Here is a 72,089-nt window from a genome sequence, read left to right on the forward strand (position 1 = left end):
CCCCTCCCATCCTGCCGGCCCTCATCTTTTTTCTTTTCTTTTTTTCTTAAACGGATCTTAAATGGGTCGGGTCAGATGACCTGTTTATTAAACAGATCGGATTCAGGTTGTAATTCCTGACCTGTTTAATAAACAGGTCGGTTTCAGGTTTATAACTTTTTGACCCGATTTGTATCTGACCCGACCTGTTTATGCCTGACCCGATCCGATTGCCGCCCCTACTTCTAGTCCATCACGTCAGCTTTCGAGCTATTACTTCAGCTTTTCATCTAGTACGACAGTTTTTCGGTACATTCATGATCTAATTTCCAAACTCAAGTTGGCATTTATAGTGCCATCTTGAGTTTGAGGAGGAATGTTAGCATAATTTTAGAGATCACGTAACAATCTACATCATCCATAATATTTTTATTTATTATCGTGATTTTGTATCAATCTATATTATTATTTTTATTAATATGATCTTGTTAGATTGATTTTAGGGATCACATAACAACTTGTATCAGTCAGTAATAATTTTATTGTTAGTATGATCCTATATCATTTTTTATTACTTTTCTTGTATAGAGTCGTACACAAGTATATATAATCTCTGAGATGTACCGAATATGATGGAACAAAAAAATAAAATCACTTTTATCACTTTTTTTTCTTTTTTTTGCAAATATTTTAATATTTTTTTTTAGGGAAGTCTCCATGTTCTTTCTCTCCTACTACCTTCTTTTATTTTTTTCCCCTTCTCCCTCCTAAGGCTGCCACAACCGGCATCAATCCCTAACAATACCACCCTCTCCTACTCTCTCTCTCTTTTTTTTTTTCCTAGGGTCTCCCAAGATATGGAAGGCTGCCGCAACCGGCAGCAACCCCTTGATGATGCTACCAAAAAAAAGTGTCAAAAATGGTAAGGTGAGATCACGAACCGACTATCGCAGCTCCATGCTAAGCCACATCAATTCGATCATGGTGTTCGCTTCGTTTCCAAAGTGAGCATGTTTCCATTAGATCCACAACCAGATCTATTTTTTTCACCATTTAAAAAAAAATCTTACTAGCAGATCCAAAGAGGGGTGGGGGGGATTTCGTAAATTTTTCTTTTTTGTTTTGAATCTCCCACCATATTTGTAAAAGTCGTTATTTTTTGGGAATAAGTTGTTTTTAACTGAAGCCTTTTTTTGTCTTACTAAAAATGGTGCAGATCTCTGCGGATGCATCGGATAAGCTATTTTTTTTTTCAAAAAATCAATTCTTTCTGATAATCTTTTAGAAAATAAATAAATATATTTTTTGAAAAATTTTCTTCCTTCACACCCCGAGACTTTTTTTCCCTGTATGGTAGCCACTTGACAATGTGCCTTGCTTATGGACTTGAGAGAGGAAAGCAACTTTCCATACCAGTTGCCCTCTGTACCTACTTTCGTTTCCACTCTTCTCCCCGTGGAATGTTGAAGGCCGCTACGTCGTAGCTACCCTCCCTGTGCAAAGTAAAAGGTGTGGTATACCTAATCCGAGCCACCAAAGAGGTGCGGTAACAAGCCTCAATTCAGGTTGCACAAATAGGCGGAAGCGACTGCAGCATATAGCGCACTTCCGCACATCACAGTTGTATCGACTGCACCATCCCTACATTAATTTCCTATTGATACGAAGCTACCACCCTGATTTGACCTTTGTCTCCTCTGAACATCTAGTGATTAGGACCGGATGGGGAATAGGGTAGGGCCTATTGAAGAGGCTCTGACCCATCCGTCCCTACCATCCAAATAAAAAATGTCACATGCTCCATAAATGATACGGGCAGATTGTAGGGAGAGGAAGGCATGTTCTGCCTATCCCCTCCCATTCTTCTAATACAACATTTTTTTTTCTATTCTGCGACTTTTCTTCAGCTTGTCGGATAGGATCAGACCAGGGCTCAAATTTAGTTACGCTCTAATTTTAGAAACCTCCTCACTTTGGGACACTATTATATATATATATATATATATATATATATATATATATTGCTTTCGGGGTAACTCTTGGATGCATCAAAATCCAATGGTCATGGAATAAGACCAATGGTCATGAAATAAGAGGGGGCGCTGTGGATGATCTATGCTGCAACCAACATGGAGATGCGAAGAAGCTTGACACGTGCCGCACATCCGATAGAGTAGCCAGAAAATAGGTGGTTGCTACAGATGTTTTGGCGTCTTTAACTATGACGGGCATGCGGCCGTGAAGAAATCAGACACGCATCGCACTCAGGTCTTTCTTTTGATCGTCTTCTAATGTAGAGGATGGATGCGCTTTATTAGCTGCGGTGATGTCTTTATTTTGCAAAGCTGGATTACTCGATGGATCATTGGACCTTGTGAAGCTGCGCAATTTTGCCGAATCTTCTTTCCTCTCGGCTGAGGAGATCACGTAAGAAAAAAGATGTGTTTACGTAGATAGGGTGAAAAAGCTGTCTTCTGTGACAGGTAGTGAGTGCTACTTCGGAATGAGGGTTGATGTAATACATTATTTGGGAATCGAAATAGTGAAGCACCTGGTATGTCCCTACTCTGGCTATCTCCAAAAGGTTTGGAGATAAATGTACTCTCGAATGGCTCCCACTTTGAAGATACCCAGACTTGGCCCCACCTGCCACCTTTGCCTCTTGCGTTCTTATTCACCGTGGAGGCTATGCAGAAGGTAATTTATGCGTCCATAAGTTTATACAGGCCACACTGCTTGTTTTAGCAATTTTATAATCATCTGACCTCCAGTATAGGAAACAAAACCTCATAAGACTCTAAAAAAAAAAAAGTAAGTTCTTTGAGCTGCACGAACCCCTTCTTGCCATTTCCCACATGTGAAGAGTACTTTCGTCACATATTGGGTGCCCTGTAGCACTATGCAGGAGTGGATGAGATGAAGCCACAAGCAGTTTGTAATATAGATTCGGATCTTTTGGGGTTCTGAAAGATCCTATAGATCATACTTGTAAATCTTTCTGGCGAAACTTCCTAGGTGAATAGTAGCACGATAACTGATCTAATTTCCAACGTTAGTTTATTTTCTCTCTTAAAAAAAAAAAATAGTTGCTCTTAGGCAGCTCTTATCTCTTTCATATTTTTTAAAATAAAATCTGGCTTGAGGGCCTAAAATATGCTTCAACATTCGACTTCATCGTTTTGTTTTAAGATTGTTGGTGATCCGTACATTCGTTGGTTTTTTTTTTTTGAGACAACACCCTTTTACAGGAAAGCTAATTATGCTAATAGCATGAGTACTATATTATAGAACTCAGCTACAAATATTTTTTATAATTTTTTTTTAATATTTTATATTCTGATTCTCATGAATTTATTCACGTATGCTATAACAAATCGGATTCAAAAAAAAAAAAAAAATCCTGCTGAGAGACCCAATCAAGCGGCCTGCACTCTGACTTCAGAATTTGCAGCCACAGTTTGTCACGCGCACCGCACGTGCCCAACACTATCAAATTTATACCTCCGGCTGTTCTTTGGGGAAACCAGTTTTGCTTCACCATCTCTCTTTTGTACGGTCAACCCCTGCTCATAACGGTGAGCGACTTGGCCCGCCAGCTATGGTTTCCAACGCCCGGATCCCGCCCCCGATCCCTCCGCCCCAACCAAAGATCCCAAAGGTCTCTCTCTGGACTCGTCTAATCATTGATTGATCTCAAATTAAAATTCAAATCGACCAAAATTTATCTTCATTCTTTTATTCTCTTGTGAGTTGGAAATTATTAATGAATCATGTATCAATTTTTTTGGGGTTTTTAGTTGATTAATGTATGGTAACTTTTGACTTGGGATTTAGTTCAAGATTGCACTCTGCCAGTTGCTGGTCACTCCGGACAAGGAGAGGAACATTGCTCATGCTCGGAAATCGATCGAAGATGCAGCAAGGAAGGGTGCAAAGCTGGTTGTATTGCCTGTAAGATCTATGTCTTCCGATGCAACAGAATGGTGATGCTCGATTGGAAGCTTAATATAACATTCTATGAACACATCTTCAATTTAATATTAGTAATTGCAAATGTGTGTACTTTCTTATTAATTAATTGAGATGTGTTGGTATTTGAATCTCAAAATGAAAACCTTGGAATATTATCTTGTACATTGGCAACTGGTGATTTTTATTAGATGCTTCTTTAGGGGGTTTGGTGCTTGACAACGGATATTTCAAGGACAAGAGTCACTAATAAAAGAAAAGGTAGGGGTACGGTAAGTATGATTTTTTTTTTTTTTTGGTGGAAAGTTAGTTGCAATCAAGAACAGTAATCGGGTATATTTTTCTTAACTAGGAACCCTGATTGGTCTTAAAGTAGTCTCTCTTCTTCTTATTCTTTGTATTCTTCTTTATCCTTTGTATTCTTCTTTATCTTGCTCTACTTTGCCCTATCTCCTCTCTTCCTGTCTTACAGCACTGCTGCCAAACAGCAGAAATCTTGCCGATAGAAAATCAGATCAGAGGCTGTTTATATCATCATTGAAAGAAATAACTTTGAAAATGTCAGGATTCAGACCTAACTTCAGATCTGAATCGAAATTTCTGTTGGCTTAAATCTTGGAGTATACTATCTTCTAAGAGGTTGCATCAATCTTCAAGAGTAGAGAAATGCTTGATGAATAGATGCGAGCACATGATACACATTTATAATAGGGAGGAAAAATTGCATAAACCAATGCATTATCAAACTTATGTGCTGGATTATGAAGTTATGAGAGTGCATGGACAATTAAAGGCTTAGACAAATAAAAAGAATTTTTGAAAATTATGTTTTCTACATACAAGTATGATTAATCGTCGAGCTGATTTTTTAATATCAACAATAGAATTGTATCCACCCTAACCCCCTGCTCCCCCGTCAAAAAAGAAAAAAGCTGTTTGGACTACTTATAGTTATTGTGCTTACCAATCTCTCCATATATTCTCTTTGAAACTTGGTTTGCATTCATCATGGATTTATGTACTCTTAATTAAAATGCAGCTCCATTAGCCAATGGTATTTGTAATGATGATGAGTGGTCTAGTTTGATATGAGATGGGTGGTCCAATTTGGAAATTGCAGATTTTAGGTTTCTTCTGCAAGGCCAGTTGGATGCTTCATGATACATATGTTCAGAACACATCTAAAAGATAATGAACAAGTTCACAGGCCTATTTTGGTTTGGGATTTACATTAAAAAAAAGAATCTCTCTCTTGCTAGCATCTTTTATACAAGAGATAGAGAGACACAACAATGTCAAAACTAGGATTGAAGTTGGGTGGATTAAACAGAAATACACCTTTAGATGTCATGTAATCATTGAATTTCATTTAGACTGGACGGGAAGTTTTGTGCGACTGCTATTAAGAGATTTGACAGGGTGGACAAGTGTTACAAGGAGCATGGTGCTAAGAGAATATTGAGGTGGGTATTTGGTAAAATCAAAAAAATCATAGACGACATCAAGTTGAATAGGGAATTTTAGTAGTAGAATCATTGAAGATTACAAGTGAAAACTATATGAGATTGTTTGGCCACTCATGTTGAAAGGTTAGAAGAAAATGTAGACAAGAGAATATTGGAATGGGATTTCTAAGGGGTTTGAAGATAGTTTCTACTTTAGAGGACTTGACTTGGGATTGGAGCTAGCAAATCCAGTTATGGCCAAATCCAAACGGAATAAGACTTATCTCTGTCTTTTCACTTTATTTCCTTTTATGGATTCATAATGACTAGGTATTAGTTTCTTATAGTTGTTGCGAGTGCATCAAAATAACATAAGGTATGGTCATGAAAGATTATAAGTTGGCATTGCACCTTGATTTATAGGTTGATCTACTGGAGCCATCTCAACCTGTAGCTTGTATCGAAGAATATACTATGAACCGGAAGAGTTTGTTGTTGTGACTGCAAAATCTGTTTCTTGACCATTCCTTTTCTAAACTTAATTTGTTATTTTGATGCCTATGGAATGATGGTTTAACTTCTATTATGGCTAAATTTGATTTAGTACTTCTGATGTAGTCATCGACATTTGCATAGAAGATTTGTAGCTTTAATTGTAATTTATAATAATTTTGTCCTAACAATTGGCGTCTGCCTCTTAAATTTGACAGTGAAAACATGGTGGTAAAATGATATGAGTATGACTGTCGAAATTTTGCTTGTTGTCAGTCACTTTTATTCACAAGTCCTAATCTTTGCTTATGCTTAACTGAAAAATCATGTGGGAGTTATTTTTTTTAAAACATTTATAATAGGAAATATGGAATTGTCCTTTATCACTTCAGAACTTGTCAAAATATGCGGAGGATATAGATGCTGAAGCTGCATGCCCATCAATCTCAATGCTATCAGAAGTTGCTCTTTGTAATGCAATCACGATAGTAGGTGGATCAATACCTGAACTGGCTGCAGGTCAGTTATTTAACACATGTTGTGTTTTTGGACCAGACGGGAAGTTAAAGGCCAAGCATAGAAAAGTAAGGACTGTACTGCTTTTCATGTGATTCATATAATTATGAAAAAAAAGTACACTTCCAAGTACACTAAGTTCTTCAGTCATAATTGATGGATCAAGAAAAGTCTAGTGTTTTAGTGACGTTGATATGATTTACAGCTGCATCTGTTTGATTTTGACATCCCGGGAGAGGTTACCTTCAGGGAATCTGATTTTCTTACAGCTGGAGAGGAACCAACTATTGTAGACACAGGTACTTCTCAAGGCTGAGTGCTGTTACATTATTCAATTATCTTGCACCAATTTCACTTTGCACCAAGTACCCCAAATAAAATGCTGGATGAACATTTTATGCTTGATTACTAATCTCGACAAACTTAAGATTAGCTATTTGCGTTCTATGTCTTTTTTGAGAAAAGGTAGCGATGAATTGGACAATAACATATGGCCCTTACCTCCAACTATCTAATGCTTTATCAATAATCAATGAACTCCTGAATAATTTGAGACCACATTCCAAATCAGATGAAGTTATACTTTTGAATATGTTAGCATATAACATCTCGAAAAAAAAAATCAGCATATAGATGATTCTTGATGTGGATTTCTTTCAGTGAAACAAAATTGATTTTCTGAAATTAAGAACATTATTGAGATATCTTAGTGAAATAACATTTGGAGTAATAAAGCCACTATCCAACCTTATTTGGTTTAGGTCAAGGAATTGGCAGATAATTAAGATTAAAGCTTGACGCTTGAGGTGGCTAATTTTCTGAATCATCTAAAGCTACAATGCCAGTATTAGAATTATCTAAAATTAAATCATTATATATCTCATGTTCCATTAGAGTTTCTCTTATAACTATAGATTTGAGGATGTGATAACTGTTTATTTGGCTTCTTTTTTAAGAATCCCATATATTTCAAATAACTGATGTGGAAGATTGGTGCAGATGTAGGGCGTATTGGGATAGGTGTATGTCATGATATCCGTTTTCCAGAACTTGCAATGTTGTATGGATCTAGAGGTATCCTTTTTTCCCTTTATTAATCATGTTGACATACTATCTTTACCTTGGCTCCATGCAATTCATGTTTATTACTTAATATTTGTTTGTTTTGGTGTAGTTGCATGAAATTGGTCGGGCTAAACTTGTAGCATATAGTGATGTATATAGATACATTGAGCTTAGGAGAAGATGAGGGTATATACTGATTAGCAAATACATGGGAGCAGAAAATGGTATAAGTTAGAAGGTCCGTTAAGAGCTAGATGTTATGACCAAAAAAATGAAGGAATAGAGGAATGAAAAGATATTTCCACACAATGCTTTAAAAGGCAGTTGAAGCATGCAACTAGTTAAGGGACTGCAAAGTGCATAAGTAGTTAGTATTTTAAACTATTTAAAATAAATAAATATACTAAATACAATAAAAACAACAATAACTATAGTAATATTTTTTTGATAAACAGCAGCAATTTTAAGAACAACAACAACAACGACAACTAACAATTAGTTCTTATTACATAATACTTTATAACTAATAGCAATGGTTATAACATAAGTAACATATTAATATTATTAATTCGTGTACTTGCCCCACTTCAAATCTATGTATGACCTTCTATCAGCTTGAACCCCCTCCATCTGCTTACATCCACATAATAGAGGTTTGTATAGATGGCCCCACAATGCTAAGCATGTTGTATATGCAGCTGGACAATTCTACACAGGCTGCATATGTAGTCGTGGAATGCTAAGTTGACCACCTTTTCTATCCATATGCAATATGATAACATATAGGTAAGCTGTGTGGTTGGAAGACGTCATCTGCATAGGTGGCCACATTCATCGCATTTCAAAGAACTACTCTTGTAGTTGCTGATAAGCAAGGGGCTAGATTTAAAAGAGAGAATTTTTGCATGTCTATCATTGGAAAAGTGAAAGCAAAAGCAACAAAAACTTCAAAGAGGATGACAATATTTAATGGGCAAAGGCTAAATGAATTGTTGACATTAAAATTTTTTAGTCATAACTTAGCTTATTTTTTCAGATTTTTAGAATTGAAAATTATCAATTTATTGTATTTCCCCTCTTTTTATAATAAATAAGAAATTTTAGTTAAAATTGGTTGTCAAATCACAAATTTAACGCTCATTTTATAGGCATCTATAAAAAGTACAATATGCGCGATGCACCAGGTATAGTTTTTCCTTTGTTCTTGAAATATAATTAGACATATGATAAATTATAATAAATAGAAATCTTTAATAGCCAAATTTTTGTTTCACATTAAACAAATAACTTTAAGTATCAATTACCTTTAATTGATACTAAATGTTGATGGTAGTAAGATACTCTATTATCTAGTACTTTACTCACTTATCATTAAGGCAACAAATAATATAATGCTTATAATAGATATCTATTAATAAGTGACCCTTATAGACCTATCTTCCTCTTATATCAGCTATAAATGTAAATAATAACCATTTTTCGCAACAATATATATTACTTTATTAATTTAGCATTTAATATTGTATGATGGATATTATAATAGCAATATGTAATAACAAAAAATAGTGATAGTTTTAATCACCTTTCATTTGATAAACATATTATTTCTCAAAATATACATTTTCTTAGAAAAATTGATGCAAAAAATTGAACTTTGAAAAAATATTTAGTTAAAAATGATGCAAATGAAAATAACAGTTGTTATTGACATCAAAACCAACTATAATAACAATAACTATTGTGTTATAAGAGATACATTTATCAAAAGTAAGAAATTTATTTATCAAGAAGGAAGGTATTAAGAATTTATAAACTTATTAAGAGCAAATTTTTTTTTTGATGAATATGATTAGTTCTCATCAAAAGCAGGAAGTTTGATGAATGACTATAGTCATTGTAGATATATACAATAGACTATCCAACATAAAGAACCATATTACATGAGAGTTTTGCTTATTATCTAAAATAAAGGACCATACTAATGCATTATTAATACGTCCCAAAAGAAGAACCCTATTGAGTAAGAGCTCTACTTATTATCCAAAATAAAGAAATGCATTACTAACATTACTAATATAGGCATCCATGTGGCGAATGGAGAGCTCAACACAAGCTAAGCTTCTATTTTAGTTATATAATATAGGATTTTTTTGTATGAATATCCTTCTAAAAATTCAAATTTGCTTGAATACCCTCTTAAAATTTATAGGATTTTTTGCATGAATACCCTCCTAAATATTGGGTTTTGCATGAATACCCATCCAAAATTAATATTTACATGTATACCCTTATAAAACACTTGTTTTGCTATTCTACCTTTTTTATTTTTGTTTTTGCATATGTACCCATGCTATCTAACAACGTTAAAAAATTAATGGTTTCAAATTAAAATGACTAAAATACCCTTAATGGGTAGACATGCAAATTGATCACGATCTCGGAAGAATATAGGGACAATAGTATAATTTTCATTTTTTTATTTTTAATTAATATAAGTTTGATTTTTTTAACTCCGTTAGAATAACCGTTATATTGGGGGCATTTGTACAATAACAGAGTTTTACGAGGGTATACATACAATTTAATTTGGAAGGGTATTCATGTAAAATTCGATATTTGGAAGGGTATCCATACAAAAAATCCAAATTTATATTTATTTCTGTACCCTCATAAAATACTATTTTTGCATAAATGCCCCTAATATAATGATTCTTTTAACACCATTAATAAAAACCATATTTATTTTAACTAAAAATAAAATAAAAAATTGAAATTACTTTTTTATCCCCCATCGCGATCGTTTTAGAAATATTTTTTTACCCATCTATCTATTAAGGGTATTTTAGTCATTTTAATTTGAAATCGTTAATTTTTTAACATTGTTAGATGGTGTGGGTACATATGTAAAAATAAAGATAAAAAATAGGTAGAATAACAAAACAAGTGTTTTAAGAAAGTATATATGCAAATATCAATTTTGGGAGGGTATTCATGCAAAAATCGATATTTAGGAGGGTATTCATGCAAAAAATCCTATAATATAATTGAACCTATAGGAGAGGACATTTTTGTTCATGTTTGTTTGTGGTTCTAGCTAGCTTAAGAATTTTCTGTTAGCCAACCCTTGATATTGGGCTAACTTCAATCAAATGACCTTGTATAAATGCTGAAAAGAAGACTAAAATAATATAAAAATTTTCTTCTATTAATTTTGATTCCTTTGTATTACAATGCTTAAGTTAAATGCGTGTGAATGAATAATGTATTCGTATTTGTTTTGCATTGAGTTACATCAGACATCACAAGAGAAAACAAAACTAGTTGAGGGACCTAGAGGTTCATTTCAACTTGACTTGTTAGTTTGAGAGCATGTAGGTCTAACATGATTTTTTTTTACTAAGTTTAGGAACATGAAGATCCGTAGCGACTTGATCTGATCATGAAGTCCAGATGTGGTAGGAACTAGGTTTAAGAATTTAACTTCAACTTTGTAAGTCTTAGGCCCTGTTTGGGGGAGCTGTTGGCAGTAGAGCTGTTGGAAGTAGAGCTGTCTGAAGTAGAGCTGTTATAAAAAGCTGTTTGCTGTTTGATAACTACGACCCTGTTTGGGAGAGCTATTGGTAGTAGAGCTTTTGGAAGTAGAGCTGTTGGAAGTAGAGCTGTCTTAAACAGAGCATTTATAAAAAGCTGTTTGCTGTTTGGTAACTACATTTCTAAATTGCTGTGACACTTTAACATATGTTTGGTAAACAAACTGAGAAAGTACTTTTGTGTGACAAAATGACCATAAAGGACATTACCAGTATTATACAACAGAGCATAATTAAATTTAATATGTATTAATACATAAATATATGATATATTATAATATTAATGTGATGTAATATAATATTATTATAATATAGTACTATAACATTATGTATTATAGAATAATAATTTAATATAATATTAAATTATTTAACATAACATATCAATGTATTATGATATAATGTAATATAATATTATATTTATAGTATAATACAATAATAAATATATAAACTATTATAATTATTAGCGTAAATTAATTTTTCATCCTTCTAATGACTATTTATTTCTCTAACAAATTTGCTAACTAGGTGATAAAATTGGTTAACTAATTACTAATATTTTTATTTATTTATTTATTTATTTAGATCAGATTATTTGCCACTCACTCATTATTTTTTTTATTTTTTATTTATTTATTTATTATTTTATTTCATTGAAATATAGAGGGGTTGCTGGCCATGGGTGGCGGCCGGCATGGTGGCTGCCACCGTGGGCAGCCATGAGCTCCCAAAACAAAAAAAAAAGAAAAAAGAAGAAGAAGAAGGAACAGAGGCGGCGGTGTTGAGAGGAAGAAGAAGATAGAGAAGGGGAGGGAGAGGATGGGTGAGAGAGGAAGAGGCGGGATGAGGATTTTGGAAAAAAAGTGTGATTTAAATGGGAGTATTTTGGTCCAAAAAAATAACTTTCCGACAAAGCTGAAAATAGCGTTTTTGGAAAGCTCCAAATTGGAGCTTCTTTCCGCTTTCCAAAAAAGCTGAAACAGCTTTCTGAAAATTTTACCAAACACCATTTTTTATTTAAAAGTACTTTTGGAGAGCCAGAAAGTACTTTTTGGTCCTCCAAAAGCTCCCCCAAACAGGGCCTACATTTCTAAAGTGGTGTGGCACTTTAACATATGTTTGGTAAACAAACTGAGAAAGTACTTTTGTATGACAAAATTACCATAAAAAACATTGCATAGTATTATACAATAGAGCATAATAAAACATAACATATATTAATATATAATATACGATATAGTATAATATTACTGTAATATAAAATAATATTATTATAATATAGTAATATGACATTGCATAGCATAGCATAATAGTAATATAATTATTAGAGTAAATTAATTTTCAATAATATAACATAATATTAAATTATTTAACATAACATATTAATGTATTATGATATATTGTAATATATATTATATTTATAGTATAATACAATAATAAAGATATAAAATATTATAATTATTAGTATTAATTAATTTTTCATAATATAACATAATATTAAATTATTTAAAATAACATATTAATGTATTATGATATAATGTAATATAATATAATATGTATAGTATAATACAATAATAAAGGTATAAAATAATATAATTATTAATATAAATTAATTTCTCATAGTATAACATAATATTAAATTATTTAACATAACATATTAATGTATTATGATATAATGTAATATAATATTATATTTATAGTATAATACAACAATAAATATATAAAATATTATAATTATTAGTGTAAATTAATTTTTTATCCTTCCAATGATAATTTATCTCTTTAACAGATTATCTCTTTACTTAACTATTTGCAATGGTGACAAATTCACTGTACCTATCAATATCATAAAGATCAGATTATTTGCCACTCACTCATTATTTATTTATTTATTTATACGTTCATTCGTATATATATTTATTTATGCATTTATTTATTTATTTATTTATTATTTTATTCATTGAAATATATTTATTTATTATCTTATTTATTTATTCATTCGTTCATTCATTTATATAAATATTTATTTATGCATTTATTTATTTATTTATTTATTTTTTTTCTTTTCTTTTCTTTTCTTCTTTTTTTCTTTCCTTTTCGTCTTTTTTTCCTTTTCTTTTTCTTTTCTTTTTTTCTTCTCTTCTCCTTCCTTCCTCTCCCCCCTTCTCCTTTCTTCTCCTCCCGTGCGGCCGGCGGCGCCAGAAGGAGGCCAACCCATGGTGGCCGCGGGAGGGGGCCGGGCCGTGGTCGGCGGCGCCTGCGGCAATCTTGGCTGCCGCGGCTGGCCCCCTGGGACGTCTTCTCCTCCCGCGAGGCCGACGGCGCCGGAAAGGGGCCGGGCCGTGGCGGATGCGGGAGGGGGGCGAGTCGTGACCAGCAGTGGCCGCAGGAAGGGGGAGGGCGCCCCCTTCTTCTTCCTCTTCTTCGGCACCTCCCCACCGTGGGAAACTCCTTAGGCAGACACAGGAGGCCGGCGAGTCGTGACCGCCGGCGGCCGCAGGAAGGGGCAGGGCGCCCCCTTCTTCCTTTTTTTCGACACCTCCCCACCGTGGGGACCTCCTTCTTCTTCGGCACCTTCCCATCCGTCTGTGACGGAGAAATTGTGGCCGGCGGCGGCCGCTGGAAGGGGAAGATCGACCCATCTCCCTCTTCTTCGACACCTCCCCACCGGCGGCGGGGGAGAGGGAGGGGGTGCGGCGCTGCAGCGGCGCGGGGCGGGGCGGGGGGTGTTGGGTGGGAGAGGAACATGCAGTGGGAGAGAAATTTTTTTTTAAGATGGGGGTATTTTGGTCAAAAATGGAGCTTCTGCCAAAAAGCTGTTTTCAGCTTCCCGCAAAAGCTGAAACAGCTTCCCAAAATTTTTACCAAACACCATTTTTGAGGATGATAGTGGTATTTTGATGATTAATACAATAATCAAAAGTATGTTACAAGTTAATTCGATACATCATTTATAAGTCTGTTACTCTCAGTACAATTCGTATAATAAGATAAAGATGCATTTCATTGTTTATATGGATGAATCTAACCTTGAGTTGCAGCAAAGTGTGGATTGAGTCGACCCCAAGGTTGGTTGGGTCGACCCCGGCACATCAAGAAAGCATCTGGCACACTTCTGCAAAAATGGCACGGATGAACAGTAGTTGGGTCGACCCAAGGAAAGGATGAGTCGGCCCAAACCTCAAGCCTCTCAAGCCTCAAGAAAACAGTTCTCTGGAAACACTGAGAGGGTCGACCCAAGAGGAAGTTGAGTCGACCCAAACTTGAGTCGACCCAAGGAAAGGATGAGTCGACCCAAACCTCAAGCCTCTCAAGCCTCAAGAAAACAGTTCTCTGAAAACACTGAGAGGGTCGACCCAAGAGGAAGTTGAGTCGACCCAAACTTGAGTCGACCCAAACACTGAGAGGGTCGACCCAAAGGCAATGACATTCAAAAATAGGTTCTCTGGAAACTCTGAGAGGGTCGACCCAAGTGGAAGTTGAGTCGACCCATCTGAACCTTGAGTCGACCCAAAAAGATGTTGAGTCGACCCAAGTGAAGGAAGGCTGAAATACAAGGTTCTGTGGTTCTGAGAGGGTCGACCCAAGGAAAGGTTGAGTCGACCCAAGTGAAAGTTGGGTCGACCCCAGTAAAAGTTGAGTCGACCCAAGCACGGGCAGAAGCATAACGGCTAGTTCTGCAAAAGTACTTTTTGACCTTCCAACAGTGAGTAAGGGCTAGTTTTTGAATTCTAACCATTGGGGCTTGTCCAATGGATGAAGGAAACTATTTAAAGTGACACTATTCATCAGAGAAAACATCCTTTTGCAAAATATCAAAGAGTACGCAAGAAAGACAAGTGCCTTAATCTTCTTCATCCAAGTGCTTCATTCAAGAGTCAAAAGAAAGTGGTTGAGCAGATTCCAAGAGTCATTAAGAGCTCCATCCACCCTTGAAGAGTGAAGCATCCTTGACAAAGAAGAGAGAAGTCTCATCAAGCGATAACTATTCTCTAAACTCTTCTTTGTAGATTATAATTGTTATATTTGCTCATCTAGGAGCTTAAATCTTCTTACTTCTTTTATTAATCACCTTGTAAAGGTTTGTTGGTAAGCCCGCAAAATCAACGGTGTAGGTTTATTGGTGAACCCGTAAAACCAATTGTAAAGGTTCGTTGGTGAGCCCGGAAAACCAACATAGGTTCGTTGGTGAGCCCGTAAAACCAATATAGGTTTTTGGTGATCCCGGAAAACCAAAGTGTAAAGGTTTTTGGATTGTGAGCCCGGAAAACAATCCAACTGTAATCCGCGGAATTATAGTGAATTTCCAAGGGGTCGCTTGGGGAGTGGACGTAGGTGTTTAGAAGAGCACCGAACCACTATACTTCTTGTGTGTTTGTATTGTGCTTTGTTAAATTCCACTAACTCATCAATTGACATAAGTAAGATAGTAAAAATTAAGAGAAACCAATTCACCCCCCCCTCTTGGCTTGTCACCTTGGGCAACAATTTTTTATCTAAAAGTACTTTTGGAGGGCAAGAAAGTGCTTTTCGGCCCTCTAAAAGCTCCCCCAAACAGGGCCTTAATATGCATTTCATTTCTTTGTTATTTTTTTTGGCTGATTCATGTATCCAAAATTTGGTAATGTCACCTTTTCTAGCAAGGATCACCTTGTAATGCATTCTTGGTGCGCTTTTGACACTAGATCACTGTTCTATGCTAATATTCATTGTCAACAGTAGACTGCCACCTTCTATGGTTCTTGTTTTGTTGTCTGCCGGTCCTTAACTAGCAGCTTGGAATCTTATGTAACCCTTTCTTTTAGATCATAATAAATCATAAAGTGAGAGTTTTCTCAGAAGGTATCAGAAAAACAAATTAATATGTCTAAGAAATCCATCAGCAAACTGTAGATAAGGAAGTGGAACCGTATCCATGGAGTAATGGTGGGGGACAAGATCAAAGTGTAGTCCATAAGATAGCAGCTTACTGCCATTCTCTATCAATCCACCAATAGAGAGCGGTACGACTAAGTGATGCTATAAGTTTGTCAGAAGGAACAAAGACAAACAATCTCCATGGATGCATGGGACTTCAGATGATTCTCAGCCTTGATACTCAAGGCAATACAATTGAGCTACTCTGTCAAATTTTTCCTTCCCTTAAGTTCTAGAGTTCCAGAAAAGCTGCAAAGCTAATGGGAAAATTATTGATCAGTCAGACCACTTACACAAAAGAGGGAAGCATATGTCCAGATCTATATTAATGAAGATGAGAAAGAAGTTTGGATGATGCACTCGAGAGTTGTGTAAGGGATACGAAGGACATCAAACTGGTTACAACAGAAACATCAAGCAAAAGGTCCACACATCCTAGACTTACAATCTGCTAAGTATATTCTTCAATGGGAATTTTTTGACACTTTGCGTGGGTTGAATAAAAACCATCAATATCTAAATAGTAAAAATCATGTAGTGTTAGATTGCAATGTTCTATTCAAATAGTTCATTTTTTTTCTCAGCTAGGATAACATCTTAAAAATCAAGAGATGTTTCCTTCACAATTATATTCCAGCGTCAATATATCTGATATTTGACTTTTAAATTTGTGATATTGGAGCTTGTTATAAAAGATTGGTGATTGTAGCCTGTGTCTTTGACCTCAGGGGCTCATTTGATATGCTATCCTGGAGCATTTAACATGAGTACTGGTGAATTGCTGTGGGAATTGATGCAAAGAGCAAGGTCCAAACATATTATAACTGTTTGCTTAGACTTCTTTCATTGCCTTGGACGGTCATTTTCCTTATGTGTTATAGACTTTCTTAAACTGAAATTGTTTTGAAGAAAAATATGTGTCCTTTGCATATGGATTATGAACACAAACTGATAGATGGTCCATAATGTGTGAACATGCACATGCATGATGCATCCTTGCATATGCCTTTTTAATTTTCACTTGAAATGTAACTTCAATTGCGCTAACTATTGCTATTATTTGGTTCAATCATTGCATATATGCAGGGCTGCTGATAATCAGGTAATAATCTCTTGCTTTTTGCTTTTTTCTCCTCATTTCACTTGCTTTATGCTTCCTAATGCATAAATCCTGTTTTCCAAATTAAGCTTAAATAATACTAATTTCCATGGCAGTTGTTTGTTGCAACTTGTGCACCAGCCCAGGACCCTAATACCAGTGCTGATTACATTACATGGGGTCATTCTGGTCTTGTTGGACCGGTAAGTGTAAAATAAAGGTAGCAAATTGCTCTGTATCATGACAACTGCTGTTATATAGAGGCCTTTTAGTAAGTCTTTTACTTTTCACATTTTTGAAGTTCGGTGAAATAATTGCAACAGCGGGGAATGAAGAGACAACCGTCATTGCGGAGATCGATTATTCTCTGATCCAGTTCCAGAGGTATGGTTCTGTAGTAGTCACTGAAGTATCATTAAGATTCACATATCTAACTAAACAATGGAATGTCTGCAGGGAGTACCTTCCTCTTGAGGTGCAAAGGCAGGGAGACATGTACAAGATGGTTGATGTCCTTGGAGGGAATGCTCAGTGATGCTCATGGAAATATTCTTGCATCTCTAATATGAAGTTATTCAGTTGGATAAGAACTAGCATGGCTCCTCTATTACCTCTTTCTTGTTGTATCCATATGTTGAAGTACATTAACTAGTAGCAGAATAATTTATGAGAAATATCAGATATGATTGTTGTATCTATAACTTCAGGAATTGCTTTTCTGGTAACTGATGTTTGCTCAAATTTTATTCTTCAGTCTAGTCAAACTTTGTCTTCTTGATCTTTTCTTTGATTAATAATGTATCTATGTCTACTTCAGTACAATTCAGATTTCAGAACTACAGAAAGCAACACAAACATAAAATGTTGAACAAGCAAAAGATGGGACATGAGCTCTAATATATTTGTATATGAAAAATTTATGTGAATTACGTGCTTCTGATCCTATTTTCATTGTGCTACTAGTGTATACAAATCTAAATAACAAGTAAGTTTGTATGGGTTTTATTGATTGAAGATCTATGTTACATGGACTTGAGTACGATTGTCAGGTGTAAATATGTGTCTAAATATTGGGTAATTGTTAGGAATTTCTTCTTGCAGATCCACACCCAAGTGTCATTATCATACCCCTTTCTAAGTCTTGGGTGTGGGTACTTGGGGAAACTTCGAGGTTTTCACAACAAATTTCAAAATTGAATTCAATATATTTTGTTTGTATTCCCTCAGCCAAGTTTAACTCACAAAATACCAGTAAAGAAAGCCATGCCGCTTTACTTCACACTGTATTTTTACGAATAGTATGTTGTGTCATGCCATTGTTGCCACTTGTTTGTCTAACATCTTGTCTGCAGAAGAATTCTTTTCTCCCTGCATTCCAGCATAATGATGTCTTGGCATTATTAGAAATCATTACATATGAAATACTAATATTTGTTTTCTCAGATATAAGCTATACAAGCTATATTATTGTCTCAATACCCTCTCAGGTCAGACTTTGGAGGAAATGTTGCCTCCCAAACTATAAAACTACCCATTCTGGGCCCATATTTGCCAACCACCGCTGTCAAGTCACTCTCCCTCTGGAGGAGATAATGTTGTATTCATGTGACTTAGACCAGAAACACATAAAACTGAATTTGACTTAAGCCAGGGCCTCTTGACTCCCGTAATTGCATTCATGCATGGTTATGTATTCTGAAACATGAATTAAGAAAGAAATATTCTGCTGTAGAATTGCAAAATTAGAGTCTTGGAGTGGGATTGCAGCTAGAAACTGCCAGTTTTTCCTGAAAGAAATTGAATAAACGACCATGTTGGCTCTAGGCCATACATGTTTGCTTTGTCTGGTTCTTTTTTTTCTTTTTCATTTTCATGTTAATAATCATTACTAATTACAATAAGCATCTAAATCTAGTTGAATTTCTTCTGAATCGTTCTAAGGTTAGAAGTGATAATTGCAAATGAAGGTCTAGTTGAAGCATCTTCATTCCATGAACAACATATGAGGTCTATGAGCTCTTTGAATTGGCCATCATCCTCGGGCAGTGCTGGCCGAAGCCTGCCTTCTCCAACTTCCAATGCAATCTGTAAGGGAACGCATATAAGAATAAGATTATCTGCTGATCTTTGCATGAAAAGAAATTGCACGACAGCATGATTTTATCAAGATCTAGATTGCACCTTGATCTTTTGCATGACTTTATTTATGGGCATTGAGTTTTTTTGGGTAAATTTAGTATCTTCGCAGAAGCTTGGTGGGCATATACATTGCTTGTTAGTAGCTGGGAAGTGTGGAGTAGCTCCCAGTAACTTTTGGGGAAAGATATTGAACTTGTGATATGATGTTTAATGTACTTAGGGACTACTCAAGTTCAGAATTTTTAGATTTGGCTTGTTATTTGATATTACAAAGATAATTTTGACTTGCTTCAACATAAGATAATATCTGAAATGCATTATTATTGTGAACCATATGCATATTGTTCCTAGAAAGCTAGAGCATACATGTTTAGGAAGGTTCATCTTGAAGGTCTGAGCAGGTGATTGGATTATACCTTACTAGGATTGAAGCTGGTCTCTATGTATGGATGTTGACCGGTGATCAGCTCATTCAATATGATGCCAAAGCTATAAACATCACATTTTTCATTATATGGTTCACAACGGATTACCTCAGGTGCCATGTACTCATAAGTCCCTGAAAATTGAAGACGAAGCATTTAGGAGTCAAACATTACAGAAGCAAATTAATTTAATATTAATACAAAGTTTTTTTTTCCTTCTTGCTAACTATTGAACATAAATTTGTTTGTCCCTCTGTCAGGATATATGAAAGGTCAGCCCTGTGCATGTTATGCACCTGGTTATTTAATTGAAATGATGTTTTTCTATTGCTGGTCGTTACTAAAAATTCAGGATGAATTGATGACTTAATCTCACATCAGTAGCCCAGTCTTTTACTGTATTGAGAACTGAACTGAAGATAAGGTTGGCTTCAATTAAATCGTGTGTTACATATCTGACCAACTATGAAGGAAAAAAAAATTCCCTGCAGTCTAGCAGTCACCTGGTTTCCAGGTTTGAGGCCGAGATTTTTGTAAGGGCAAGGGATGGCATTTGAGAATTGGCATCTGTTGGATGATGATTTTCATGGACAATATGCAATCCTTCATTACTTCACGCAAGTTTGTAGACATTAGATTCTTACCCAATTCTCCTGTTAGTGCTGCCTCTCCCTCAGGCAGGAATCTAGCATGCCCAAAGTCAGCCACTCGCACATGCAAACAATCATCCAGGAGTATGTTACTTGGCTTCAAGTCTCTGTGGGTGACCTTGGGTTTTTGTTCGTGAAGGTATTGCATCGCCTGAGCAATTTCCAATCCCTTCTCTATCCTTTCTTTCAAAGGGGGAAGAGGTACTGACCTTTCTCTTTGCCTCTTCTTATTCCCATGCAGCCATTCTTTTAAAGTCTTTCCACTCAACAGCTCTGTGACCACCCATCCATTTTCTGGTGGCAGGAGACATGCGCCAATTAATCGCAACACATAAGGGTGGTGTTGACGTGAAAGAGTATCAAGTTCCTGTGCAAAGAATGCTTCACCACCTTCATTTAATTGGAAGTATGTAGGGTATATCCACTTAACAGCAACATCAAGGCCTCGCCAAGTCCCCCTGTATATGTCAGCAGTTGTCCCTTGGCCTATTTGTTCATGCAACTCTATCTGCTTGGAGTAAATTGCATTTTTCATTGTTAGTTGTCGATGGGAAGCAGCATGTCTATTACCTTCTGCATGGATATTAAACAATTAGCATGCAGTTATAACCATAGCAAATAGGCTAATCCCAGAAGTTTGTGGTTCGGGATGTGCTTGTGATCGGTTCCAATTAATGTCTTTTGAACTTGCTATCATAAACATCTTCACTTAGCGACACCATCTCATTGTGGTACCTTAATTAGAATCTCAACCTATCGCTATCTGTCACTAGATTGTAGTTTATGATGATAAAAAGTTCATGTCTTTTGTGAGCTTGAAGAGTTATTAACATTGGTATCTGATAACCATCTCAGGTGGGTACCTTGAAGCCTTGACACCAGAGACACCGCTCAGCACTCAATACAAAATGTGCTTTTTGTTTTTTTGCTACATGTAAATTTGTCCAGAGATTGTAACAACCGAGGTTGTTGCTCAAAGCTTAAGATTTTTTTTTTCTTAAAAAATAGTGATAGATTATTTGATAATTAATCTATAGTGTTTATTGTGATTACAGATATTACGATTTTTGATAAATGATGACTAATAACTTTTCAACCTTGGATCCTTAGTTTCTGTAAATATATCAGCTTGTTCAAATGTTTTTCCAGTATTGAATAACTTTTAACTGTACAATCAGTTAAGTGAAGGAAGTTTTAGCACATCATTCCTTCATTCTTTTAACAATATTATACATAGAGATATATTCTTTATGCGGTATTAGCAGCCAAAATAAAGTAAGTTGTTGAGTTATGAACCACTTTTGTCATGATACTATAATAAACATAAAACCTGTAATATAGTTTCATTCATGATAAATAAGTCAGTACTTGATGACTAATACACCATCCAGGTTGTCAAATATCTGTTTCTTGCTGAGATGGCTCAAGATGATGAAATATCATACAGATTTCATCACTATGGTTGGCTTGAAGTAAACAGTTGAGACAAATGTTATTGATTTTTGCCAGCGGCTCTAAATAGCACTTTGAGGATTATCAAAAAGTCAAACTTGGATTGCCATGGACATGCATATCTGAACTTAAGTGTTACCTAGCAATATTTATATAGATGTCAGAATTTATGACAGTAATGCAATCCCCGTACATGATCAAAATATGATTATTCTGTTGGAGGGAATTTGGTGCTATGTCATGTCCCCAATGTCACATATGAAGTAGCTTTTTTTTTCTCATGTTGTTGGGTTTGTAGTTAACTTTCATTGTTTCTGTCTGATTAATATCTTGGTCCTCTTGTTAGAACCTATTTATTTGTAATATGCTTTTCTCCTGGTTAAAAGTGGATATAAGCTGCAATTTCTTGTGCAATATCATGGATAATGCTCTTAATGAGCTTTAGGCATGATTATCTCTACGTGGATGCCTATGTATTAGCATCCTTGCTTCACATGCTATGAAGTCTTGTGTTGTCAACTGTTGCAAATGGAGGAGTTTAGTGGGGTACACTCTGCAGAGGCATTACATAAGAATGATAATAAGATTGAAAGAGAAGAATACAAATGCTCACCTCATGCGGCTGAATAAACCATCCATTGATCTTTGCTTGATCCCTGATGGCTGCTAATTGAGGATCACCGGTCATTGTATCAACTGGTTTTGAGATTGTTTCATGATTGAGTTTTGTGGGATGAGAGGGTTGCTGGTTGTTAGATATGTGGTGCAGGAAGCCATTCTGCTGTGCATTGTCTAAGCAGAACCTGAGATATTCCTTCATGCTCTCCAGACGAGCTTTGTAAGTATCCTTGAGATCTCTCTGACGTTGAAGCTCCTCTCTGAGTTCGTCAACCTTGATTGCAAAACAGAAAAATACTTCAACATCCAGAAAGAGCTAGTTTTCCTATCTAAACCATAACTATTTGTTGTTTGTTTTTCAATTTTTCATTTTTCACCTTCAAATTTCTGTTCTTTTTTGAAATCCAGGGTTCTGAAGTCATCCTGAAATACCATTTGGTGCATTTAAGATGTCTTCTCTAGTCTCCACTGTAATGCTCGAGGAATTTTTGCTGATTGTTTTTAATTTTTCAAATTCCTGTTCTTTTTTGAAATCCAGGGATCTGAGTTGTCCTAAAATATCATTTGGTGCATTGGTTGGGGAAGATGGCTTCTCCAGTCTCCAGCACATTGCTTGAGGAATGCTGAAATATTGTGGAGAGGTAAGATTTTGGTTCTCTCTTATTTATGCTGAAATATGGGCATCTACAAGCAGTTCATAGTTGATGGTGCAGTCATAGAAAATGGTAATTTAAATTCTGAAAAACTAAACTCATTCTTCATTATGAGTTACCAAGACCTTATTGCTGCTTGATACCTGCTGCTGAAGACTTGCATTGGTTGGCTGCTGCGTCTCTGGGAGCGCAGAGAATAACATGGCAAAGACCCTGCAGCATCCACCATGCTGTGGAGACTTCCTCCCCACTACTGGAGATCTCTGGATGGGAGATGATGGTTGACTGGCCGGTATCTTTCTTTGTTTAATCTGCTGATCCTTCTGCTGGATGCTCATAGTTTCTGCTTAACTTTGTGTACAGAAACAATGAATTGAAGAAAAAGGGAAGAGGGAGAAACTAGTGGTAAGGGCGTCTTTTATACTGATTTCTTCCTCGGCATTGTTCTATGAGGAGCACTGGATATTGTTGCTTAGTGATGGGAACTGATGAATTCAGCGATTTGTTCGAGGTTATTTAGAGGATAAAGATGGTATTATTTATATATTTTTATTTTATATGAGTAATGATAGAATATCTGATTAGCTTTAAGCAGTATCTGGAGGGACTGGCGGTGTTTTTTATGGTGATGCTTCTAATTAATCCTCAGGTGAAGAAGCCGAATGATGACACTGCTAATGTAGACGGCTCCTAGCTTGGATTACTCATGCTAAAGCTGGAGCATTTATTGAAGTTGCCTCTGTCTTTATTGAAGTCTTACTGGGTTGGGTTGGACTAGTGGAGGCCTAGATTCAGCCCACCATTGAAAGCAGGCCCAGACCTGGCCTCCGATAGGCTTCTCTTGGCCCACTTAAGCCTAGGGCGGATGGAACCTACGCTTGTTTTAGAACTCTAGGTGGCTGTTTGCCCATGGGCCTAAAATCTGAGTTCATCTTTGACATTTTTTGGATTGGGTTATTGGGGGCCTACAGGTTCTTTTTGATGCCTCCGCAGGTGATAAGGCTTCTTTTGTTTCTGGTTGAATGGAATTGCGCATGCCTATCCAAGTCATGGCCAAGTGACTCCTACCATTTTAATAGTTACATTGCCTCGTTTCGCACATAAGAAAATTACTTATCTGGGGCTACTGAATGGAGCAACAGGAAAATACTACTTTGTTGAATGACTTCTATGAATGGAGCAACAACCAAATGCCACAATGTCTTACCGACCTGCTAAAAGTAATTTTGTGCATGTAATGCACATGACTAATTTTATGACTATTTTTTCAATCAAGAGAGAATGAGTCATAATCTTATCAACTAATAAATGTTGCATAGAATCTGGTATGCAGATGGCTGAGTGAGGGATAATGATGGACGTCTGCGATCGAATTAATCAGTCGAAGAAGTTATTAAGGCTTATGTCATGCGCGTATCTTCAACCATTTTAGACAAGACATAATTATCAATGCAAGATTTGTATAACATAGCATCAAAGATCTGTTGTTATACAGTAAAGTGGTCTTTTGATGGCTTAGGATGATATGTGAAAAATGTGAAGGAACCAGCTAGCCTGTTGGCTTATCTTCAAACTTCTACTGTTGCTTACCATAGAGGCGGAAGTATTTTTTCTTTTTTGTCTTGTAAGGGAATAGTCTGGGGCTCAAATTGATTAATAGAATGAAGATTACATCCTCCCAAAAGAGAGAATAAAAGGGAAGAAGAAGTATCATCACAGGGGTGAAAGTTGGATTATATAAAGGTGAAATAGGGTTTGCTTTAGTGGTCATGCCCCTTTTCTTTAGTAACTTGATGTTTTATGTTTGATTTCCTGGATGGTGCATCTCGAAAAATATTGATTTGAATAATTATAATGCAGGTGGGTCTCCTTTCTTTTCTCTCAACAAGAGTTAGTTTATATAAAATGTTATTCAAAATTTATGGTCTTAACTTTTCCCTTAATCTTACTTTATGTAGAAAGAATTGGGTAGTAGGATATCATGTAAATATATCTTAAAGTCCATCTAACATATTTTTGTGAAATAACCCTCATATGAAGCAGAAGTATGCTCTCAATGTGCTACCTATTTGCCTATTTATTTGCTCCACTACATGAAAATTTATGCAAATAACATCTCATGAAATATGATGTTTGATTAAGAAAGTTAATTGAAAATCATGACCGACCCACGATTCACTACAAGAACATCTAGCATTACCGTCGCTTTTTAATGTATACGCCGACTTAGACAAAGTGCTGCAAGTTTGATTTTCGATGCTTTTTAAAGCGTTGCAAAAGTGTTGGCAATGCTACTGCAAAAAAATAATTTTACAATGCCTTTGGTTTACATCGCGAGTTATAACAAACGACGCTTATAAGCGTCGCTAATCGCTAATGCTTTTAAATAGCGTCGGTGCTAAGCATCTTATATTAGCCACGTTTATTTGTGTCTCTAATTAACGACACAAATAAGCATTACTAATGTATGTTTTAACGACGCTTTAAAGCATCGTAAATGTAATTTTTGTAAAAAAAATATTTTAAAAAATTTAAAACTCCATATACAAATATATACACAAACACATACGTAACATAAGTCATATAATAACACATATAATATATATAGAAATAGCAAATACTCATATTGTCAAATATGATTACATTTGCATTATCAAACATGATTGAAAGTCAATTTACAACTCAATATGCTTCAAGAAACATAAACAATATAGCCCCAAAAATCCTAAAATGACAATCTAAGGGCTATTAGGGATCGATGGCAGCATCATCATCATCTCTACGACTATTGAAAGTATCAGGAACCTACAAGAAAAGGATAAAAACTTTAGAACTTAAGAATACGAAAATCACAAAGTTTTATAAATCATTTAGCTCATATAAAAATAAAAAATAATTATGTAAAATATTTAAATAGATGTAGTTATTTACCTGAGAAGGGACAAACCTATATATCAAAGATACAATATTATTAAGTTCAGCCCTCAAAGATTGCATTTTTATCTGATGGCTCTGCTCCATTTTCTCCATCCATGCCTTCAGCTTATGAACTTCTGTAGTGCTACTACTATGTCTAGTATTTTGGATACATCTGTTCACTGCAAACAACTGAGTGGGGTAACTCTAATGGTCTTTTATACATAGTATGGTGACTATAAGATAAGAGAGATGATTCAAATTACTTATAAGATTGTTCAGCTTTGAGCAGTTTAACAAGTCTATTTACAGACGGGCCGGGTGGCTTTGCCTCCCTCTTCATTAAAAACAAAAAAATCACAAGAGATGAGAGAGAGAGAGAGAGAGAGAGAGAGAGAGAGAGAGAGAGAGAGAGAGAACCTGGTTGTTTATAAGGCCAGGGTTTTATGCCATGGTCACCACAGCAGAGTCTGAACGTTGTTAGCGACACGCCGAGCTTCCGTGCTGCGTCATTTCGGGGAAGGTGAAATAACTGTTGTAGCTCTTCCCTAGTGACATTCTTCCTCCGCTCCCTCCGCTCCCTCTGCAAGGAAAATCACACAACAACGCCCGGTAAAAGTTAGGAAGAAGGTTGCCCAAAATCAGATTACTCACTGTAATAAATAATAAATCGCTGGAAGATGTGGCACTGTGGCGTGCCATCCTGGTAGAAAACTCGGGCATGCGAGTTACTGAAGCATTGCTCTAAGATAGCTATTCATCTTCGAGCGATTTTTTCAAGCGTCCGGTGACCTATTTTAGTTGGACTAGTATTTTTGTTGGTGCCGCCTGATGGGCCTCGCCTGATATCTTACATGCATTTTGGGCGTCTTTGGTTGCCGGCGCGAGTAACGACCAAAATTCTGCAAAAAATTAAAGGCGGAATGCAAAGATGCAGTTAATTAATGTTCCATGGACTTGACCCAACAAAAGCCCAACTTCGGTAGTGGGCCTTATATTCAACTTCTGATATTTAACTTCATCTGATAATTAACTACCTTGGCTGCGCGTCCAGTCTTCTTGGGTCCGGCGAGACCACCCCTCCCTACAGTTCCACTAACTGGTAGCGTTCCAGTAGGATAACCTGAACTAAGTTGCGAGGATCCGCCTATAATCATCTAGACAGAATTAGAAAAAAAAAGGGATAACCAGAGAAAACGGTTGACAAATGGACTCCTCATGGAAATCACGGTACCATGATCAAACTGCCCTTGTTTCAAAACTATCTTCGTGAGGCTTACCCGATGCTCATGATAAATAAATATCTTACCAAGATCATCTGCCTCCGGAGGCAAGTCAGATTCTCCGATCCGCGACTTGGTTATTTCGACGGTCCGGGACGGCACGTTCTCTGCAACAGCTGCTTGATATGGAGCAAGGCCAACATCGTTGCTGAAGACCAGTGGTAGAGATGATGGAATTGATTCAGCTTGCCCGGGGAATGATGGCGGCCAAGAGGATTGTGGACCAAGCGGAGGCTCAGTGGAGTGTGGGTAGAGGAACGGCACGTTCTCTTGCGCTAGACCAGGTAGCAGATAGGGAGGAAGAATAAAATCGTCGCCGGCTACTGGTGGTGGAAATGATTCATCTGGCCATTGTAATGGTGAGCAAGACGATCGTGGATGAAGGAGAGGGTCACCAACGTTAGGGACTAGTGGTATAGATGGTAAAAATGGTTCAGCTTGCCCGGGGAATGATGGCGGCCAAGACGATTGTGGACCAAGCGGAGGCTCAGTGGAGTGTGGGTAGAGGAACGGCACGTTCTCTTGCTCTGGAGCATCTGTTTGATAGGAAGTTGAGCCAAAATCGTTGTTGCACCACCAAAGGGGTGGTGACGAACACCATTGTTGTTCAAGGGGAGGCTCTGGCATGGTTTGGACTATTCAGGATGATCTGAGGCAGCCCTTAATGGAGATGGAATGGCTATATATAGAGGCAGAAGAAGAACGAGACTAGAAGTCAGAAAAAAAAAGAACAAAACAAAACAAAGAAGAAGAAGAAGAGGAGGAAGAGGAGCAAGAGATGAATTGACGAGCTTGAATAATTTTGCGGTGTGGGTTGGGGTGGGCTTTTATAATGTTGGGTACGGTGTTGGGCGGCGGGGGCGGTGGGAGGGCGAGGACGTGGGGAAGCCTCATCAGCTCATCGTTTTTTAGGCACGTGTGGAGGATATTGGAGTGCATGGGCAGAGCGCTGCGCGCCGGGGGTGGGGTGTGTGTGTGTGTGTGGGGGGGGAAGCCGAGGGTGTCCAGATCAAAGAAGAAGGGGGTGGGGAAGCCTCAGCTCATCTTTTTTAGGCATGTGTGGAGGATGGTTGGGGTGCATGGTTCGCGGAAGGAGGGAAGGGATCCAGACGGCGAGGGTGGGGTCGCGGGGTAAGGGAGATCCGTTTCGTACACGCATGGTATCAAGAACCCAAAAAAAAAAAAAAAAAAAAAAAAAAGAAGAAGAAAAAAAAGAGGGAGATCCGGAGAGCAGGTGGGGGAGTGATGTGGCGGTCGCCGGAGGAGCGAGGGGATCCAGACCCAGACCTAAAAGTCGTCCTGCACAGGAAGTTGAGACAATGGAAGAACAACCTCACTGATCTAAGAGCTGAAGTCTGAACTTTCGCTCACGCAAGAGCTGAAGTCTAAAAAGCAAACAACCTTGAGAACCAAATGATTTTCCCGGGGAGACCCAAGTCATTTTTAGATGTAATTGAAGGCAAAGAAGGAAGATTTCGTGAGACTCTGCTTGGTAAACGGTGGAGGAAGGAGGGGAGGTAATAATATTTTTTGACCAGCTTGTTTCATAGCTCAAACAATAAAATTTTGGTCCTTTTAGATTCCTAAGAGGTTAGCTCTACTATGTAGATCTTACAAAGTTATTTGATTTAAAAAAAAAATATATCTCAGTTGGTCTCCGTATGACCAAATTATGGCCCCTTCCGGGGGGGCCCGAGCCATCAGTGAGATACCACTCTGGAAGAGCTAGAATTCTAACTTTGTGTCTAGAAGTTTGGCATGCAATTTGGTTTTCCGATGTGGTGAATTTTGCTCTTAGATCATTTTCAACCCTACTCATAGTAGCCAAAATGGTCTATATCGAGTCTTATAATCCCCTTAGATTAGGGCTCCTCCAGTTTAAAAGATTTAGCTCCTACTAAATCAACATTGAAACTAGGAAGAGATGGTTTCTAATCTTGGTCTTCTTTGCTAGATGGTAGATCATTCTCTCTAGATGTGGAAGATAGCTTTACTACAGGACTTATTGATGTTTGTCTTAAAGGTATCACCAATCAAGACAAGATCTCGATGAGTTAATCAATCTTCTCTAGTTATGTGAGATGTTCCTTCATCTCATCATCTATTGAGACAGAACTAGTAGCCATACTTGCCTTTGTCTTTCAATGTACTTCATGCATGGATAGTCGTTATCCTCGTTGCTTGTATTGTTCGCATATCTTGACAATGAACTAAGACCCTCGTAAATTTAGAAGACTGAAACTCTGACACCAACTTGGTCCAATCGGAAAGCAGAAAGAATTTTCTCAAATCGCCCAACTCGAATCTCTCAAAAGAAATTTTTTTAAAAAATAAAAAAACGAAAGTAGGGTTTACATCCCTTTCTTTCATGGATGATGATAAAACAAAGGTACATGCCTCTATTTATAATAGTAGTAATCAGATCTTCCTTTACACAATTTAGGTTCTAATAGTACTCACTTTCCTAAAATAGACATGAGCATTCGAAAAAAAACTCAAAATAATTAAAATTCTACTGGAGATAGATCTCGATTCTATATCAACTTTGTTTTTTGCTTCCCCATCAAATTGAAAGATACGCTCAGTCAAAATCTTTTTTAAAAATGCAATTTTTGTTTTGACCAGCCACTTCAGGCCCAAATGATGAAATTTTGGTCCATTTTAACCCCTTAAAGGACTAGTTCTACGATGTAGATCTCTAAAAGTTATTCGATTTCAAAAAATAAGGCATCTCAATTGAGGGTCGAATGACCAAATTATGGTCTTTAGAAGTTTGACGCACAATTTCAGCTTTCTAATATGGTGGATTTCGCTCTTGGATCCTATCTCGCACTACTTATAGAGTCCTATGATTCTTCTAGGTCATTCAAAGAGCAAAAAAGGTAGTTTGAGACTCTTGAAGGAGGTTTCAAATTTTAATAGCAAAAAAAGGTTAAATGATAAAAAAAATTTATATTTTTGCAAATTTTTCAAATACAGCATATTGTTTCAATTTTTTGGTAATGGGGGCAGTACCTTATTAATTGTTGCAATACTAGCTTCTTGTCAACTAGCATCCAATTTTGTTGTTAAAGTGCCCATGTGGAAATGACATGAAAATTTTGAAAATGGCATGGAAAATAACAAAAATGAGATGGAAATGATGTGGAATAAACTAAGTTAAATTGGAAATTAAAAGCTTTTGTACATAATTAGAGGGGAGAGAAGAGAGAGAGTAACTGATACATAGATAGTTGGCCAATCCGATCTTTACCATGGTTTTGATAACGAGTTTGAATAGCAAGATAGGGGAGTCCAACTCTAATTTTGCAACTATTTCTCAGCTTACTTCTCATAGAGGGCCAAGTTGGACTCCTCTGCATGAATCCGCCACAACGCTTCGTCGTCTCCATCTTCGTTTTAGTCAACAAGGACTTTTTGTTATAGAGGAGTCTCCGCTTCCACTGTAACGCAAAACACAGATGTCATAAAATCGTGGTCTACTAACGCAGTATCGCGTGCTTGAATGTGACCTTCAGTGGATGGGGATATGTCAACGTCATTCCGACAATTTGTAACTTAGCCCGGCTGGATGGGGATATGTCACCGTCATTCCAACAATTTGTAACTTAGCCCAGCTGGATGGGGATATGTCAACGTCATTCCAACAATTTGGAACTTAGCCCAGCTTTTTGGTAGTCTCAAGAAGATTTTTTAGCTCTTTCATCGTCTCGGCGATTGCACATTCCGAGTTGCGACTGCAAAGCTTTCGGGTGACCAATTAATCAACCATTATAAAGCCTTATGGTTGCTTTTTCTTTGTGCCTTTTAATAATTTAATTGGAGAGTAAGAAAATTTTTTTCAATTCGCTCAACTCGAATCGCTAAAAAAAAAATAAAAAAAATAAAAAAATACAAAAGCAAGATCTCTATCTCTTTTTCTTTAATTAATGATGATAAAATTGAGGTACCGAGCTTCTCTTTATTCTTTTCTTACGTAACTCAGATCAAATTCATCTTCTGGTTCTAATAGACCTCACTTTGTTGAAATAGATATGATTAGTAGAAATAAACTTAAAAAAGTTAGGCTCAAAAAAATTGAATTTTGGCCCTTTTAAACTCCCAAGAGGTTAGCTCTACAATGTAGATCTCGAAAAGTTATCCGATTTTTAAAAAAAAAAAGATTATATTAATCAGTCATCGTATGACCAAATTATAGCATCGAGAAGTTTGGCATGCAATTTGACTTTTCAATGTGGCGAATCTTGCTCTTGGATTCTATTCAACTTTACTTGTAATGGCTAAAATAGTTTATATCAAATCTTGTAATTCTCTTGAATTAGAACTTCTCCCGTTTAAGAGATTTAGCTCCTACGAAATCAACATTAAAGATAGAAAAATACTTACTGCACCATCTCGCAGCTAATCCACTTAGCTTTACACGGAGATGATTTCTAGCCTTGGTCTTCTTGGCCATGTGGTAGATCCCTCTCACTAGATGTGGAATATAGCTGCGGCTAAACAAGGACAAATTACAGTAGGCCTAATTATGTCTATCCCGGTGAACGAGACGTAAACAACTGGAGCAAGGAGTTTTCTCCCATCACCGCCTATTTCATAACCCACTTCCTCTATTTCTACCACTCACTAATTCGCTGAATGGGGAATTTGATCATCATAAAATTTTAATTGGTGCAAAAAAAAAAAAAATGTGACCTATGCTCAACCTAATTAGAGATTGGGCAACCAATTGGGATAATGCTTTAATCTGATCATAATTTTCAAATAGAATACTACCTTTAAGATCCAAATTGTGACAATGCTCTAATCCATACTCGATTTATTTAAAATTTGAATTAGAAAATTTTATCCATATATCTTATTCTAATTAATTTTTTTTTTTTATCCAGACCTGACCAAATAAAATTGGGCATGGTCGTGTCTTTTTTGTTTTGGTAAAGGCATGCCATTTTTTTTCTTTTCTAATCTCAATACACTGTGTGATAACACTATAAGCTACAACATTATCTTAAGAAGTATGCGAAGCACAGGATGGTAGATGGACGTCGAGGAGCTGTTTGCTGATGCAATCTGGATTTTTTTTTTTTGGGGGGGGGGGGGGGGGGGGGGGAGGAATAACTTTTGGGTAATTAAAAAGTGGGGAGGGGGAGAAAGAATAAGTTTCGGGGGCAATTAAAGGGGGGAATATGTGGTGCAAAATGTCCCAAGCCATAATATTATCTTGAAAGTAAGTATAAGAGAAGGTAGTTGATGCACGCCAAGGCCCAAATGATCTGCAAGGGTTATTAGGGTAGTTTTTCTAAAATTTTAACATAGGGCAGCTTATCTCTCCCTCTCGAACTCGAACTTACCATTTTTACCGTCTGTCAGAATCTCATTGTTGTGGGGGAGAAAGAAAAAATAAATTAATCACATAATTATATTTTATTATTGCTCATTTGTCTCGAATACTATATAAAGCAAAATCAAGCAAAAAAGAAAAATGCTATACATATGTCTTGAATGCCCGCAGCCCATTGAGTCTATTTAAACCAAAATCTCCAAACACATCCAGTTCCTGCTTGCAACCTGCTCGTCAATCGGTCAGAAAGTTGGCCTCCCGGAATATGTGCGACGCTCTAAAAATCTGAAGAGAGGTAACCAACTGAAATATATCTTTCAAACAGGGGAATAGAAACAGAGGAATAGAAAACCCGAGAGCCTATAGAGAATTAACCCAAGAGCCTTCAAACTTATACTTTGCAGTACTTAGAGTCTCCAGCTGAAGCACTTATACAAATTATCTCCCAGAAAATTAAATGAGCACCCCTTCAACCGATTTGATGACCCCAAAAGAACACCTTAAAAAACCTCTGAATCGTGGCAATAATAGTCAGATCGCACAGCACAGTTTGTACGCAGGTAAAGAGGCATTGATGATCGAATATAAAACAGAATGAGTGAGAGACGTAAACAAGCATAGGAATTCTACCCATCAGTGGTAATTCAAGAATTGTAGCCGAACAAAAATTACTCCTTGCCTTCACCAGGAACAAGATTTCGATAATACTCTTGACTTATTTCCGTAGAACGTTTAATAGTTATTTGATACACGTGCAGACGTCGTCACTTAGGTTGCCCTGTCATGTGGTCCATAAATGGGTATAAGGCCCTGTTTGGGGGAGCTTTTGGAGGGCCAGAAAGCACTTTCTGGCCCTCCAAAAGTACTTTTAGATGAAAAACTGTGTTTGGTAAATTTTTCAAAAAGCTGTTTCAGCTTTTGCGGGAAGCTGAAAACAGCTTTTGGGAGGAAGCTCCAATTTGGAGCTTTTGGGAGGAAGCTGTTTCAGCTTTTTCGGAAAGCTGTATTTTTGACAAAAATGCCCATATTAAAATAACATAATTACATAGTTTGTCCCTTTATAAACCTAAAAATCTGCTGGAGCCAAGAATCCTAGCCGTCAGACTCCCTTCCATAAGAAAAGGTATTTTTCTTTTCAATTTTTGTATGCATCTCTTGAACCACATTTTAGAAGAAAATTTTTTTAATCCTTTTCCATACCTTCCAAAATCAATCTATTGTTTTTTTTTTTTATCATCAACCTTGCGGCCCACGCTGAGGTCCTCCTCGAGCGTGGACCACGAAGAAGAGCCCCTGGACCGCGGAAAATTATTTTATGAAAAATTATGAGAAATTATTTTATACTAATAATTATAATATTTTATACCTTTATTTTTGTGTTATACTATAAATATAATATCATATTATATTATATCATAATACATTAATATGTTATGTTAAATAATTTAATATTATGTTATATTATGAAAAATTAATTTATACTAATAATTATAATATTTTATACCTTTATTTTTGTATTATACTATAAATATAATATCATATTATATTATATCATAATACATTAATATGTTATGTTAAATAATTTAATATTATGTTATATTATGAAAAATTAATTTATACTAATAATTATAATATTTTATAACTTTATTATTGTATTATACTATGAATATTATATTATATTACATTACATTATAATACATTAATATGTTATGTTAAATAATTTAATATTATGTTATATTACCAAATATTAATTTACTCTAATAATTATATTACTATTATGCTATATTAACATAATATTATTTTATATTACAATAATATTATACTATATTGTATATTTATGTATTAATTTATGTTATGTTTTATTATGTTCTGTTGTATAATACTATGCAATGTCCTTTATGGTAATTTTGTCATACAAAAGTACTTTCTCAGTTTGTTTACCAAACACAAAACAAAGTACAACAGCACTTTACGAATATAGTTACCAAACAGCAAACAGCTTTTTATAACAACTCTACTTCAGACAGCTCTACTTCCAACAGCTCTACTTCTAACAGCTCTACTGCCAACAGCTCCCCCAAACAGGGCCTAAGTAGGATTACCTTCTAGACAATGGGTCTAAATAGTATGGCAAGCACAAGACGAGAGAGAGAGAGAGAGAACCTGGTCGTTTATAAGGCCAGAGTGGTATGCCATGTTTGTGGCAGAGCCTTTTGAGCGTTGTTACCGACAAGTCGAGCTCCTGTGCAGCTTGCTTGTTTCTGGGAAGGTCGTCTCGGGGGCGCATCAAGTCATTGTCGCGTCATTCTCAGACGTAGCTTGCTTGTTTCTGGGAAGGTCGTCTCGGGGGCGCATCAAGTCATTGTCGCGTCATTCTTAGACGTAGCTTGCTTGTTTCTGGGAAGGTCGTCTCGGGGGCGCATCAAGTCATTGTCGCGTCATTCTCAGACGTAAGGGGGGGGGGGGGATATTTTTTGACCAGCTCGTTTAGAATTTTGACCTTTTTAGATTCCTAAGAGGTTAGCTCCACTATGTAGATCTTAAAAAGTTATTTAATTTTTTTTAAAAAAATATCTCAATTGATCGTTGTATGACCAAATTATGGTCTTCAGAAGTTTAGCATGCAATTTGGCTTTTCAATATAGTGAATTTTGCTCTTAGATCTTTTTCAACCCTACTTATAGTAGCTAAAATGGTCTATATCGAGTCTTATAAGCCTCTTAGATTAGGGCTCCTCCAGTTTAAAAGATTTAGCTCCTACTAAATCAACATTGAAACTAGGAAAATGCTTGCTTCACCATCTTGCAGCTGAACTACTTAGTTTTATACGGAGATGGTTTCTAGTCTTGGTCTTCTTTGCTAGATGGTAGATCATTCTCTCGATCTAGATGTGGAAGATAGCTTTACTACAAAACTTATTGATGTTTGTCTTAAATGTATCACCAATCAAGACAAGATCTCGAAGAGTTAGTCAATCTTCTCTAGTTATGTGAGATGTTCCTTCATCTCATCATCTATTAAGATAGAACTAGTAGCCATACTTGCCTTTATCTTTCAATGTACTTCATGCATGGATAGTCGTTATCCTCATTGCTTGTATTGTTCGCACATCTTGACCATGAACTAAGACCCTCGTAAATTTAGAGGACTGAAACTCTGACACCAACTTGGTCCAATCGAAAAGCAGAAAGAATTTTCTCAAATCGCCCAACTCGAATCTCTCAAAAGAAATTTTTTTAAAAAATAAAAATATGAAAGTAGGGTTTACATCCCTTTTCTTTCATTGATGATGATAAAACAAAGGTACATGCCTCTATTTATAACAGTAGTGATCAGATCCTCCTTTACACGATTTAGGTTCTAATAGTACTCACTTTTCTAAAATAGACATGAGCAGTAGAAAAAAAACTCGAAACAAATAAAATTCTACTGGAGATAGATCTCGATTCTATATCAACTGTCTTATGCTTCCCCATCAAATTTTCAGATTGAAAAATATGCTCAGTCAAAATCTTTTTTAAAAAATGAAATTTTTGATTTGACTAGCCGCTTCAGGCCCAAATGATGAAATTTTGGACCATTTAAACCCCTTAAAGGACTGGCTCTACGATGTAGATCTCTAAAAGTTATTCGATTTTTTTTAAAAAAAGGTCATCTCAAACGAGGGTCGAATGACTAAATTATGGCCTTTAGAAGTTTGACGCACAATTTCAGCTTTCTAATATGGTGGATTTCGCTCTTGGATCCTATCTCGCAATACCTATAGTGTCCTATGATCCTTCTAGGTCATTCAAAGAGCAAAAACTGTAGTTTGAGACTCTTGAAGAAGGTTTCAAATTTTAATAGCAAAAAAAGGTTAAATGATAAAAAAAATTCTTATATTTTTGCAAATTTTTCAAATACAGCATATCGTTCAATTTTTTGGTAATGGGGGGCAGTACCTTATTAATTGTTGCAATACTAGCTTGTTGTCAACTAGCATCCAATTTTGCTGTTAAAGTGCCCATGTGGAAATGACATGAAAATTTTGAAAATGGCATAGAAAATAACAAAAATGAGATGGAAATGATGTGGAATAAACTAAGTTAAATTGGAAATTAAAAGCTTTTGTACATAATTAGAGGGGGGAGAAGAGAGAGAGTAACTGATACATAGATAGAGACTCACGAGATTAGGGATCGAGGGGACTAGGGTTTGCACCAAGAAGGTTTGCATTGTGAAATTGGGTCCAAATTTGCATTTGCATTTCATTTTGTTCTTGCTTAAAGAGGTGACGGGAGAGATTAGAGTTTGCATTTGGAAAATTGCAATGGATGTGCTTGGAAGCTTCGATATGGCCGAGGGGACAACTAGCTCAACAACGTCTAGGAGATCATATGTTATGCCATGATCAAGTTAAAGCTGGTTTTTATATTTTATGGAGTAAAAGAAAGCCAAAAAGGAGATTTCTGCAATGCTGATTTTGGAAGGTACGATGTTTTTTTTTATATTAGCTAACGTGAGGAGAGCCAGTACTTGTTGATTTAGTAGAAATGTTGTTTTGCATTTCCAATGAGTTGATCATGATAACATGATCATGGGAAGGAGGTGGCTGCTATATTCAGTAACCAAGGGACGGGCTTAAAGTGAAGCATCGGAGGTAGTTTGTGCCGCCGTATATGTATCGTGATACCCTGGAATGGACGGTGGATGAGATTCCTCGTAACTAATCTAATGGCCCTCCGGTATCGCACTCTTTTTGTCCACGTAGGTGGAGCGTGCTGGATGAGATACAGTGTTCCCCAGCAACTGGCGATGACGCCTTCAAATTTGTGCACTTATTTTTTCTTTTTTCTAAAAGTTTAGATAAAAATGCGGTGCAAACGGAATTCTACGTGCAACTTTTCATTTGGCGAGAATTGCGTGCCGACTTGGTCCCACTTTGACATCTGTATCTAAATGGGAATTAGCGTATTGGTGGTTTTTTTTAAAAAAAATTCCAAAAAATTAATAAAAGTTCAAAAGTTTTTTATATAAAAAATTAATAAGAATCCTATGTGAATTTTTTTAACTGATTTTCTTTTACAATTTTTTTATTTTTTTTAATTTTGGAGGGGCTCCAACTTTCTCTCTCTTTTCCGTATGAAAAAAAAAGTTAATAAAAAATCTAAGTTATATGGAGTTCCTTTTTCATCTGATTTTTTTTCGACGGGCTCCTTTCAATTTTTTTCTAAATTTCGGAGGGAGCACTAACTTTCTCTCTCCTTTCCATTAAATAGGTATGGATATATATGATCTTATTATTATTCATAATATTTTGATAATTAATTATTTTCATAAAAATTAATTTTTCTTTGATAGAAAATAAAAAAATGTATTTCGTTTTATTTTAGAAATTTGAAAATTTTACTATTATAAAATATCAGAATTATTATTACATTTCTATATTATATAATTTTTTAAATTAAATGATTTATGATTATTATCGATTTGTGCTACCGTAGATGATTGAAAGCGTAGTTTTTAAAATAGAAATGTAATCGTATATTATGTATATTTTATAATTTTAATATTTTTAATATATTTTAAATGTAAACTCTGTCTGGTGGATTGATTTATTGGAACCTCTGATCTAGATCGTTGGCCAGTTCGATCTTTACCTTGGGTTTGATAACAAGTTTGAATAGCAAGATAGGAGAGTCCAACTCTAATTTTGCAACTATATCTCAGCTTGCTTCTCATACAGGGACAAGTTGGACTCCTCTGCATGAATCCACCACAACGCTTCGTCATCTCTGTCTCCGTCTTAGTCAGTAAGGACTTTTTGTTACAAAGGAGCTTTTGCCTTTTCAGAAGGATGGGAAATTAATTTTCCGTAAAAAGAAAGGCCGCTTCCACAATAACGCAAAACACGGATGTCATAAAATCGTGGTCTACTAACGCAATATCGCGTGCTTCAATGTATCCTTTCATGTCAACGTCATTCCAACAATTTGTAACTTAGCCCAGCTTTTTGGTAGTCTCAAGTAGATTTTTTAGCTCTTTCATCGTCTCGGCGATTGCACATTCCGAGTTGCGATTGCAAAGCTTTCGGGTGACCAATTAATCAACCATTATAAAGCCTTATGGATGCTATTTGACTTTTATAGGTTTTTTTTTTGTGCCTTTTAATAATTCAATTGGAGAGTAAGAAAATTTTTCTCAATTCCTTCAACTCGAATCGCTCAAAAAAAAAATAAAATACAAAAGCAGGATCTCTATCTCTTTTTCTTTAATTAATAATGATAAAATTGAGGTACCTAGCCTCTCTTTATTCTTTCCTTACATAACTCAGGTCAAATGCATCTCCTAGTTCTAATAGACCTCACTTTGTTGAAATAGATATGATTAGTAGAAATAAACTTAGAAAAGTTAGGCTCAAAAAAATTGAATTTTGGCCCTTTTAAACTCCCAAGTTAGCTCTACAATGTAGATCTCAAAAAGTTATCCGATTTAAAAAAAAAAAAGATTATATTAATCAGTCATCATATGACCAAATTATAGCATCCAGAAGTTTGGCATGTAATTTGACTTTTCGATGTGGCGAATCTTGCTCTTGGATTCTGTTCAACCCTACTTGTAGTGGCCAAAATGGTCTATATCAAATCTTGTAATTCTTTTGAATTAGAGCTCCTCCAGTTTAAGAGATTTAGCTCCTACGAAATCAACATTGAAGATAGAAAAATACTTCACCATCTCGCAGCTAATCCACTTAGCTTTACACAGAGATGATTTCTAGTCTGGGTCTTCTTTGTCATGCGGTAGATCCTTCTCACTAGATGTGGAATATAGCTGCGGCTAAACAAGGACAAATTACAGTAGACCCAATTATGTCTATCCCGGTCAACGAGACGTAAACAACTAGAGCAAGGAGTTTCTCCCATCACGGCCTATTTCATAACCCACTTCCTCTATTTCTACCACTCACTAATTCGCTGAATGGGAAATTTGATCATCATAAAATTTTAATTGGTGCAAAAAAAAAAAATTGTGACCTATGCTCAACCTAATTAGAGATTGGGCAACCAATTGGGATAATGCTTTAATCTGATCATAATTTTCAAATAGAATACTACCTTTAAGATCCAAGTTGTGACAATGCTCTAATCCATACTCAATTTATTTAAAAATTGAATTAGAAAATTTTATCCATATGTCTTATTCTAATTAATTTTTTTTTTTTTTAGACCTGACCAAATAAAATTGGGCATGGTCGTGTCTTTTTTGTTTTGGTAGAGGCATGTCAATTTTTTTCTTTCCTAATGTCAAATTGTCCATACACCGCGTGAAGGGAATCCAGACCGCACTCGTCATCCGAACACTCAATACACCGCGTGAAGAAAATCCAGACCGCAATCTGGATTTTTTCTTTGGGGAAGGGGAGGAGGAAAAACTATTGGGTGCAATTAACAAGTGGGGAGGGGGAGGGGGCAATTAAAGGGGAGAATATGTGGTGCAAAATGTCCCAAGCCATAATATTATCTTGAAAAGTAGGAATAAGAGAAGGTAGTTGATGCACGCCAGGGCCCAAATGATCCGCAAGGGTTACTAGGGTAGTTTTTCTAAAATTTTAACATAGGGCAGCTTATCTCTCCCTCTCGAACTCGAACTTACCATTTTTACCGTCTGTCAAAATCTCATTGATGTGGGGAAGAAAGAAATGTTAATAATCATTACTAATTACAATAAGCATCTAAATCTAGTTGAATTTCTTCTGGATCGTTCTAAGGTTAGAAGTGATAATTGCAAATGAAGGTCTAGTTGAAGCATCTTCATTCCATGAACAACATATGAGGTCTATGAGCTCTTTGAATTGGCCATCATCCTCGGGCAGTGCTGGCCGAAGCCTGCCTTCTCCAACTTCCAATGCAATCTGTAAGGGAACGCATATAAGAATAAGATTATCTGCTGATCTTTGCATGAAAAGATATTGCACGACAGCATGATTTTATCAAGATCTAGATTGCACCTTGATCTTTTGTATGACTTTATTTATGGGCATTGAGTTTTTTTTGGTAAATTTAGTATCTTCGCAGAAGCTTGGTGGGCATATACATTGCTTGTTAGTAGCTGGGAAATGTGGAGTAGCTCCCAGTAACTTTTGGGGAAAGATATTGAACTTGTGATATGATGTTTAATGTACTTAGGGACTACTCAACTTCAGAATTTTTAGATTTGGCTTGTTATTTGATATTACAAAGATAATTTTGACTTGCTTCAACATAAGATAATATCTGAAATGCATTATTATTGTGAACCATATGCATATTGTTCCTAGAAAGCTAGAGCATACATGTTTAGGAAGGTTCATCTTGAAGGTCTGAGCAGGTGATTGGATTATACCTTACTAGGATTGAAGCTGGTCTCTATGTATGGATGTTGACCGGTGATCAGCTCATTCAATATGATGCCAAAGCTATAAACATCACATTTTTCATTGTATGGTTCACAACGGATTACCTCAGGTGCCATGTACTCATAAGTCCCTGAAAATTGAAGAGGAAGCATTTAGGAGTCAAACATTACAGAAGCAAATTAATTTAATATTAATACAAAGTTTTTTTTTCCTTCTCGCTAACTATTGAACATAAATTTGTTTGTCCCTCTGTCAGTATATATGAAAGGTCAGCCCTGTGCATGTTATGCACCTGGTTATTTAATTGAAATGATGTTTTTCTATTGCTGGTCGTTACTAAAAATTCAGGATGAATTGATGACTTAATCTCACATCAGTAGCCCAGTCTTTTACTGCATTGAGAACTGAACTGAAGATAAGGTTGGCTTCAATTAAATCGTGTGTTACATATCTGACCAACTATGAAGGAAAAAAAAAATCCTTGCAGTCTAGCAGTCACCTGGTTTCCAGGTTTGAGGCCGAGATTTTTGTAAGGGCAAGGGATGGCATTTGAGAATTGGCATCTGTTGGATGATGATTTTCATGGACAATATGCAATCCTACATTACTTCACGCAAGTTTGTAGACATTAGATTCTTACCCAATTCTCCTGTTAGTGCTGCCTCTCCCTCAGGCAGGAATCGAGCATGCCCAAAGTCAGCCACTCGCACATGCAAACAATCATCCAGGAGTATGTTACTTGGCTTCAAGTCTCTGTGGATGACCTTGGGTTTTTGTTCGTGAAGGTATTGCATCGCCTGAGCAATTTCCAAACCCTTCTCTATCCTTTCTTTCAAAGGGGGAAGAGGTACTGACCTTTCTCTTTGCCTCTTCTTATTCCCATGCAGCCATTCTTTTAAAGTCTTTCCACTCAACAGCTCTGTGACCACCCATCCATTTTCTGGTGGCAGGAGACATGCGCCAATTAATCGCAACACATAAGGGTGGTGTTGACGTGAAAGAGTATCAAGTTCCTGTGCAAAGAATGCTTCACCACCTTCATTTAATTGGAAGTATGTGGGGTATATCCACTTAACAGCAACATCAAGGCCTCGCCAAGTCCCCCTGTATATGTCAGCAGTTGTCCCTTGGCCTATTTGTTCATGCAACTCTATCTGCTTGGAGTAAATTGCATTTTTCATTGTTAGTTGTCGATGGGAAGCAGCATGTCTATTACCTTCTGCATGGATATTAAACAATTAGCATGCAGTTATAACCATAGCAAATAGGCTAATCCCAGAAGTTTGTGGTTCGGGATGTGCTTGTGATCGGTTCCAATTAATGTCTTTTGAACTTGCTATCATAAACATCTTCACTTAGCGACACCATCTCATTGTGGTACCTTAATTAGAATCTCAACCTATCGCTATCTGTCACTAGATTGTAGTTTATGATGATAAAAAGTTCATGTCTTTTGTGAGCTTGAAGAGTTATTAACATTGGTATCTGATAACCATCTCAGGTGGGTACCTTGAAACCTTGACACCAGAGACACCGCTCAGCACTCAATACAAAATGTGCTTTTTGTTTTTTTGCTACATGTAAATTTGTCCAGAGATTGTAACAACCGAGGTTGTTGCTCAAAGCTTAAGATTTTTTTTTCTTAAAAAATAGTGATAGATTATTTGATAATTAATCTATAGTGTTTATTGTGATTACAGATATTACGATTTTTGATAAATGATGACTAATAACTTTTCAACCTTGGATCCTTAGTTTCTGTAAATATATCAGCTTGTTCAAATGTTTTTCCAGTATTGAATAACTTTTAACTGTACAATCAGTTAAGTGAAGGAAGTTTTAGCACATCATTCCTTCATTCTTTTAACAATATTATACATAGAGATATATTCTTTATGCGGTATTAGCAGCCAAAATAAAGTAAGTTGTTGAGTTATGAACCACTTTTGTCATGATACTATAATAAACATAAAACCTGTAATATAGTTTCATTCATGATAAATAAGTCAGTACTTGATGACTAATACACCATCCAGGTTGTCAAATATCTGTTTCTTGCTGAGATGGCTCAAGATGATGAAATATCATACAGATTTCATCACTATGGTTGGCTTGAAGTAAACAGTTGAGACAAATGTTATTGATTTTTGCCAGCGGCTCTAAATAGCACTTTGAGGATTATCAAAAACTCAAACTTGGATTGCCATGGACATGCATATCTGAACTTAAGTGTTACCTAGCAATATTTATATTGATGTCAGAATTTATGACAGTAATGCAATCCCCGTACATGATCAAAATATGATTATTCTGTTGGAAGGAATTTGGTGCTATGTCATGTCCCCAATGTCACATATGAAGTAGCTTTTTTTTTCTCATGTTGTTGGGTTTGTAGTTAACTTTCATTGTTTCTGTCTGATTAATATCTTGGTCCTCTTGTTAGAACCTATTTATTTGTAATATGCTTTTCTCCTGGTTAAAAGTGGATATAAGCTGCAATTTCTTGTGCAATATCATGGATAATGCTCTTAATGAGCTTTAGGCATGATTATCTCTACGTGGATGCCTATGTATTAGCATCCTTGCTTCACATGCTATGAAGTCTTGTGTTGTCAACTGTTGCAAATGGAGGAGTTTAGTGGGGTACACTCTGCAGAGGCATTACATAAGAATGATAATAAGATTGAAAGAGAAGAATACAAATGCTCACCTCATGCGGCTGAATAAACCATCCATTGATCTTTGCTTGATCCCTGATGGCTGCTAATTGAGGATCACCGGTCATTGTATCAACTGGTTTTGAGATTGTTTCATGATTGAGTTTTGTGGGATGAGAGGGTTGCTGGTTGTTGGATATGTGGTGCAGGAAGCCATTCTGCTGTGCAATGTCTAAGCAGAAACTGAGATATTCCTTCATGCTCTCCAGACGAGCTTTGTAAGTATCCTTGAGATCTCTCTGACGTTGAAGCTCCTCTCTGAGTTCGTCAACCTTGATTGCAAAACAGAAAAATACTTCAACATCCAGAAAGAGCTAGTTTTCCTATCTAAACCATAACTATTTGTTGTTTGTTTTTCAATTTTTCATTTTTCACCTTCAAATTTCTGTTCTTTTTTGAAATCCAGGGTTCTGAAGTCATCCTGAAATACCATTTGGTGCATTTAAGATGTCTTCTCTAGTCTCCACTGTAATGCTTGAGGAATTTTTGCTGATTGTTTTTAATTTTTCAAATTCCTGTTCTTTTTTGAAATCCAGGGATCTGAGTTGTCCTAAAATATCATTTGGTGCATTGGTTGGGAAGATGGCTTCTCCAGTCTCCAGCACATTGCTTGAGGAATGCTGAAATATTGTGGAGAGGTAAGATTTTGGTTCTCTCTTATTTATGCTGAAATATGGGCATCTACAAGCAGTTCATAGTTGATGGTGCGGTCATAGAAAATGGTAACTGAAATTCTGAAAAACTTAACTCATGCTTCATTATGAGTTACCAAGACCTTATTGCTGCTTGATACCTGCTGCTGAAGACCTGCCATGGTTGACTGCTGCGTCTCTGGGAGCGCAGAGAATAACATGGCAAAGACCCTGCAGCATCCCCCATGCTGTTGAGACTTCCTCCCCACTACTGGAGATCTCTGGATGGGAGTTGATGGTTGACCGGTCGGTATCTTTCTTTGTTTAATCTGCTGATCCTTCTGCTGGATGCTCATAGTTTCTGCTTAACTTTGTGTACAGAAACAATGAATTGAAGAAAAGGGAAGAGGGAGAAACTAGTGGTAAGGGCGTCTTTTATACTGATTTCTTCCTCGGCATTGTTCTATGAGGAGCACTGGATATTGTTGCTTAGTGATGGGAACTGATGAATTCGGCGATTTGTTCGAGGTTATTTAGAGGATAAAGATGGTATTATTTATATATTTTTATTTTATATGAGAAATGATAGAATATCTGATCAGCTTTAAGCAGTATCTGGAGGGACTGGCGGTGTTTTTTATGGAGATGCTTCTAATTAATCCTCCGGTGAAGAAGCCGAATGATGACACTGCTAATGTAGACGGCTCCTAGCTTGGATTACTCATGCTAAAGCTGGAGCATTTGTCCCTACTAAGAATGTTGCCTCTGTCTTTATTGAAGTCTTACCGGGTTGGGTTGGACTGGTGGAGGCCTAGATTCAGCCCACCATTGAAAGCAGGCCCAGACCTGGCCTCCGATAGGCTTCTATTGGCCCACTTAAGCCGGATGGAACCTAATCATGTTTTAGAACTCTAGGTGGTTGTTTGCCCATGGGCCTAAAATCTGAGTTCCAATTCGATCATTGACATTTTTGGATTGGGCTATTGGGACTGCAGGTTCTTTGATGCCTCTGTAGGTGATCAGGCTTCTTTTGTTTCTGGTTGAATGGAATTGCCCATGTCTATCCAAGTCATGGCCGAGTGACTCCTAACATTTTAATAATTACCTTACCTCGTTTCGCACATAAGAAAATTACTTATCTGGGGCTAATGAATGGAGCAACAGTAAAATACTACTTTGTTGAGTGACTTTTATGAATTAAACAACAACCAAATGCAACAATGTCTTACTGACCTGCTAAAAGTAATTTTGTGCATGTAATGCACATGACTAATTTTATGACTAATTTTTCAATCAAGAGAAAGAAGAATATATGGGTGAGTCATAATCTTATCAACGAATAAATTTTGCTTAGAATCTGGTATGCAGATGGCTGAGTGAGGGATAATGATGGATGACTGCAATCGAATTAATCAGTTGAAGAAGTTATTAAGGCTTATGTCATGCGCGTATCTTCAACCATTTTATACAAGACATAATTATCAATGCAAGAATTGTATGACATAGCATCAAAGATCTGTTGTTATACAGTAAAGTGGTCTTTTGATGGCTTAGGATGATATGTGAAAAATGTGAAGGAGCCAGCTAGCCTGTTGGCTTATCTTTAAACTTCTACTGTTGCTTATCATAGAGGCGGAAGTTTTTTTTCCTTTTTGTCTTTTAAGGAAATAGTCTGGGGCTCAAATTGATTAATAGAATGAAGATTACATCCTCCCAAAAGAGAGAATAAAAGGGAAGAAGAGGTATCATCACAGGGGTGAAAGCTGGATTATATAAAGGTGAAATAGGGTTTGCTTTAGTGGTCATGCCCCTTTTCTTTAGTAACTTGATGTTTTATGTTTGATTTCCTGGATGGTGCATCTCGAAAAATATTGATTTGAATAATTATAATGCAGGTGGGTCTCCTTTCTTTTCTCTCAACGAGAGTTAGTTTATATAAAATGTTATTCAAAATTTATGGTCTTAACTTTTCCCTTAATCTTACTTTATGTAGAAAGAATTGCGTAGTAGGATATCATGTAAATATATCTTAAAGTCCATCTAACATATTTTTGTGAAATAATCCTCATATGAAGCAGAAGTATGCTCTCAATGTGCTGGCTATTTGCCTATTTATTTGCTCCACTACATGAAAATTTATGCAAATAACATCTCATGAAATATGATGTTTGATTAAGAAAGTTAATTGAAAATCTAGTGCATGACCGACAGCAGACCCACGATTCACTACAAGAACATCTAGCATTACCGTCGCTTTTTAATGTATACGCCGACTTAGAAAAAGTGCCGCAAGTTTGATTTTCGACGCTTTTTAAAGCGTTGCAAAAGTGTTGGCAATGGTACTGTGAAAAAATAATTTTACAATGCCTTTGGTTTATATCGTGAGTTATAACAAACGACGCTTATAAGCGTCGCTAATCGCCGATGTTTTTAAATAGCGTTGGCGCTAAGTATCTTATATTAGCCATGCTTATTTGTGTCTCTAGTTAACAACACAAATAAGCATTAGTAATGTATGTTTTAACGATGCTTTAATGCATCGTAAATATAATTTTTGTAAAAAAATATTTTAAAAAATTTAAAACTCCATATACAAATATATACACCAAACATATATGAAACAGAAGTCATATAATAACACATATAATATATATAGAAATAGCAAATACTCATATTGTCAAATATGATTACATTTGCATTATCAAACATGATTGAAAGTCAATTTACAACTCAATGTGCTTCAAGAAACATAAAAAATATAGCCATAAAAATCCTAAAATGACAATCTAAGGGCTATCAGGGACCGATAGCAGCATCATCATCATCTCTACGACTATTGAAAGTATCAGAAACCTACAAGAAAAAGATAAGAAATTTAGAAGTTAAGAATACGAAAATCACAAAATTTTATAAATCATTTAGCTCATACAAAAATACAGAATAATTATGTAAAATATTTAAATAGATGTTGTTATTTACCTGAGAAGGGACAAACCTATGCATCAAAGATACAATATTATTAAGTTCAGCCCTCAAAGATTGCATTTCTATCTGATGGCTCTGCCCCATCTTCTCCATCCGTGCCTTCAGCTTATGAACTTCTGTAGTGCTACTACCATGCCTAGTATTTTGGGTACATCTGTTCACTGCAGACAACTGAGTGGGGTAACTCTAATGGTCTTTTATACATAGTATGACGACTATAAGATAAGAGAGATCATTCAAATTACTTATAAGATTGTTCAGCTTGTTGAGTAGTTTAATAAGTCTAAATACAGACCACTACCTTTTGTTTAAAAAAAATATTTTTGTTTATTTTTTTTTCTTGCAAATTCTATATTAATACTTTCTGTAAACTCCACTTTTCTACTACAGGCCGGGTGGCTTTGCCTCCCTCTTCACTAAAAACAAAAAAAATCACAAGATGAGAGAGAGAAAGGGAGAAAGAGAGAGAACCTGGTTGTTTATAAGGCCAGGGTTTTATGCCATGGTCACCGCAGCGGAGTCTGAACGTTGTTAGCGACATGCCGAGCTTCCGTGCTGCGTCTTTTCGGGGAAGGTGAAATAACTGTTGCAGCTCTTCCCCAGTGACATTCTTCCTCCGCTCCCTCTGCAAAGAAAATCACACAACAACGCACGGTAAAAGTTAGGAAGAAGGTTGCCCAAACTCAGATTACTCACAGTAATAAATAATAAATCGCTGGAACATGTGGCATTGCGGCATGCCATTCTGGTAGAAAACTCGGGCATACGAGTTACTGAAGCATTGCTCTAAGATAGCTATTCATCTTCGAGCGATTTTTTCAAGCGTCCGGTGACCTATTTTAGTTAGACTAGTATTTTTGTTGGTACGTAAATGCCAAGTGCAGAGATTGCGTCTGATAATTAACTACCTGGGCTGCGATTCCAGTCTTCTTCTTCTTGGGTCCGGTGAGACCACCCCTCCCTTCAGTTCCACTAGCATAAGCTGAACTAAGTTGTGATGATCCGCCTATAATCATGAAGACACAATTAGAAAAAAAACAAGAAGGGATAACCAGAGAAAACAGATGACAAATGGACTCCTTATGGAAATCACCTGGTCACCATGATAAAACTACGTACCCTTGTTTCAAAACTATATATCCTCGTGAGGCTTACCCGATTCTCATGATAAATAAATATCTTACCAAGAACTGTCTCCGGAGGCAAGTCAGATTCTCTGATCAGCGACTTGGTTATTTCGACTGTCCACGACGGCACGTTCTCTGGAGCAGCTGCTTGATATGAAGCAAGGCCAACATCGTTGCTGAAGACCGGTGGTAGAGATGGTGGAAATGATTCAGCTTGCCCGGGGAATGATGATGACCGAGACGATTGTGGACCAAAGGGAGGCTCAGTGGAGTGTGGGTAGCGGAACGGCACGTTCTCTTGCGCTATAGCAGGTAGTTGATAGGGAGTAAGAAGGCTAATAAAATCGTCAACGGCGACTGGTGGTGGAAATGATTCCTCTGGCCGTTGTAATGGTGAGCAAGACGATTGTGGATAAAGGAGAGGTTCAACACCGTTGTTGGGGACTGGTGGTAGAGATGGTGAAAATGGTCCAGCTGGCCCGGGTAATAGTGGAGAATCAAGGGGAGACTCAGGGGAGCGAAGGTAGCGGGACGGCACGTTCTCTTGCTCTAGAGCATCTGTTTGATAGGAAGTTGAGCCAAGATCGTTGTTGCACCAAAGGGGTGGTGGCCAACACCATGGTTGTTCAAACGGAGGCCCTGGCATGGTTTGGACTATTCAGGATGAGCTGAGGTAGCCCTTAATGGAGATGGAATGGCTATATATAGAGGCAGAAGAAGAACGAGATTAGAAGTCAGAAAAGAAGAAGAAGAAGAAGAGGAGGAGGAGGAGGAGGAGGAGGAAGAGGAGCAAGAGATGAATTGACGAGCTTGAATAATTTTGCGGTGTGGGTTGGGGTGGGCTTTTATAATGTTGGGTACGGTGTTGGGGAGACAAAGAAGAAGGGGGCGGGGCGGGGTGGGGGGCGGCGGGAGGGAGAGGGGTGGGGAAGCCTCAGCTCATCCTTTTTAGGCATGTGTGGAGGATATTTGGAGTGCATAGGCAAAACGCTGCTCCTCAAAAAGGGTCCGATCCATTGACCAGGATGCGGACCGGACGGCAACAACGTTGGATGGTGATTTCTTCCTAGTGCCACCTTGGCCGGGGTGGGCATTGAAGTGAGGGGGTCGCGGGGGGAGGGAGGGGATTCAGACTGGTGGGGGGTGTTGTGGCCGGTGGGGGCCCGCCTAACTCGGGGTGGGCATTGAAATGAGGGGGTCGCGGGGGAAGGGAGGGGATCTAGAGTCCAGACGGCGCGAGGGGTGGTCGCGGGGGTGGGGAATTGAAATGAGGTGGTGGTCGCGGGGGGAGCGAGGGGATCCAGACGCTAATTGAAATGAGGGGGTCGCTTATTGAAATGGAGTGGCTTATCAGAATTATTATAACATTTCTATATCATATAATTTTTTGACCAGTTCGTTTCAGGGCTCAAACAATGAAATTTTGGCCCTTTTAAATTCCTAAGAGGTTCACTCCACTACGTAGATCTCAAAAAGGTATCCGATTTCAAAAAAAAAAATTATTTCAATTGGTCGTTGTATGACCAAATTATAGCCTTCAGAAGTTTGGCATGCAATTTGGCTATTCGATGCAGTGAATTTTGCTCTTGGATCCTTTTTAACCCTACTCGTAGTGGCCAAAATGGTCTATATCGAGTCTTATAATCCTCTTAGATTAGGGCTCCTCCAGTTTAAAAGATTTAGCTTCTACTAAAGCAACATTGAAGATAGGAAAATGCTTGCTTCACCATCTTGTAGTTGAACTACTTAGCTTTACATGGAGATGGTTTTTGGTCTTGGTCTTCTTTGCTAGATGGTAGATCCTTCTCTCTAGATGTGGAAGATAGCTTTACTATAGGACTTATTGATGTTTGTCTTAAAGGCATTACCAATCGAGATAAGATCTCGATGAGTTGGGTAATCATCTTCTCTAGTAATGTGGGATGTTCCTTCATCTCATCATCTATTAAGATAGAACTAGTAGCCATACTTGCCCTTGTCTTTCAATGTACTTCATGCATGGATAGTCGTTATCCTCATTGCTTGTATTGTTCACACATCTTGACCATGAGCTAAGACCTTTGCAAATTTAGAGGATTGAAACTCTGACACCAACTTGGTCCAATCGGAGAGCAGAAAGAATTTCCTCAAGTCGCCCAACTCGAATCTCTCAAGGGAATTTTTTTTTAAATAAAACATACGAAAGTAGAGTTTACATCTCTTTTCTTTCATTGATAATGATAAAACTAAGGTACATGCCTCTATTTATAATAGTAGTGATCAGATCCTTCTTTACACAATTTAGGCTCTAATAGTACTCACTTTTCTAAAATAGACATGAACAATAGAAAAAAAACTCGAAATAATTAAAATTCTACTGGAGATAGATCTCGATTCTATATCAATTTTGTTTCTGCTTCTCCATCAAATTTTTCAGATTGAAAGATACGCTCAGTCAAAATCTTTTTTAAAAATAAAATTTTTGATTTGACCAGCCGCTTCAGGGCCCAAATAAATTTTGGTCCATTTTAACCCCTTAAAGGGCTGGCTCTATGATGTAGATCTCTAAAAGTTATTCGATTTCAAAAGAAAAAGGTCATCTCAATCGAGGGTCGAATGACCAAATTATGACCTCTAGAAGTTTGACGCACAATTTCAACTTTGCAATATGATGGATTTCGCTCTTGGATCTTATCTCGGTGTCTTAAAGGACCCCTCTCCTCTAGAGCATCAATAGCCCACCCATCCCCAATCGCCTATCTGATCGAAGGGAGCACCGTCAGGGCACATGCGTAGATCTCCATCTAGATAAAGGAGCTATGACTCTCGGTGTGAAAGACAGACCCAATAACCAGATCCTCATACTTGGTTCTCATCAGTGTGCTCCAAAGACTCTTAGATTCCAGGAGGTACTTGACACATGCCTAGTCGGTATGATCTCTCATCTTGCAATCAAAGAGTAAATGCGCAGCCCCCCACTGCTAGTCGGCTGACAAATCACGTCCCATACAAGCAGGTGGATGCTGCTCCTGCCCCCTCGTCTGCCCCAAATAAAACTTATAAACAAGTGCTCCAGCATCCTTAGCGGTGCCAGCGATATGAAAGTGTTGGACAACAACTAGACTAGGATGGAGCTAAGAATTAACCTGACAAGAGTGACTCTGCTCATAATGGAGAGAGCGCTCGCCTGCCACCCCTCCAGCCTGTGCCTGATACTCAGCTCAAAGACTGATCAATCCCCTCTATGAAGGCACCGCTTGGTAATAGGAACCCCAAGATATCTCATGGAGCCCCCCTGCTCGCCCACCCCCAGAATCTCCATGATGGTTCCCTTCAGTCGTGGCTTTGTCCTTGGGTTGAAGCAAATAGTTGACTTGGCCATATTCACCTGTTGCCCAGACAGCCTGCAATAATCCTCAACGGTTCTCCAGTTTGCCCATGCAGAGTGTCTCGTTGCATAGGCCATCAATATGTAGTTATCGACAAATAACAAGTGATAGATCTGGAAGGACCCTGCCACCGGCCTATAAGGCTCTACCGCGTGAACCTCAAAAGCATGCCAGAGTGATATAGACAATGCGTCCGCACAAAGAATGAAGAGGAGTGGTAAGAGCGGACACCCCAACTGCAGACCTACGGAGAACTAAAAAACCAGAGTGGGGGTGCCATTCACCAGAATGGCGAAGGAGGGAGCCCGAATGCAACCCAAGATCTATCTGATCCATAGCTGATGAAATCCAAAGCTCTCCAAGGAGTGCGTTAGAAAACTCCCATTCATTCTGTCATAGGCTCCCTCCATGTCATCGTTGATGACCATCAGACTTCTTCTGCCCGATGCTCTTTGGTGGTCGAACATAAACTCTTGGGCTATAAGGATATTGTCGGCGATGTTGCGCTCCCTAACAAAAGACTCCTACTCCGGGCTAATAAGCTCGAGCAGGATACCCCATACCTGTTTCACTAGAATCTTTGCAATAACCTTGTAAAGATTAGTGCATAGACTAATTGGGCGGTAGTGACTCGACTCCGTGGCATCCTGCCTTTTGAAATTAGGATAATGAAGGTCACTGTTGGGGGAAAAACCCCAAGTCATACCGCCGCGGAGGCGCTCGGCCAAAGAGCGCCGACCAGAAAGATGCTCGGTCAAAGAGTGCCGACCAGGAAGGCGCTCTTTTGAAGGGCGCCGACCAGAGAGAGCGCCGAGGAGAGGCGCTCAACCAAAGGGCACCAACCAGAAGGGCGCTCGGCCAAAGAGTGCCGACCAGAAAGATGCTCGGTCAAAGAGTGCCGACCAGGAAGGCGCTCGACTGAAGGGCGCCGACCGGAGAGAGCGCCAAGAAGAGGCGCCCAACCAAAATAACCAAGTAGGGGTGCTCGGCTAGAAAGAGCCAACCGGAGGACGCCGACCAGAGAAGCGCTCGACTAGAAAGCGCTGACCAGAGACAAAAAGCGCCAAATAGAGGCGCTCGGCTAGAAGGTACTCGCCCGAAGGGCGCCGACCAGAAGTACTAGGAGTGACCCCGCCACAGGGCGCCCCATTGGGCGACCAGCTCGGCTCGGCACCCCTGCGGAGCCGATTGCCTTGACCAAATGTTCAACTCCCGCCTAACCCTCTAAGGGACCTGGCAACTCCACTACAACCTGCCGCTATCTCCAAGTTATCAAGGCATAAGATCTCCGCAGGTATTCAGCACGACCTGCCATTAATGCATGAGACCCCCTCAAGTCTCCGATGCACTCAGTCATTTAATGAACACGGCTCAAGGCGATCTCCGGATCACTGAACCATCAAAGCGTATGGCTCTCCCTGACCGCCGGTTCACTCGGTAATAAATGCACTTACCATCCACGGATCCCAGGCCCACCACGGCCAACGGTTCAACCACTCCAACAGGTCCGATCGACCGTGACAACTCCCTGGTTCCGGTCTGATTCGGCCTTATTCTCCACTACGCCATTAATGGGCCAAATGGTGCCCAATTATTACAAAAGAGGACAAATTCCCCTGTCACCTCCCAGGTAACACAATATCCCTCCATAAAAGGGAACCTGGGGGAAAGAAAGGGGGGGACCGGACCCGGACTCGGACCGGAACAAAAAATAAACAGCACAGACACAATTGAGCACAATATTCTCTTTATCTTCTCCACATATCTCTCTTCTTCGCTCTCTTGCTTGCTCTCTCCACATACTCGCCCCCTCTGACTTAAGCATCGGAGGGCCGGCGCCGGAAAGCCCGGCCACCGGCTTTTTTGCAGGACAGGACAGGACAGGATGCACTCCCTTCTTCGCTCACTCACTCCACAGGAGGACGCAGCCGGCCGGCGCACCACCATCCGCCCTTCCGGCAGCGGAGCTCCTCCTCCCCTGGCTTCGCGGCAGCCCCCGGGTCCAATTTCCAGCAACAGTTGGCGCTAGAGGAAGGGCCCGAGTCGCTGCCATGAAGCGAAGAAGCAAAGGGGCTTCCAACGCCTCTCGACGTCCTCCACCCAGTCCGGAACATTCTATCCGAAACTCACCACCTCCGGCCGAGTCAGCACCTCAAGTTCGGCCTGAGCAGTTTGATGCCCTGGTGCAACAAGTGCAAGCCTTGGCTACCGCCGTCCAAAGCTTGCAACCCCGGGGCATCCCAACAGCACCACTTCCTCCGGCTCCAGTTCAACCGGAACCTCCTACAAGCGGACTTCCCCTTCAAGGTCAGGACTCTCAAGTCCAGGCCTCCCTCTGGAGAGAGCACCCAGTCAGAGGCCACGGAGGCTGGCCACAGCCTTCAGAAGCTGAGTTGGTTCCAGGGCAACCTGCACCCGAACGAACCGCTGCAGCGATCCTCCAAAATGACGAACTCGACAAGAAGGTCGAGAAGCTGGAGCGCCAAATCCAGGCACTCCACGGAAGAAAATCAGGACGTGATGGCGACTTCGAGTTTACTACGAAGTCGCCCTTCTCCCCGGAGATTGAAGATGAACCGGTTCCACTACGGTTCAAGATGCCCCAGGTGGAGCCTTACAACGGCAAGGCTGATCCCCTTGACCACCTGGAAAGCTACCGGGTCTTGATGGCCCTACAAGGAGCCTCGGAGGCCATGATGTGCAAAGCTTTCCCGGCGACACTCCGAGGACTAGCCCGACTGTGGTTTACCGGACTGAAGCCGAGTACTGTCTCCTCCTTTGAGCAGCTCGGCAGACAATTTGCCGGCAACTTTGCCGCCAGCCAGCCCCAGCGACGGACGTCCGACTCCCTCCTAGACATTAAGCAAAAGGAGGGAGAATCCTTCAAGGAGTATTTGGACCGGTTCACCGCCGCAATATGGGAGGTCCGGGAGCTTGACCAGTCCATCGCCATGTCAGCGCTAAAGACTGGAGCCCGTTCTTACAGGTTCCTCTTCTCGATCGAGAAGAATTTCCCCGCGGACCTCACCGAAATGTTCGCTCGGGCGCGGAAGTATACCAAGGCTGAGGAAGCCGTGGCTGTTAGGCGGGGCGGGACCGAGCAGAACCCCAAGAAGAGACGCCGTGAGGAGCGCGGCCAGCCCAGGAGCCCGTCTCCGCAACGAGCTAAGAATCCGCCCCATCCGAAGAGTCCATTCCGGTTAAGGGGACCGCCACCGCAAAGGTCACCACTCCGCCCGAGGTTCCCACTGCGGGCCCATGCACCCGAGGAGAGGTATGAAAAATACACTCCCCTCAATGCTCCTCGGGCTGAAATCCTCATGGAGATCGAGGGTCGGGATCGCATCCGGCTCCCACCTCCAAAACAAGATACCAGAATCCGGCGTAATTCCCGGAAGTATTGCCGTTTCCACCGGGATCACGGCCATGATACTGAGGATTGTTATCAGCTCCGAAACGAGATCGAAGCACTCATCTGCCGAGGGGTGCTTGATCGATTCATGCAAGGCCGGCGTGAAGAGAAGCCAGCCGAAGGAGCCGCCCAGCCTGAAGGTTCAAATGCCAACAGGCCCATCGCCGGCATCATCAACACCATCCGGGGCGGGGCCTCGGCCGGAGAAGCTTCAGGGGAAGAAACCTCCTCAAAGCGCCTGCGCGCCTCTGAAGCCATCTCCTTTTCAGATGATGATCTAGAGGGAGTCGAAACTCCCCATGATGATGCCGTGGTCATCTCCATGATCATAAATAAATTTGATGTAAAACGCGTCCTGGTTGATAATGGAAGCTCGGCGAATGTTTTGTATTTTGGTGCCTATTGTAAAATGGGGATGACCAAAGAGCAGCTACGGAGGATGAATGCTCCGTTAGTTGGATTTACTGGGGATTCAGTCCCAGTAGAGGGCGAAATTGACCTTCTGGTCACAGCTGGGCTCGCCCCCCGTGAAAGCACCGTGGGGATGAGCTTCCTCGTGATACTCCTTCCCTCAGTCTACAATGCCATCCTCGGAAGGCCAGGCCTCAACGCCCTCCGAGCAGTGGTCTCGACTCACCACTTGCTCATGCGGTTCCCCACCGGCCAGGGAGTCGGCGAAGTTCGAGGAGATCAAATGGTGGCAAGGCGATGCTACCTGGCGACCCACGAGACAAAGCGACCAGCCGAGGTGCCTGTCCCAGCGACCGGCCAGCCCTCGACTAGGACTCTGGAGGAACGGGTCCACCCTCAGAAAGAGCGGGTAGAGCCTGGTGAGTTATTAATTCAAGTTCCTTTACGAGAGAACTCTCCCGGGCTAACCGTGCAGATCGGCTCTGGCCTCAACGAGCATGAGAGGGGTCGCCTCGTCAATTTTCTACGAGACAACATGGATGTCTTCGCATGGTCGCCTGCAGACATGCCGGGGATAGATCCGGAGATCATAGTCCACCGGCTCCAAGTGAAGCCAACCAGCAAGCCCCTGCGACAAAAGAAGCGAGGCGCCGCCCCTGAACGACAGCGAGCAGCAGCCGAGGAGGTCAGCAAGCTCCTTAAGGCTGGCTTCATCCGGAAAATATCCTACCCGGAGTGGCTCGCCAATGTGGTCCTCGTCAAGAAAGCCAGCGGAAAGTGGCGTATGTGCGTGGACTACACCGACCTGAATAAAGCCTGCCCAAAGGACAGCTTCCCACTCCCCAGCATCGACCAACTCGTGGACTCCACCTCAGGTCACGAGCTGCTGGCATTTATGGATGCCTTTTCCGGATATAACCAGATCCGCATGGCGCCAGAAGATGAGGAAAAGACAGCCTTCATCACCGACGGGGGAACCTACTGCTACAAAGTGATGCCGTTCGGTTTAAAAAATGCCGGGGCAACTTATCAAAGGCTGATCAGCCGGATCTTCAAAGACCAGATAGGCCGAAACATGGAGGTCTATGTTGATGATATGCTGGTGAAAAGCAAGGTGGCACAAGATCATTTAGCCGACCTCAATGAAGCCCTCTCCACACTCCGAAAGTACCAGATGAAGCTCAATCCAGCCAAATGTGCATTCGGAGTCACCTCCGGCAAATTTCTCGGCTTCATTATTACACAACGGGGAATCGAGGCCAACCCCGAAAAAATCCGAGCCCTCCAAAAGATGACGCCTCCCAGGACGGTCAAGGAGGTACAACGACTCACGGGCCGAGTGGCAGCCCTCGGGAGATTCATCTCCCGCTCGGCCGAGCGCTGCCTTCCATTCTTTGCAGCCCTCAAGAAGCCGAAGAACTTTTTGTGGTCGGACGAGTGCCAGCAATCTTTTGAGGAGCTCAAGCATCTACTGGCTTCCCCTCCCCTGCTCACGAAGCCTCAACAGGGAGAGCTTCTCTATCTATATCTAGCTGTCTCCCCTGTAGCAGTAAGCTCGGTCCTGGTCCGAGAGGAGGGTAAACTCCAAAAGCCAGTATATTACACCAGCCGGGTCTTGAGGGACGCCGAGACCCGATACTCCAAGCTGGAGAAGACTGTCTATGCTCTGGTCATCTCAGCTCGAAGGCTCCGACCCTACTTCCAAGCCCACACAGTGGCCGTACTGACCGACCAGCCGGTCAAGCAGATCTTGCAGAAATCAGACCGTGCGGGCCGGATCACTAAATGGGCCATCGAGCTCGGAGAATTCGACCTCGAGTACCGACCCAGACCGGCGATCAAAGCACAAGCGCTCGCAGACTTCATAGTCGAGTGCACCATACCGGATGAGGCCGAGCCCGAGCCTGAGCCACCAACGGAGCCGACCCCGAGTTTGACATGGACTTTGCATGTCGATGGCTCTTCAAACTCGGGGGGTAGCGGAGCAGGGCTCATCCTCACCAGCCCGGAGGGGGTGGTCGCCGAGCGAGCCTTGCGCCTCGAGTTTCCTGCTTCCAATAACATGGCGGAGTACGAAGCGCTCGTCGCCGGGCTCAAGCTAGCCAAAGAGCTAGGAGTGAAGGACTTGAAGGCCTTCAGTGACTCTCAGCTCGTCGTGAACCAAATCGTGGGCGACTTCGAAGCCAGAGACCTGACCATGCAAAAGTATCTTCAGAAGGTACGGGATCTCGCCTTGACCCTAGACTCTTTTCACATCCAACATGTTGCCAGGTCGGAGAATCTCAGGGCCGACTAGCTGTCAAAGCTGGCGTCCTTTCGCATAAGCGAGCTTCCCAATGTTGCCCAGATAGACAACCCAAAAGGGGGGGGGGGTGAATTGGGTTTTAAAATTAACTTAGATATTTAAAAACTTATGGATGATTAATTAAAAACTATTGTAAGTTATTTAATTAATCCTAAGTGCTGTGAGTGATGTGAGAGGAAGAAGATAAGAGTCAATCAATCACAAACACAAGATTTTATAGTGGTTCGGAGCTAACCCTTGCTCCTACGTCCACTCCCCAAGTCACACTTGGGAATTTCACTATAACCCCCTTGGATTACAGCCGGTTGTTTTACAAGCTCACAACCAAACTTGTTGTTTTACGAGCTCACAACGAACTCGGTCGGTTTTCCCAGGCTCACCGACTAGAACCAACCCCGATTGTTTTTCCGGGCTCACAATCAAACCCTTACACACGTTGGTTTTAAAGCGGCTCACCAACCAACCTCAATCCCCTTGATTCAATCCCCCGATTGAACCAAGTAAATACAAGTGTGTAGAAAGAAAACAGAAAATAAGCTTCTCAAAAGCAGATGTAAAACAATATAATCAAAAGAGGAGTTTAGAAGCCCTCAAACGCTTTTAAGCTGAAGTAGAGGAATGGCTTCTTGAACTCCGGTCTCCTCTCGAATGAGTAGTCGACTTGAATGCAGGAGGAGGAAACTTTGATTGTTAGGAAGAAGTAGTTGGATGCAGTTATTGCAGATCTTCCCCTTTTTTCGTTGAAGAGCACTTGCAGAGCTTGAAAGCTTGAATGCTTGGAGTGGAATATCTGTTCTCTGCCTTGCTATAGTCCTCTGTGGCTATTTAAGCCAACCCCCACGGAAACTAGCCGTTACTCTGCTTTTTCTGGCCGTTCTGCACACTCTGCGCAGCCTGACAATATGACCGTTGGTGGGTTGGAGTCGACTCGCGCGATCAGGAGTCGACTCGGCTGTAGCAGGAGTCGACTCACGCTTTTCCGGAGTCGACTCGGCAACTGTTCCAAATTTGAATTAAAGTTGCCGTTTTGACTGGGAGTCGACTCGTCTTGACCTGGAGTCGACTCGCCAACTTCTGGAGTTGACCTGGCAATTTTTGGAGTCGGCTCATCCACAGAAGTCCGTGGATCCAATTTTGAATTTTGTCCACTCGAGTCGACTCGACTGTCCTTGGAGTCGACTCGAATCTCAGAGCCCGAACTCCCGATCCTCTGTCTTTTGGCTCATCCAGTCTTGGAGTTGACTCGAACTTCCTTGGAGTCGACTCGGCTCTCAGTTTCCGAAAGTTGGTCTTCTGCCTTTTGACGTGAAGCTTGTCTTGGAGTCGACTCGAGCTGTCTGGGAGTCGACTCGAATCTCAGAGGCAGTAACATGGTTTTCTGTCTGTCGATGGTCGCGGAGTCTCGGAGTCGACTCGTGCAATGCGGGAGTCGACTCGAATCTTAGAGTCCGAAAATTATTCTCTGACTTTTTCCTTGTGTTCCTCTGAGAGTCGACTCTTACCTTCTTTGGAGTCGACCTGCCAACCATCGGAGTCGACTCGCGTTCCACTGGAGTCGACTCGAATCTCAGACCCGAAAACTGCTCTTTGACTTTTCTGCCTGTGACTGCTTGGAGTCGACTCTTACTTCCCTGGAGTCGACTCGGTGAACATTGGAGTCGACTCGCGCACTTCAGGAGTCGACTCGTTGACAGGTTCTGAGATGAAGCTTTCTGTTCTTCTTTCTGTTCTCAGTCGGAGTCGACTCGTACTAATCTGGAGTCGACTCGAGCTCGTGCCAGTGAACTTGATACGCTTGGAGTCGACTCGTGATACTCGGGAGTCGACTCGAGTCTCAGACATTGGTTCATGCAGACTTCTTAACTTATCCAAAATACTATGAACCAAGTCTAGAAACACTTGGACATGATTTTCACTGAAACACTCAATTGAATTCATTAGTAATCACAAGATATACTCAATTGCTTTGAGCTCATCAAAATCAAATGGGGTTTTAATCAATCACTCCACAATCTCCCCCTTTTTGATGATGACAAAACTTTGAGTATATGTAAAATGAATTGCTCATAAAACAATGAAGTAAAATCCATAAATGAATTCAAATGTCTGATAATTTAATTTATCCAAGTTTGAAAGGAGTGAAACATTAAATTTCGGAGTTAGAGCTCCCCCTTTCATTTGGAATTATATAAGCCTTCATATTATTCAATCAATTGTTTGGCTTATATGTCATTAATGATTTAGTTTGATTAAAATTCAGATTCTCCCCCTCAACATATGCATTCAACTATGTTTTGATTTTCTGAATTCCCTTTTCATGTTTTGAAGTTTTTGAACTGAATTTTTTGTTTTTAGAGGGAAAATCTGTCAATTTGTTCTTGAGTAGGATTCAGCTAATCTTCGAATATCCCTTGAATAGATTCTGGAGATTACTCCATTAGGAGCCCCAAAAGAGAGATAATGAGCCTCGAGGTACCGAATCCACTTAGAACAAATTTGTGTGTGTTTTTAAGAGTTTATCTTTTTATTGATTTCTTTTACATATTTTATCCATATTTCTCCCCTTTATACATATTTTATACATATTTCTCCCCCTTTTTGTCATCATATCAAAAAGGAGGTAATCACACACAATCAATGGCACAACCAATCATCAAATGGCACATAATTGAAGATAAAATGTCTACTCATTGTATTGATATGAATTGAAGTAGATTTGAGCATACAATAAGTAAAGTAACACAATACAAAACAAAACTCAAACACATCTATGTCCTCCTCGAGGATGAAGCTCCCCCTCTCGAGGATGCATCTCCTCCTCTGGAGGATGTGGCTCCTCCTCTCGAGGATGTGGCACCTCCTCTCGAGGATGGTGCTCCTCCTCTCAATCGGCTCTGCTCCATGAGGAGGGTGACTGCATCTGTGACATGGCCAAGCTGTGTGATGATAGACGTGGTGGCTCTGCTATATGTAGTGGAGAGCTCTGTCACCGACGCCTGAAGCCCAGTCACCGATGTCTGAAGTGCGTCCAGCTTGTCGATGAGTACATTCGACAAGCGCTCGGCCCCCTCGGTGGTGGTGTGCATGTCACGACCTATCTCCTCTCGCATCTGTCGAGTGGAGCTCGTGACCTCATTCATGCTTTGGAACTGGGCCTGGACCAAACTCCGGATATTGTAGATCTCTTCCCGTACATGAGCCGTCATGTCAGTCACGGCTGTCAAGGAAGGGACCAACTGAGAAGATACGGGTGCAGGAGTGGGAGCAGGCATCGCACCTCGGAGCTCCCGAAGCAGCTCGTCCCTCAGATCTCGGACGATCTCCTGCCGCAGCTTCCGGAGCTGCTCTGTATCAATACGGACCTCCATAGATGGTGGAACTGAGGAGGAAGGTCCGGCAGAGGTGGTAGGAGCAGGAGGAGTGGATGGGAGGTCTGGATGGTCTGGGTAGTCTGAATCTGGCTCAGGACTGGGTGATGGTCTGGTGGTCTGAGCAGTGAGAGTGGACTTCCTAACCCAGATCCCTTCTCTCTTCCAAAACCCCATCCTGTGCATAGTCCCCGTACATAAGCGATCAGTCCATCGCAAGGCACGAGAGGGTTCCCTCTCAGGAATGGGAATCTCGTACTGCCTAAAAAGAAGAGTGAATAACATCCCGTATGGGAGTGAGAGCCTAGGTCTATCTAGGGGCTCACACATATACCTATAAATGAGCTTTGGGAAGTTGATCGGGGTGTCCTGAAGGATATAAGACATAATAGCTAAGTCCCTCTCATTCACAAAATCAAATCTCCCTGTCTTAGGGAAGATGGACCTGGACAGAATGCTCAAAAGGATTCTCACTTCAATAGAAAGTGAGCTCGCAGATACCTCATCTAGGGGGGACTGAGGTGGATGCCCTAAGACGACCGTAAGGGCCGCAACTCTATCCTCAGGGTGTGCGGGAGCCACCCCTACTAATGGAAGGTGAAGGATATGGGCAATGAGGTCCTCTGTGACACGCAACGGGACACCTACTACCGTACCCTCGATACCTCCATCTCCCCGATGGACGGTACTGTAAAACTCTTGAACTAGGCCAGGATAGGTGGGAAGGTCCAAGGTGAGGAAGTACTCTAGGCCCTGGGCTCTAAGCCTATCGCCTATGGTGAACCCCTCCCGGGAGAGATAGTCGAAATCGACAAACCTCCCGGAGGTGACGACCTTCCCGGCCAATGGCCTCGCGGGAACCGCCCTAGGCGGGGAACGAGCCGGAGGTGGTTGCCTCGCGGGATCGTGCCGCGCCTTGGAGCCCCGCTCGGGACCGGCCTCGGGACGGGACCTCTTCCTAACCACGGTCTTACGAGGCATCTTGACCTAAACGGGAAGAAACACCTAAAGGACGGAGAAAGGTCGACGGAGGAGACTCGGGACGGACCGGAGACGACCTAGGAACGGACGAAAACCCTAAGAACCGGTGAAAAATCGACCGAACAGAGGTTGGAAACGATCGGGGACGACCTAGGAGTCGGCTCTAGGGCTTTTTGAACAGTGGCGGCTTGAAAGAAAAGTGTTTGCGAAACTACAAACCTAGGGTTAAAAAGTCGGATCCCGACTGCGAGTCGACTCCCCTGAGTCGCGAGTCGACTCGACCTCGAGTCGACTCCAGAATATGCGCGAGTCGACTCTCCTTATGCGCCTGTAGACTTCGAGTCGACTCCCGACAATATGCGAGTCGACTCCCCCTCAGCTGCTATCTTTGCGAGTCGACTCCCGCAAATGCGCGAGTCGACTCCCCCTTAGGAGCCGGCTCTGAAACTTACTCGAGTCGTCTCTAACCTTGGCACGCACCTAAAAATCATGCTATAACCGTGCCAAATGAGGAAAAATCACCTAATTGGGATATGATTTGATGATCATTGAATAGAAACTCTATTTTAACCACATTCTAATCATCAAAATCAATTAATCTAGTGGAAACTCCCACTAGGATGGATCAATCACTCCTAATCCCCACCTAAGCACACTAAACCTCTCTTCACTTAGGGGTTTTGTAAAAATATCTGCTAATTGATTATCAGTACAAACAAATTGGAGTGACACATCACCATTCAATACATGATCTCTTATGAAGTGATGTCTTATCTCAATGTGTTTAGTTCTTGAATGTTGAATTGGATTTTTAGTTAGATTTATGGCACTTGTATTATCACAATTAATGGGGATTTTATCTTGTTTAATGCCATAATCTTCTAATTGTTGTTTAATCCACAAGATTTGAGCACAACAACTCCCGGCTGCCACATATTCAGCTTCTGCAGTGGATAATGCAACCGAGTTTTGTTTCTTGCTAAACCATGAGATTAGGTTTTCTCCTAGAAACTGACACGACCCGCTGGTACTTTTTCTATCAAGCTTACATCCAGCGAAGTCTGAATCTGTGTACCCTATTAAGTTTAGGCTAGATTCTTTAGAGTACCATAGCCCTATGTTCTTAGTTCCTATTAAGTATTTAAATATTCTCTTAACTGCAGCTAGGTGTGATTCTTTAGGATTAGCCTGATATCTAGCACACATGCACACACTAAACATAATATCAGGTCTACTTGCAGTAAGATATAGTAAAGATCCTATCATACCTCTATAAAGTTTTTGATCTACAGATTTACCTGATTCATCTTGATCTAATTTGCATGATGAGCTCATGGGGGTGCTAATTGATTTGTTTCCTTCCATATCAAACTTCTTGAGCATCTCCTTGACATATTTTGCTTGATTGATGAAGATGCCTCCTTCAGATTGTTTGATTTGAAGCCCGAGGAAGTAGTTCAGCTCTCCCATCATGCTCATCTCAAACTCACTCTGCATCAAATCAGCAAACTCTTCGCAGAGGCGATTGTTAGTAGCACCGAAAATGATATCATCAACATAAATCTGTACTAATAACATATCTTTGTTTTGCTTTTTCAAAAATAATGTTGTGTCTACATTTCCCCTAGAGAATTCATATTCTAATAGGAATTTACTAAGTCTCTCATACCATGCTCTAGGTGCTTGTTTTAATCCATAAAGTGCTTTGTTCAGTTTATACATATGATTAGGGTATTGATGATTTTCAAAACCAGGAGGTTGTTCTACATACACTTCCTCATTTATATACCCATTTAAAAATGCACTTTTTACATCCATTTGAAATAGTTTGAAATCCTTAGAGCATGCATATGCTAATAATAGTCTAATAGCCTCAAGTCTAGCTACGGGAGCAAAGGTTTCATCAAAATCTATGCCTTCTTCTTGATTATAACCCTTTGCTACTAGTCTAGCCTTATTCCTTATAACAATTCCATTTTCATCTAGCTTATTTTTATATATCCATTTTGTACCTATTATTGGATATTCAGAAGGTCTCTCTACTAGATCCCACACTTTGTTCCTAGTAAATTGGTTTAGTTCTTCTTGCATTGCATTTATCCAATTTACATCATTCTCGGCTTCTTCTATATGTTTGGGCTCAAAGTGTGAAACAAAAGCTAGATGGTTATTCAAATTCCTAAGAGATGCTCTAGTCCTAACCGGTTGAGATGGATCATCTAGAATGAGTTCCTTAGGATGCCTGTGAGCATACCTCCAAGCTTTTGTTAACCCATGATCCACAATAGGCTCTTGGCTTGATGATGCTTCTTCAATCAATTTTTGATTATCATCTTGTAATCCCATCTCATCTATCTTTTCTTCAAGTATTTCAATATCATCATCACAATTAACCTTCTTACTAGATGAGATGTCATTAGAGTCATCAAAAACAACATGTATAGATTCTTCTATAACTAGGGTTCTTTTATTAAAGACTCTATAGGCTTTACTAGTTGTAGAATAACCTAAGAATATTCCTTCATCAGATTTAGGATCAAATTTTCCTAGATTATCTTTCCCATTATTATGGACAAAACACCTACATCCAAAAACATGAAAGTAATTAACTTTTGGTTTTCTGTTTTTTCCACAGTTCATATGGTGTTTTCTTTATAATGGGTCTTAATAAAACTCTATTTAATATATGGCAGGAAGTATTAATGGCTTCTCCCCAAAAGTACTTAGGGAGGTTACTTTCACATAACATCGTTCTAGCCATTTCCTCTAGAGTTCTATTTTTCCTTTCCACAACTCCATTTTGTTGTGGTGTCCTAGGTGCAGAAAAATTATGGGTTATCCCCTTTTTACTACAAAATTCATCAAATAATTGATTTTCGAATTCGGTACCATGGTCACTTCTAATGGCTATGACTGAAGACTCTCTAGCATTTGTTACTTCCTTATGGAACTTCTTAAACATAGAAAATGCTTGGTCCTTATGCGCTAGGAACATGACCCATGTGTACCTAGAGTAATCATCTACAATAACTAGGCCATATTTATTTCCACCTAGGCTTGTTGTTCTAGTTGGACCAAATAGGTCCATGTGTAATAATTCTAGAGGCCTAGAGGTAGAGACACATTTTATGGATTTAAAAGAGTTCCTAGATTGTTTGCCAAATTGACATGCCTCACATATTTTGTTCTTTTCAAAATTTAATTTTGGCAAACATATCACGGAGTCTCTTTTAACTAATTTAGTTATTGTGTCCATGCTTGCATGACCTAACTTACGGTGCCATAACCAACTAGCATCATTATCTTTAGTTTCATTTACAACTAGACATTGGTTATGTTTTGCAAGATCTTCTAGGTCTACAACATATACATTTCCACGTCTAATCCCTTTAAAAACTAAACTATTATCATTAGGATTTGTTATAATACATAGTGATGGTTTAAACATAACATCATATCCTTTATCACATAATTGACTAATGCTTAACAAGTTATGTTTAAGACCATCAACATATCTAACATTATCTATAAAAGTAGAAGGGGTGATTTGAACTTTACCAATACCAATGATGTGACCTTGGTTGTTGTCTCCAAACGTCACAGCACCTCCCTTCTTAGCTTCAAGGGTGAAAAATTGGTCTTTATCACCCGTCATGTGCCTTGAGCAGCCACTATCCAAATACCAGCAGTTTTTGTTGACCTTGGCTGCAAGACACTCCTACACAAGCAAATCATGTCATCTTAGGTACCCAAGTTTTCTTGGGTCCTTCATGGTTAGTCAAGTTGGTTCCTTTTGGAACCCATACCCGTTTAATTTTTCTTTTAGTTTTCCTTTTCCTATAGTCACATGCATTTGCCTTATGTCCTATATTTCCACAACAAAAACAGGTCATTTTCTTAGTTTTATTTTCCCCAGCTTTGACAAAGAAGTTACTAAGAAGTTTTTGTTTATTTTTCGGTTTATACCCTAAACCCGCTTTATTGAATACGGCTCGTTGACTGTTAAGTATCATGTTTAACTTTTCAGAACTATATGTGAATTTTTCAACTAAGGGTTTGTATTTGTTAAGTTCTTTAGTTAATGTTTGATTTTCGGCTTTTAGATCATTTAGTTCTTTTGTTAGATCCTTGTTTAAGACTTGTTTATGGTTTTTGAGTTCTGAAAGTTCCTTAGTTAGTTTTTCATTATCTTTAGTTAAGGTATTAGTTTTCTTAATTAAGAGTTGGTTGCTTGTCTTAAGTTCTAGATTTTCTTTGGTAATAGCATCTTTATCCTTAATTAAAGAATCATACTTACGGATATAAGTTTGGTTAGTTACTTTTAGTTCCCTGTTTTTAACATTAACATCCTTATATTCAATCATTAGTTCGTTAAACGCATCATAAAGTTCATCAAATGAAAAATCATAGTGCGTATCGGAAGTTACCTCATTTTCGTTGGCCATGAAACAAAAATTGGCCTTCTCTTCTTGTTCTTCATCCGATGATGAAGATGATGCGTCGGAGTCCGATAGGGTGGTGACAAGGGCTTTCTTCTTCTTCTTGTACTTGCTGCTCTTCTTTAGTAAGGGACACTCAGCTCGGATGTGTCCCGGCTTTTTGCACTCATAGCACCCGATCCCCTCACTTTCCCTTTCCTTACCTTTGTCCTTGCGGTAGGAATTTGAGGGGCCTCTCCTTTGATGATAGGACTTCTTGTGGTTGATGAATTTCTTGAACTTGCGCACAAGAAGAGCCTCACCACCATCTTCCTCATCTTCTTCTTCTTCACTGTTGCTGCTGCAAGACAAGTCCTTGTTAGAAGAAGTAGATTTTAAAGCTATTACCTTTTTCTTATGGGAGGACTCTTCCTCGTTGTGTTGTTTCATGGTAAGCTCATGCGTCATAAGGGATCCAAGGAGCTCTTCAAGTGGAAGCTTGTTCAAGTCTTTAGCTTCTTGGATTGCCGTCACTTTAGCTTCCCACGACCTTGGTAGACACCGAAGGATTTTCCTGACAAGTTCACTGTTAGTATAGTTCTTGCCAAGGCTTTTTAGGCCATTGACAATATCAGTAAACCTAGTGAACATGCATGTAATTGTTTCGTTAGAGTCCATTTTAAATAGTTCATATTTATGAACCAAAATATTTATTTTGGACTCTTTCACTTGATTCGTGCCCTCATGGGTCACTTCAAGTCTGTCCCAAATCTCTTTTGCAGAATTGCATGTAGAGACCCTATTGAATTCATTACGGTCTAAGGCACAGTAAAACACATTCATAGCTTTAGAGTTTAATTGTGCCTTCCTCATGTCATGTTCATCCCAGTCCATTTCTAGTTTAGGTACCTTAACACCATCTACGTATATGGATGGGATGTATGGCCCATTTACTACAATGGACCACATCTCATAGTCTTGGGCTTGGATGAATATTCTCATCCTAGCCTTCCAGTATGAGTAGTCAGATCCATTGAAGAAAGGGGGTCTTTGGGTGGACTGACCCTCAATGTGAGAAGATCCAAATGGGGTTGTCATTTTGATCTTTTAACTCTTGAGTGGAAGAGTTTTTGGCTCTGATACCACCTGTTGCCCAGATAGACAACCCAAGAGGGGGGGTGAATTGGGTTTTAAAATTAACTTAGATATTTAAAAACTTATGGATGATTAATTAAAAACTATTGTAAGTTATTTAATTAATCCTAAGTGCTGTGAGTGATGTGAGAGGAAGAAGATAAGAGTCAATCAATCACAAACACAAGATTTTATAGTGGTTCGGAGCTAACCCTTGCTCCTACGTCCACTCCCCAAGTCACACTTGGGAATTTCACTATAACCCCCTTGGATTACAGCCGGTTGTTTTACAAGCTCACAACCAAACTTGTTGTTTTACGAGCTCACAACGAACTCGGTCGGTTTTCCCAGGCTCACCGACTAGAACCAACCCCGATTGTTTTTCCGGGCTCACAATCAAACCCTTACACACGTTGGTTTTAAAGCGGCTCACCAACCAACCTCAATCCCCTTGATTCAATCCCCCGATTGAACCAAGTAAATACAAGTGTGTAGAAAGAAAACAGAAAATAAGCTTCTCAAAAGCAGATGTAAAACAATATAATCAAAAGAGGAGTTTAGAAGCCCTCAAACGCTTTTAAGCTGAAGTAGAGGAATGGCTTCTTGAACTCCGGTCTCTTCTCGAATGAGTAGTCGACTTGAATGCAGGAGGAGGAAACTTTGATTGTTGGGAAGAAGTAGTTGGATGCAGTTATTGCAGATCTTCCCCTTTTTTCGTTGAAGAGCACTTGCAGAGCTTGAAAGCTTGAATGCTTGGAGTGGAATATCTGTTCTCTGCCTTGCTACAGTCCTCTGTGGCTATTTAAGCCAACCCCTACGGAAACTAGCCGTTACTCTGCTTTTTCTGGCCGTTCTGCACACTCTGCGCAGCCTGACAATATGACCGTTGGTGGGTTGGAGTCGACTCGCGCGATCAGGAGTCGACTCGGCTGTAGCAGGAGTCGACTCACGCTTTTCTGGAGTCGACTCGGCAACTGTTCCAAATTTGAATTAAAGTTGCCGTCTTGACTGGGAGTCGACTCGTCTTGACCTGGAGTCGACTCGCCAACTTCTGAAGTTGACCTGGCAATTTTTGGAGTCGGCTCATCCACAGAAGTCCGTGGATCCAATTTTGAATTTTGTCCACTCGAGTCGACTCGACTGTCCTTGGAGTCGACTCGAATCTCAGAGCCCCGAACTCCCGATCCTCTGTCTTTTGGCTCATCCAGTCTTGGAGTCGACTCGAACTTCCTTGGAGTCGACTCGGCTCTCAGTTTCCGAAAGTTGGTCTTCTGCCTTTTGACGTGAAGCTTGTCTTGGAGTCGACTCGAGCTGTCTGGGAGTCGACTCGAATCTCAGAGGCAGTAACATGGTTTTCTGTCTGTCGATGGTCGCGGAGTCTCGGAGTCGACTCGTGCAATGCGGGAGTCGACTCGAATCTCAGAGTCCGAAAATTGTTCTCTGACTTTTTCCTTGTGTTCCTCTGAGAGTCGACTCTTACCTTCTTTGGAGTCGACCTGCCAACCATCGGAGTCGACTCGCGTTCCACTGGAGTCGACTCGAATCTCAGACCCGAAAACTGCTCTCTGACTTTTCTGCCTGTGACTGCTTGGAGTCGACTTTTACTTCCCTGGAGTCGACTCGGTGAACATTGGAGTCGACTCGCGCACTTCAGGAGTCGACTCGTTGACAGGTTCTGAGATGAAGCTTTCTGTTCTTCTTTCTGTTCTCAGTCGGAGTCGACTCGTACTAATCTGGAGCGACTCGAGCTCGTGCCAGTGAACTTGATACGCTTGGAGTCGACTCGTGATACTCGGGAGTCGACCTCGAGTCTCAGACATTGGTTCATGCAGACTTCTTAACTTATCCAAATACTATGAACCAAGTCTAGAAACACTTGGACAAGATTTTCACTGAAACACTCAATTGAATTCATTAGTAATCACAAAGATATACTCAATTGCTTTGAGCTCATCAAAATCAAATGGGGTTTTAATCAATCACTCCACAACCCAAGGAGGCAGTACTGAGTATCTCCAAAAGCCCAGTACAGACGAGCCCGAGCAGACCCTCTACACTGAGCTCGAGCCGAGCTGGATGGACGAACTCATCAGCTATCTGCAAGATGAAGTCCTCCCCACTGATGAAAGAGAGGCTCGCCGAATCAAGCGCTCCGCCACCCGGTACATATTATATGAGGGAAGGCTCTATCGGAGATCTTTCACATCTCCCCTCCTCAGATGCCTCCGCCCAACGGAGGCTGATTACGCCATGCGCGAAGTCCATGAAGGAATTTGTGGAAATCATCTGGGAGGGCGAGCATTGGCCCACAAAATTTTGCGCCAAGGATACTATTGGCCGACACTCCAGAAGGATGCTGTGGACTTCGTCCAAAGATGTGACCGGTGCCAGAGGAACGCCAATGTTCAACGCCGGCCCTCGCTCCCTTGACTTCGATCAGTTCCCCTTGGCCTTTTGCCCAGTGGGGAATTGACATCCTAGGGCCCATTCTCGCTGGCCACCGGGCAAAGGAAGTTCCTGGTCGTCTCCATCGACTATTTCACAAAGTGGGTGGAAGCTGAGCCCCTCGCCTGGATCACCGAGCAGAAGATGCGGGATTTCGTCTGGAAGTCCATAATATGCAGATTCGGACTTTCCCGCATCCTTATCTCTGACAACGGTCGCCAGTTTGACAACATTCACTTCAGAGAATTCTGCTCCGAGCTTGGCATCGACCACTACTTCACCTCGGTCGCGCACCCGCAGACAAACGGAGAAACCGAGGTAATAAACCGTACTATTTTGCAGGGTCTTAAAGCCAGGCTCGACAAATCCAAAGGACAGTGGGTCGAAGACCTATACAATATCCCTGTGGGCTTACCGGACGACGTTCCGCGTCCCCACCGGCGAGACTCCCTTCAACCTGACATATGGGACGGAGGCTGTTATCCCACTAGAGATTGGGCTTCCTTCTCCAAGAGTCGAGCATCACGACGCCAGCTCCAACTCTTTGCAGCTCAGAAACAACCTTGACCTAGTCGAGGAAACAAGGGAGGCCGCCCGAGTTCGTATGGCGAGGTACCAGCAAAAGACAGCTTAGTACTACAACGCCAGGGTCAAAATCAAATCTTCAGACCAGGGGACCTCGTCCTCAGAAGAGCTGAAGCCTCCCGACCAACTGAGCAAGGGAAGCTGGCCCCGATTGGAAAGGACCATACCGAGTCACGCGCATCCGCCGACCCAGAACTTATAAATTGGAGTCTCTAGATGGGAACTCCCATTTCGCGGAGCTGGAGCTCTGAAAATCTCCGCGCGTACCACCAGTAGAACCCCAATGGGTCCCTCATTATTCAACTATTGAATTTCATTCTATGAATTCATTTCATAATAAACTTATGGTCTGCATACTCATTTCAAGCTTCACCGATTTTCCTGGTTATCTCATGATACCAGGTTTATTCTCCTCCCCTGACCACGGTTAGGATGCCCCGATGTCTCGGGATGATGGGGGACTTACGAGACTCCCTGAAGATGTTCGTGAGTTCGTGACGCGTTCTCCATCGAACCAACGAGCTCGGCTCGTTCTCCCTATCCCGACCACGGTCGGGATGCCCCGACACAACGGGATGCCCCGATCCGTCGGGATGGCTCGAGACGTCGAGATGCGGTCTTAAGTGACCAGACGAGCACGGCTCGTCTCCATCGACTTCCACCGACGAGCTCGGCTCGTGCTCCATCGGCCAACGAGCTCGGCTCGTTCTCACTACCCTGACCACGGTCAGGATGCCCCGAGACGTCGGGATGCCCCGATCCCGTCGGGATGCCCTGAGACGTCAGGATGCCCCAATATATTGGGATGCCCTGCCACAACGGGATGCCCCGATCCTCGGGATGGCTCGAGACGTCGAGATGCGATCTTAAGTGACCAGACGAGCTCGGCTCGTTCTCCATCGACTTCCGCCGGCGAGCTTGGCTCGTTCTCCATCAGCCAACGAGCTCGGCTCGTTCTCCTACCCTGACCACGGTCAGGATGCCCCGAGACGTCGGGATGCCCCGGCTATAGGGATGCTCGAGACGTCGAGATATGAGTTGCGGTCCTCACTGACCAGACGAGCTCGGCTCGTTCTCCATCGACTTCCACCGACGAGCTCGGCTCGTGCTCCATCGGCCAACGAGCTCGGCTCGTTCTCCTACCCTGACCACGGTCAGGATGCCCCGAGACGTTGGGATGCCCCGGTTATAGGGAAGCTTGAGACGTCGAGATATGAGTTGCGGTCCTCACTGACCAGACGAGCTCGGCTCGTTCTCCATCGACTTCCACCGATGAGCTCG

At 40.1% G+C, this 72,089-nt stretch overlaps 3 protein-coding genes across 6 annotated transcripts; 1 reads left to right on the top strand and 2 right to left on the bottom strand.

Moving 5' to 3' along the window:
- The first annotated feature begins 3,491 nt into the window (after window positions 1–3,491).
- LOC103704883 (omega-amidase, chloroplastic-like) lies at window positions 3,492–23,081 on the top strand. 4 transcript variants are annotated; one of them, XR_005513120.1, is made up of 11 exons: window positions 3,492–3,637; window positions 3,814–3,930; window positions 6,248–6,469; window positions 6,607–6,700; window positions 7,401–7,475; window positions 16,699–16,777; window positions 17,057–17,072; window positions 17,186–17,272; window positions 17,371–17,453; window positions 17,526–17,662; window positions 21,675–23,081. XR_005513120.1 is itself a non-coding variant. In XM_039129428.1 (10 exons), the coding sequence occupies exons 1-10, from the start codon at window positions 3,578–3,580 to the stop codon at window positions 17,602–17,604; spliced, it is 912 nt and encodes a 303-aa protein (XP_038985356.1). In that variant the 5' UTR covers window positions 3,492–3,577; the 3' UTR covers window positions 17,605–17,847. The 4 variants fall into 4 exon arrangements, 3 of the variants coding, with proteins under 3 accessions (XP_038985356.1, XP_038985358.1, XP_038985357.1); XM_039129428.1 differs by lacking the exon at window positions 21,675–23,081 and having other exon boundaries at window positions 17,526–17,847; XM_039129430.1 differs by lacking the exon at window positions 21,675–23,081 and having other exon boundaries at window positions 17,393–17,453; window positions 17,526–17,847.
- Window positions 18,369–21,668, bottom strand: LOC103704884 (serine/threonine-protein kinase TNNI3K-like). The gene has a single exon (XM_008788356.4). The coding sequence runs from the start codon at window positions 20,816–20,818 to the stop codon at window positions 20,126–20,128; it is 693 nt and encodes a 230-aa protein (XP_008786578.2). The 5' UTR covers window positions 20,819–21,668; the 3' UTR covers window positions 18,369–20,125.
- Window positions 23,082–40,731: 17,650 nt separating the features above from the next.
- LOC120111673 (serine/threonine-protein kinase TNNI3K-like) lies at window positions 40,732–45,980 on the bottom strand. The gene has a single exon (XM_039129431.1). It carries the CDS (start codon window positions 42,099–42,101, stop codon window positions 41,520–41,522), a length of 582 nt encoding a protein of 193 aa, XP_038985359.1. The 5' UTR covers window positions 42,102–45,980; the 3' UTR covers window positions 40,732–41,519.
- Between the last annotated feature and the right edge of the window lie 26,109 nt (window positions 45,981–72,089).

Source organism: Phoenix dactylifera, chromosome 8 (assembly GCF_009389715.1).
Source record: "Phoenix dactylifera cultivar Barhee BC4 chromosome 8, palm_55x_up_171113_PBpolish2nd_filt_p, whole genome shotgun sequence".
Lineage (NCBI taxonomy): Eukaryota > Viridiplantae > Streptophyta > Magnoliopsida > Arecales > Arecaceae > Phoenix > Phoenix dactylifera.

Coding starts and splice junctions, on each gene's coding strand:
- LOC120111673 (XM_039129431.1), bottom strand. CDS start 42,101: ATGAAAAATGCAATTTACTCCAAGCAGATAGAGTTGCATGAACAAATA.
- LOC103704884 (XM_008788356.4), bottom strand. CDS start 20,818: ATGAAAAATGCAATTTACTCCAAGCAGATAGAGTTGCATGAACAAATA.
- LOC103704883 (XM_039129428.1), top strand. CDS start 3,578: ATGGTTTCCAACGCCCGGATCCCGCCCCCGATCCCTCCGCCCCAACCA. Junction 3,638..3,813: donor CCCAACCAAAGATCCCAAAG/GTCTCTCTCTGG, acceptor CTTGGGATTTAG/TTCAAGATTGCACTCTGCCA. Junction 3,931..6,247: donor CAAAGCTGGTTGTATTGCCT/GTAAGATCTATG, acceptor CATTTATAATAG/GAAATATGGAATTGTCCTTT.